The sequence below is a fragment of the Mustelus asterias genome, chromosome 20 (assembly GCF_964213995.1).
Source record: "Mustelus asterias chromosome 20, sMusAst1.hap1.1, whole genome shotgun sequence".
NCBI classification, from domain to species: Eukaryota; Metazoa; Chordata; class Chondrichthyes; order Carcharhiniformes; family Triakidae; genus Mustelus; species Mustelus asterias.
The window spans coordinates 50,590,108-50,651,055 of NC_135820.1; the positions used below are offsets into that span (position 1 = coordinate 50,590,108).

The 60,948-nt window shown below is 42.5% G+C and overlaps 1 protein-coding gene across 4 annotated transcripts; it reads left to right on the plus strand.

Moving 5' to 3' along the window:
* Positions 1-40,892: 40,892 nt before the first annotated feature.
* On the plus strand, positions 40,893-56,329 carry LOC144508301 (protein FAM110B-like). 4 transcript variants are annotated; one of them, XM_078236121.1, is made up of 2 exons: positions 40,893-41,236; positions 54,352-56,323. In XM_078236121.1, the coding sequence occupies exon 2, from the start codon at positions 54,479-54,481 to the stop codon at positions 55,502-55,504; it is 1,026 nt and encodes a 341-aa protein (XP_078092247.1). In that variant the 5' UTR covers positions 40,893-41,236; positions 54,352-54,478; the 3' UTR covers positions 55,505-56,323. The 4 variants fall into 4 exon arrangements, with proteins under 4 accessions (XP_078092247.1, XP_078092246.1, XP_078092249.1 ...); XM_078236120.1 differs by lacking the exon at positions 40,893-41,236 and adding an exon at positions 42,165-42,331; XM_078236123.1 differs by lacking the exon at positions 40,893-41,236 and adding an exon at positions 42,337-42,397.
* The last annotated feature ends 4,619 nt before the right edge of the window (positions 56,330-60,948 follow it).

A 60,948-nucleotide genomic window follows, 5' to 3' on the forward strand; every position in this document is an offset into this window, starting at 1 on the left:
TATCTGAAGATTTGTAGAGATGCATTAAACCGAATATTAATGAAACGGCAGACTGCATCCACTACTTTGAAAAGAAATCTAAGGAACAGCAGTTGTCAGCAGAACTCGAAAAGACGAGGAAAGGAAAAGGAAACAGACAGCAGTCGGTAGAATTCAGAAAGCCGCATCAAAGATTTTTAGTGAAGTTCAGAAAGAACAAAGAAATTTGGATCAAAATAACCCTGACATTTTGTGCTTTGGAACTGCAAAGAAATAATAAAAAATACTTAAGAGCTGCAATGTAGATCGGAACAGAAATTTACAACAAGACATCAACAGGCTTAGTGAGTGGCGAAAAGTGTAGCAGGTGAAGTTCAATGTGGGAAAGTGCAAGGTCACCTACTTTGATCCAAGCAAGACAAATTGGAATATTTTCTGAATGCCAGGAACCTAGAAACTATGGAAGAGGAAAGGGATTTGGATGTCCCTATGCATCAATATTTGTATTTGGCTTTGTCCTCACTAAACTGCCCATGGTCGAAGCATATGTCCATGATGGTATTGGTAAGAATGACCTCACAGATAGATACAAAGTTCCAGCAGCTCAAAACAGGACATCCATGAAACGCTCTGGGCCATTCACAGTAGCATAGTTATACTTCACCATAATCTGTAAACCCATGCCCAGAATATCACTCGGTCTATCGTTACCATCAAGCCAGGAAACCAACCGCGATTCAATGTAGAATCTGGGAGATAGGCTGGTTTGCAACCCCCTCTGGATTCAGCCCGCCCAACTTGTCAGGCATTCAACTGATTTATATTTGACAAATGCTGTAAAGCTGCTCATCCAATCACTAGTGAGCCCATCAGCAGCAAATCCAGAGAGAAACTCACCTATGATTGGACAAGCAGTAAATGTGGGATGGTGAGTTTTTAAGGTATGTGTGAGGGCCCTGACAAGTGAAAGCAAGAGTGGGAATGGGGCAAGAGTGGGGCCCAAAGAGCCAGAGCGGGGGCCCTGGGGGGGGCCGGAATGGGGCTCAGGGGAGCCAGAGCAGGGCCATCGGAAGCTGAAGCAAGGCCCAAGGAGAGCGAGGCCCAAGGGAGTTTGAGTGGGGTCCACTGGAGTATGGATGAGCAACAAGTGGACACTGTGAGGCAGAGTGTGGGAGTGAGGTGCAGAGAGAGAAAGTGAAGGGAGAGAGAGAGAGAGGAGTGACAGACAGTGAGAGGGAGAGAGTGAGCAAGAGGAAAGAGAGAGTCAGGAGAAGGGAAAGTGTGGGAGAGAGAAGGTTTGGGGAGAGAGTAAGGTGGAGTGAATGTGAGGGAGTGAGAGAGTTATGGGGTAGAGAGTGAAGGGGAGAGAGAATATGGGGGCAAGGGAAAAAGAGAGAGTAAGAGAGGGAGAGCGAGTGAGACAAAATGACAGTCAACAAGAGACACTGAGGAACAGAGAGAGTGATTGAGAGGGGGCAAGTGAGGGGGAGAGAGATGGGAAGGGAGAGAGAAACAATGGAGACAGGGAGAGTGACAATGAGTGAGAACGAGGTGGAGAATGGAAAAAAGAGAAAAAAAGAGAGAATGAGGGGGAGTGAGGGAAAGGGAGAATGAGGGAGAGAGGAGAAAGTGAGGGAGAGTGGATGAGTCTGAGGGAAAGAGGATGGAAGTGGGAGAGTGAGAGGAGGGTGAAAGAGAGAGAGTGAGGGAGATGGCTGTGAGGGAGGGTGTATAAGTGAGTTAGGGGAGTCTGTGAGGGGGAAGAGTGTGGATTTTAGGCCTGGTTCACTCCCAGTCACAGTGTTCTCATTCAACCTCACCTCGAACCGTATAATACAGCAGTATACATTGCAGTTTTGCCATTTTATGTGACATTATGGAAACCTTCCCATCCACACAGATATCCTAACCTTCATTTGTCACACATATAATTTTGGTCATCGGAGAGCAGCCGAGTTTAGAAGTAACAAAGACATGAATGAGGTTTTCAGCAGCAGCTGAGCTGAAATAGGAGCAAAGCCAGCCAATATTACAGAGATGGGGATATACGGTCTGAGTGATGGCGCGACTATGAGGTCAGAATCTCATCTCAGGATCAAATGTGTCACCAGGACAGACTGGCTTAATCTCAGACTGTGGCCAGGGAGACGGTTGGAGTCTGTAGCTAGGGGACTGAGTGATTTCCCCCAAAGAATACTAAGTGCCCAACAGGTGGCAAAACGAGTGTTTTACTGTACTTTGTGCATCACAGAGGCCATCAGGGGATTTACGCTGGTCGGGAGAGGAGTGGGGCTTAATCTCACCCAAGAGCTGGCATGAGACTGTTGAGGGAGCCACTGTGCATGCGCCGATCTCCCAGTATACTGCGAGATCAGTTGACATGCGCCTCCCCAATCTCCGCTCTCCCGATTGCCGACCCAGCCACCACCCCCAACCCCGGACATCGCCGGCCCTGAACCCTCCACCAATTGCCAACCCAGCCACCACCCCCACACACCATCCTGAGCAACTCCTGCAGTGATTTTCTGGGACTAAGATGATTGGTCTCCAACAACCACAACATTTGAGCCAGGATGGCTGGAACCAGTGGAGAATTTTCCCCCCAGATTCCCACATGGTCAGCTGAGAACAGGATCTGCGAGGTCTAAAATGTCAAATTGAGTGACAAGTCAGTGTTAGACAGTGCCCGACATCACGATCTGTCCGCTCTGCACACTTGCATTGCAGTGCACACTCATCATGCCCACGTGCAATAGCAGAAGCATATCAGCTGCCATTTTCTATCTGGGCTCCCAACACTGCTTCACTACAGAAGCCAATTTTGCAGCTCAAATGTCTGCACATAAGCTCTGGAATCCCCTCCTCAAACATCACCTCTTTATGTTGCTTTCCTCCTTTAAGCTGTTTCTTAAAACCTACCTCTTTGACCAAACTTTTGATCATCTGATTAATATCACCTTATGTGACTCAGCCTCATACTTTATAATGCTCCTGTGAAACACCTTGGGATTTATTAAATCAAGGGCACTTCAGAAATATAAATTGTTAGTTTTGCCCATATTTTATAGGTATTCAATTTCTTTGTACAGCTATCAAAACGTACAAGTGATTGCCCAGGGTTTGATATTAAGTTAAATGTCTGCTGGTGATAGAGGCAACTTTCATAACTTTTAATCACTGGGACTGTCTCTCATGTAAAAAAGAAAATAATATGTCTCTACTCCCCATCGCCTATTCCTCTGTAGCTAAAAATTGAATTCTAGATTCTTTCAAGATCCAATTTTATTTTAAATTTCTGCCAATCATTGCCACCTCGAATGGATGTGATGTATTAGTCCCAAGATTTGTAGTCAGCCTATAAGCAGTGGCGGACAGAATCAGATGCATATACTGAGTCTCCCAGTTAACTCTGTTTGAGTAAAGTCTTACTTTCAGAAATCATACCACACAATTGGTGAACAATTTCACTAACTACTGAGGACTTCCTCAGCTGGCATCTCAGGGCTATTACTGTTTTGAATCAGCTTGCTGCTTAGCTTAGCACTGAAGGTGCAGGTGGTTACTTCCAATTGTACACTGTATCTTTCAGAGAACTATAAGGAGTTTCATTACAATTATCCACCTCCGCTTAATTCTTTCCTTTTCAAGCTGATAATTTATCTTTCCTCTTTTCAACTTTTAGAATCTAAGCAATTTATAGTAACCAGATTTTCCTGCTCACCTGACCCAATGTGACAACAATTTCTAGTTTGTTACCAACTGAGTCTCATAACAAATATTGCAAATTGCAAATCAAGTAGATTTTTTAAAACTCCTTCATTACTTCTGTTTTTCGGGTAGTACCATAAATTATAAGTTGCTGATCTATGATACATTCCTGCCATCTATTGCAATTCGGTGGTACTGCAACATGAGAACATAGGGACAGGAAGGAGCAAGTCATTTAGTCTCTCCAGTGTTCAGGCTTTCACTGGGATTGGGATTGCCCTGTGACCTAATTCCATACACCTACCTACGTCCACATCCTTTAATACCTTTGGATAACACAAATCTATCAATCTCAGATTTAAAATGAATGATTTACCCTATCATCAATTACCATTTTTAAAAGAGATGGCCAAACATCTACCACCCTTTGCATATATTTATATTTATTTCCTATCTTCACAACCAAAAGAAGTGGCTCTAATTTTTAGGCTATGCCTTCTGAGGATACGCAACCAGCAGTTTCCAGCTATTTATTCCCATTAATTTCTCGTAAACTTTAATCGAGTCACCCCCTAACCCTTCTACATGTGATGTGACGTACATGTCCCTTTAAGGGAAGGAGGGGATATATCTTAAATTTCTGTCAATCGCTACCACCTCGAAAGGATGTGATGTATTACATGGTATCTTATGGTATATTGCATGGAGGCATGGTGGCACAGTGGTTAGCACTGCTGTCTCACAGTGCCAGGGACCTGGTTTCAATTCCGGCCGCGTGTGACTGTCTGTGTGGTGTTTGTACATTCTTCCCGTGTCTGCGTGAGTTTCCTCTGGCTGCTCCAGTTTCTCCAGCAGTCCAAAGATGTGCGGTTTAGGTTGATTGGCCATGCTAAATTGCCGCTTAGTATCAGGAGAATTAGCAGGGTAAATATGTGGAGTTACGGGGATAGGGTTTGGGTGAGATTGTTATTGGTGCAGGCTTGATGGGCCAAATAGCCTCCTTCTGCGCTGTAGGGATTCTAGGATTCTATTCATCCCATGACTTGCAGTCAGTCTGTAAGCAGTAGCAGACGGAATCAGATGCATATACTTAGCCTCCCAGTTAACTCCATTTGTATGTAGTCTTATCTTCAAATAAATAACTCACACTACTGTTTAACCAATCCTTTTCATGTGATTGATATATTTACATTGAAGTAAAGAATGTATTATGGTTGCAGTGTGGTTTTTAAGATTTGACTGAGCAGAGTACAAGACTCAAACCTTCATATGCAGCAGAAAGAACTGGTGTGAAAGAACTATCGCACGGTGGCACAGTGTTTGGACTGCTGCCTCACAGCACCAGGGTCCCGGGTTCAATTCCCGGCTGGGGTGTCTGTGTGGAGTCTGCACGTTTTCCCTGTGTCTGCGTGGGTTTCCTCCGAGTGCTCCGGTTTCCTCCCACAGTCCGAAAGACGTGCGGGTTAGGTGCATCGGCCATGCTGAATTCTCCCTCAGTGTACCAGAACAGGCGCCGAAGTGTGGCAACTCGGGAATTTTCACAATAATTTCATTGCAGTGTTAATGTAAGCCTACTTGTGACACTAATAAATAAACCTAAAAACTATCCAGCCTCACCATGTGTAAAAAGTCTATTCCAATTTGGGAGAACTTAATCAATATTAATTTACCTGCTGGGAGGTTTAAGCAGAAACAGAAGTAAAATAGCTGGGAAATTAAATAAATCTTGGAAGACTCATAGAACTCACGGACAGGAGGGATTTAATTACTGCTGCTTACTGTCCCTACAGGAGGTCAGGGGACAGTTAAACACTGAAAGTTGGGCTGAGAAGTCCATCCAGAAACAGTCCGAGACAAATTAAAACAGCTAAAAGGAGCCTGGGGAGAAAAGTATGCTTCCACTGATTTATTTTACTTTTGAGGTCCGTCATTCCTTTCTGCACTGTTTTGTCGATTGAGCTTCAGTAAACTCAGGGGAAAATCAGAAAGAGCTCAATAGTTCCACCATGGCAACCAAGCAACAGCCTATGGCCAGCTAAAGCAATGGTCGCTAAAGGTACTGCAACTCAGCTAAATTAATAGAACAAGAGCTGTCAAAACAGTCAATAGCTGTCAACAGTTTCATATAGCACAAAAAATCCTGCAAAAAAACTGAAGGATGACCACAAAATTTTCATCACTCAATTGGAAGGCAATGGACCTGAATTTACTTTGCTCCGTCAACATGTAGAGCTCTGTTTTATGGACCTTGATATTTCCAAACCAGATAAACAAGCTGCTAAATTAAAAATTGCTAAAGGCAATAAATGACAGACTGAACACATCAAGTCTGTCTGACAACCGTGTGAAAAATCCAACAAAAACATAGTCAACATCCGAAGATCAATTACAAGTGGAACTCACCTTCCCAATAGACAGAGGCTATTAACTGATTCAGAATTAGATACAGAGACATGGGGAGTGACTGTGACTTTACGGCATTAGAACTAGCCGACAGAATAATCGAGCTTGCAATAGCATTACCCCAGTCGCAGCATTCCAAAAAGACCTCGGGCCAAATCAAAGGTTACATGGTGGAAGCACTGTTACATAGTAGACGCAGGTATGAAGCCATACGACTGGGTGGACAGAATCCACAGGTTATGTGTAATTTGTCCATCTTTGCCATTAGAGCTAAAACAGGCAAGCCTAGTAAGCAACGTGGGCAGTGCGGTCTCACATATGCACCCAGAAGTTGCCCAGCTTTTATTTTATTTGACTTGATTTATTAATGTCATATATATTAGGATACAGTGAAAAGTATTGTTTCTTGCGTGCTATACAGATAAAACATACCATACACAGAGAAGGAAAGGAGAGGGTGCAGAATATAGTGTTACACTCATAGCTAGGGTCTAGAGAAAGATCAGCTTAATAGTAGGTCCATTCAAAAGTCTGATGACAGCTGTGAAGAAGCTGTTCTTGAATCGGTTGGTATGTGACTTTAGTATCTTGATGGAAGAAGGTGGAAGAGGGTATGTCTGGGGTGCGTGAGGTTCTTGCTTATGCTGGCTGCTTTTCTGAGGCAGTGGGAAGTGTAGACAGAGTCAATGGATGGGAGGCTGGTTTGCATGATGGACTGAGCTATGTTCATAATCTTTTGTAGTTTCTTGCGGTCTTGGTCAGAGCAGGAGCCATACCAAGCTGTGATACATCCGGAAAGGATGCTTTCTGTGGTGCATCTGTAAAAGTTGGTGAGAGTCGTAGTGGACATGCCAAATTTCCTTAGCCCTTTGAGAAAGTAGAGATGTTGGTGGGCCAGGACAGATTGTTGGTGATTGGAACATTTAGAAACTTGAAGCTCTCGACAATTTCCACTTCATCACTGTTGATGTCGACAGGGGCATGTCCTCCACTATGTTTCCTGAAGTCAAGAACTATCTCTTTCATTTTACTGACGTTGAGAGATTATTGTCATCGCATCATTTCACCAGATTCTCTCTCTTTTTCCTGTACTCCGTCTCGTCATTGTTTGAGATCCGACCCAGCACAGTGATGTCATTAGCAAACTTGAAAATGGAGTTAGAGCAGAATTTGGCCACACAATCATAGGTGTATAAGGAGGAGTAAGGGGCTGTGGACACAGCCGTTCAGGGCACCGGTGTTGAGGATAATCATGGAGGAGGGGTCGTTACCTACCCTTACTGATTGCAGTCTGTGGGTTAGAAAGTCTAGGATCCAGTGGCAGAGGGAGGAGCCGAGCCCTAGACCACGGAGTTTGGAGATGGGTTTCATAGGAATAATGGTGTTGAATGCTGAGCTGTGCTCAATAAAAAGGAGTCTGACATGGGTGTCTTTGTTATCTAGGTGTTCCTGAGTTGAATGTAGGGCCAGGGAGATATCATCTGCTGTGGACCTGTCGCAACGATAAGTGAACTGTCGAGGATCCAGATAATCTGGGAGACCAGAGTTGATGCGTGCCATGATTAACCTTTCGAAGCATTTCATAATGATGGATGTCAGAGGCACTGGATGGTAGTCATTAAGGCACGCTGCTTGGCTTTTCTTTGGTACAGGGAAAATGGCCATCTTCTTGAAGCAAGTAGGGACCTCAGATCAGAGAACGAGAGGTTATAGATGTCTGTGAATATCCACGTCAGCTGGTCCACGCAGGATCTGAGTACTCGTCCGGGTACCCCATCCGGGCCAGTCATTTTCCGTGCATTGACTTTCAAGAAGACCGATCTGGCATCTTCGATGGTGACCTCAGATATTGGTTTGATCGAGGCTTCTGGGGCGGATGACGTCCTCTCGCTTCTTACTCAAAATGAGTATTGAATGCATTGAGCTAATTGGGGAGGGGTGCATTATTACTGGCAATTCTACATGTCTTGTATTCTGTTATATCGTGTAGACCTTGCCATAATTGGTGTGGCTAGCCTGGGGCTCTAGCTTGGTCCGGTACTGTCTCTTGGCATTTTTGATAGTTGGCCATAGATCCTATCTGGATTTCTTGTATAAGTCAGGGTCACCCAACTTGAACGCCTCAGACCTGGACTTCTGCAAGCAGTGGATGTCCCTGTTCATCCATGGTTTCTGGTTGGGAAACACTCAGGTTTGCCTTTTTGGCACACAATCTTCTACGCACTTACTAATGAAGCCTGTTACTGTAGTGGCGTACTCATTTAGGTTGGTCACTGAGTTCTTAAACATTGACCAATCCGCCGACTCGAAGTAGTCCCAAAGGAGATTATTTGTTTCCTCAGACCAACATTGCATGACTTTCTTTATTGGATTCTCCTGCTTCAGTTTTTGCTTGTAAGCCGGGAGCAGGAGCATAGCATCATGGTCTAATTTGCCAAAGTGTGGACATTTATCTATAAAACAACAATCATTGCAGCTCAAAAGTGTTTCACCAGATTTGAAGCTCTTTGTGATGGCCTGCATGTTTGTGAAGGTGCTGTATAAAATGAACATAGGATGGAACATAGGTACAGGAGCCATTTCCCCTCAAGTTTATTCCGCCATTCTACTAGATTATAGCTGATCTGTGCCTGAACTCCATCTACCCATTTTGGATTTGTAACCCTTAATATCTTGTCTAACAAAAATGAATCAATCTCAGTTTGGAAGTTTTCAATTAAACTAGCCTCACCAGCCTTTTGGAGGTCTTGTCTATCAATAACTCACGTTCCTGTCTCTGAACCAGAAGCTCTGTCTTTGAGACACACTCCAGGACTCAATGGCCGCAGTCCATAACGTGACTGGTAAATCTTTCCAATTTACCTGTGGCAGCTGGAGTAAGAGCTGGAGAAATTCCTGGTCAGCCATGTGATGGAAAGAAAGTTCGAGCCTCTACCATTACTATCCAAAGCTCCAGAGTGCAACATGCATGTAAATGTGCATGTTGCCACAGCAACTCAGCCGTGCTGAGTGATCGGGAACATACACAACAGTTTTTTGGGGCGAGAGTTCCAGATTTCCACTGCGCTTTATGTGAAAAAGTGCTTTCTGACATGACCCCTGAATGACCCAGCTCTAATTTTAAGATTATCCTTCCTTGCTCTGGACTCCCTCACCAGGAGAAATAGTTTCCCTCTATCTCCCCTATTGTAGCACTTAGCAGTTCAGCTTAGTTATAATACAGAATCAAAATCATGTACTTTTTGTATTAGGTTTAACTTCTGTTAATAGATGATTCGTTTTGGAACTGTACAATCCTTTTAACTTCATCATAGAATCATAGAATCCCTACTGTACAGAAGAAGGCTATTCGGCCCATTGAGCCCGCATCGATGCTAATCCCTCTGACACTAGGGTCAATATAGCATGGCCAATCAACCTAACCTGTACATCTTTGGACTGTGGGAGGAAACCGGAGCACCCGGAGGAAACCCATGCAGACACAGGGAGAAAGTGCAAACTCTACACAGACAGTGACCGAGGCCGGAATTGAACCTGGGACCCTGCAGCTGTGAGGCAGCAGTGCTAACCACTGTGACTGTACCAACCATAACTGAATGTGTAAGAATATTTTACCTAGCTCACCTTGTAAATGCTAATGATTGTAATACACTTATGCTACACACACTTTGTGTACACATTTTTTTAAGTACTACCAACTGCATAATCCTCTGTATTAGGTTGATATCATTTTGTTCAAAATTGTAAACAACTTCGTGATCTGTCTTAAAAGAAAAATAGCCACTCTAAACACAACAGCGACAGTAAAATATATCACTCAGCTGGAGACCTCCCAAACAGCAGACAGATGTTTAAAAATGGATCTAATTAACAACACTTACAGACACTATAAGATAACTGTCTGATTTAATTAGGAATTCACACCAAAAATGCAAAGTCTGAGACAATGAGCTTCCTATCCTGGAAGAATGGACATCAGGAGATGACCATGCACTATACACGCCTCACCTAGCCAACCAGAATCTAATCATGTAATACATAGGCCAATTATAGTTCGGGATACCACTGGTCAGACTGTGGCTGTGACTTGGGAAGGGTTAATAAGGCCTGCTTTTCAGTAAGACCACACACAGAGAAAGGAGATAGAAGTTAGAAGAAAAAAGAATTTCAGAGAGAGAGCACCCCAACCTACTTGAGAGTCAATATCCCACTCTGGATTGGCTACATCGACTTTCTGGATAAGTGTCATTTCTGCTGTAATTTTGGTAACTTAATAAATTGGTGAATCTTGTCCAAACATGCTTGCACCCGAAGTGGTCTCATAATTAATTGGACCCTGAGTCTTATAATTAAAGTTAAACTGGATTTCGGAAATCCTATGCTATCAATTCCTTTTATCATCTCAAACACCTCAATTACATTGGCGTTAACTCTTCCATATTCAAGGGAATGCAACCTATTCTCATAATTTTAACCCTTTCTTTGACTGTCATTAATTAAATCCAGTTTCAAATTTCATATTTTTTGAGAGAGTTTAATCTTTGGTTATCACCTCATCCATTTAAAATGTCAAGCGTCTGAGTGAGGAGGGTAGGCTATTCAATAGCTTCGTTGGAATGTGCCTAGAGAGTAGGAGATGGGTCATGTGCAAAGAGTATTCTAGGAGTGGGTATAAGACAAAATGTAACTTATGGCTCTTGTATGTTATTTGCAGACAGATATTGGAAATAATTGCAACAAAGTCCATGGGACTGCAAGGATTTTAGTTAAATGGAAGATAACCATTTTCAAGTTTTATTTTAGGCTCCTGGTAAATCTGATGGTCCCCAGCTATAGAACTCATCAAACATTTCCAATGACAATAGGCAAGGGGAGAAATAGTCGGCCTTAACAGATATCTTCACATCCTCTTTGACCACAGATGAGATTCCAGAGGACTGTAGAATAACCAATGTTGTTCCCTTGTTTAAAAAAGGAAGCAGGCATAATCCAGGAAATTATAGGCCAGTGAGCTTGATGTCAGTGATGGGTCAGTTTTGGAGAAGGTACTGAGGGACAGGATATTTGCACATTTGGAAGACAATTGACTAGTTAGTGACAGGCAGCATGGTTTTCTACGAGGAAGGTCATGTCTCACCAACTTGATTGAGTTTTTTGAAGAGGTGACACAGATAATTGATGAGGGAAGGGCTGTGGATGTTGTTTATATGGACTTTAATAAGGTGTTTAAAAAGGTCCCACATGGCAGATTGATACAAAAACTAAAATCACATAGGATTCGGGATGGGTTGGCTAGGTGCATACAGAACTGGCTTGGTTATAGAAGACAGAGAGTAGCGGTGGAAGGATGTTTATCAGAATGGAGATCTGTAGCTAGTGGTGTTCCACAAGAATCAGTGCTGGGACCTCTGTTGTTTGTACTATATATAAATAATCTGGAGGAAAATTAGGGTGGTCTGATTAGTAAGTTTGCAGATGACACGAAGATTGGTGGAGTTGCTGATAGTGCTGGGGATTGTCAGGGGATACAGCAGGATATAGATTGGGGACTTGTGCACAGAAATGGCAGATGGAATTTAATCCGGACAAATGCGAGGTGATGCATCTTGGAGGATCAAATTTAGATGTGAATTATACTGTAATGGTCAAAACCATTTATATCTCAATTATATAATCACTTGGAGTTATCAGTCAAACTGCAATAATGAAAGGTTGAAAAATCAGTCATGCAACATAAATCCTATAATGATAACCCTTAGGCTTATGTCAACAGACAGAGTGAGAAAGCAAGTGCTGATTTTTTTCTTAACTCCATATTTTTAATTAAAACGCAGCAGAGCGAAACCTCTTGACAGCTTTGACAGTTCAAGTGAGTGTTGACTCACTTGACAATTTTAACAGCTTTGCCAGTTCATTGTCAGCTTTGACAGTTAAATTGAATTTATGCAATTCTTATACATATTCATGTCTACCTTTTAACCATCTCAAAGGGCACCTTACCTCTCCCAAAAGGTACCTGACTTCTACCAAAGGGCAACTAACCTCTCACAAAGGTGTCCCTAGGCCATATCCAAAGGTGTACTGTTCATCCCAAGCTAATCAAATGAATCCACAAGGTTCGTAACCTGCTCCTACCAGGCCTACTTTGGGCTTCAGACATCTATCTTACCAAAATCACACATGTGGAGGAAACTGCTGATTTATGTGGGCAGCTATTTCTGTGAAGCATGCATTTACAATTTAGAACACACTTCCATTCTCCACCCCCTGTGAAAATGACAGAGTCCGGGTTTGGGGATAGAACTTCTGGATTCGGGCCGCTGCCCGTATTTTCATACAAGAAAATAACTTATTCATCTGTGTGGAAATTCGAGCCTTAGCAAAAGATTTCCTGCTTTTGGGCTGCTCCAACGCACTTCCAGCACTGGAGCAAGGCATCATGAATTTCTAAGTTCAGGAGAAATGGGGAAAATTGCTACTTGGTGGACACTTAAGTTCCAAACTGTAGCATTTTCAAGTTTCCAGTTAAAACCTCATCATTTCTAGGTAATTGAACTGTTGAAAGTAATAGTTGGAATATAATATGTTTGATGCATTGACAATAAGTAGTTTTGTGTTGGGCAGTGATTTGACCATCAATAGGTTTTGAGATGAAGTCACTTACTTTTCACCCCTCTGAAAGAAATATTGTAGAATGTGTTCTTGTTAACAAATCAATGATACTGTTTGGATCAAAAATTCTTTAGGCTGCTTCAGTGTGCTTTACATGTCATACAGATGCAACAGAAGAACTAATCATGTTTGCTTGTTACTGATATTTGAAGGTTAATTTGGCAAAATGCAATTTTCTTTTTTTTATATGCTTTCAAAGGTTGTGGATGTTGTTAGCAATGCCAGCATTTGTTGCCCATCCCTAATGACCATTGAAAAAGTGGAAGTGAACTGGCTTCTTGAACCACTGCAGTCTATGTGGTATAACCACAGTGGCGTTAGGCAGGAAGTTCCAGAATTTTTGACCCACTAACAGTTAAGGAACGGTGATATAGTTCCAAGTCTAGTTCTGCTTCTAGTCAATGGTTACTCGCAGGATTTTGATAGTGTGGTACCCAATGATAGTAATGACATGGAAAGTTGAGGGGAGATGGTTAGCTTCTTTCTTGTTGGAGATGGTCACTACTTGGCATTTGTGTAGCCTGGACAACATTCAGGCCTGTGTTAAAAATGGACAAGGACTACTTCAGTATCTGAGGAGTTGTAAATGGTGCTGAACATTGTGTAATCATCAGTGAACATCCAAATTTCTGACCTTATGATGGATGGAAGGTCATTGATGAAGCAGCTGAATTTGGTTGGGCCGAGAGTACTACCTCAAGGAACTCCTGACAATAAGATAATTTAATTTACCTCCACCACCCACAACCACCTTCCTTTGTGCTAGGTATGCAGAGTTTTCTCCCTGATTCTCATTCACTTCAGTTTTGCCAGGGTTCTTTGATGCCACACTCGATTAAATGCTGTCTTGATGTCAAGGGCAGTTACTGTCACCTCACCTCTTGAGTTCCTATTTGTTGTTCATATTTGGACCAAGGTTATAATGAGGTTTGGGCCTGAATGGCCCTGGCAAACTCAAACTGACATTAGTGCGTAGATTATTACATGCCATTTGATAGCACCGTCAACTACACCTTCTATCGCTTTGCTGATGAGTGAGAATAGGCTCATGGTACTGTAATTGGCTTAATTTGATTTGTCCTTTTATGTGGACTGGACATTCCTGGCAAGTTTCCACATTATTGATAGATGCCAATATCATCACTCTACTGAAACAGCTTGGCTAGGGTCATTCTGATAGTGCCAAAATACCTATTTTATTAAAGGTCCTGGCGCTATTTGCCTCAATATACCTGTAAGAGTCAAGCTTTTCTAAACCAACAATGATAAAGAAAATAATTCAAGACACTAATATGTGAAGGTGATATGCAGGAGTTGTTCTCTTGAAGCAAGGGATTTTCTGATTTTGCAATCAAACTGGTTTACCCATTCTGTTCAAGGAAACATTCAATTCAATTTTATTCAGGTTTAAATATGCAAAGCAACCAATAAGAAAGGTGGAATATTAAAAGCTAGTGAATAAATAAACCAATAGCAGATTATCTAGTCAGTATCATAGAGTGGTTGGAGCAGAAAAGGAAATCATCCAGCTTGTCCAATCCAGCAAGAGCAACTCAGCTAATCTCACTTTCTCCTTTCTCTTTCCCTTTCTCCACAGCTCTGGAACTTTTTCTTTCCAGACCTTTATCCAATTTCTTTCAAAAGCCACGATTGGCAATACCGAACTACATTCAGGCAGTGTATTCTAAACATACGTTACATGAGAAAGTCTTTCCTCGTGTTGCATTTGGTTTTATTGTCATTCACTTGAAATAGGTGTCCCTTGGTGCTTGGCCTTTCAGCCAATGGGAACCATTTCTCCCTATCTGCTCTGTCCAGGCCCCTCATGATTTTGAACACCTCTCTCAATCTCCTCCAAACCTTTCCCTCCCTAAGGAGAACAGCCGCAGCTTCTCCAATCCAACCACATAACTGAGCTCCCTTATCCCTGGAACCATTTTGATAAATCTGTTCTCCCCCCTTTCTAATGCCTTCACATCCTTCCTAAAATGTTGTGCATAGAATCGAACACTCCAGTTAAGGCCGGACCAAGCTTTTGTAAAGGTTCACCAGAACTTCCTCGATTTGTACTCTATGGGCAGGATTTTACCACCTCTCTTGGGCGAGACCGGAAATTCCCGCCCAAGGTTAACAAAGATTTCTGTTATTGGACCCACGCCCGCACCAATTCCATGACGGGCAAGATGATATAACTCCGGCCTATGTCTCTATTTTTAATGCCCAGGAGGATCTAGTACATCTTATTAACTATTTTTTCAACTGCCAGTTATTAGCTGCCAGTCACTTCACATACCCTCTCTCTTTGTTTCTCATTTATTTTTTCACTTTCCTTCTGATTTTTTTATATTCAGCCAGGTTCTCACTTGTATTGTCAATACGACATCTGTTATATGCTCCTATTTTCTGCTTCACCTCACTTTCTATTTTTCCATCAGCCAGAGAGGTCTGTTTTGTTTATTTACTTTTCCCCTCATGGGAATGTTCCTTGTCCGTGCACAAACCATCTCAATAAGGTGTAGCCAATTGTTCCAGTATAGTTTTGCATTCCAATCTTTGACTCCAATTTACTGGGGCCAATTTTGTTCTGACCCAACTGAAATTGGCCCTCTCCCAATTCATTATTTTTACTTTAGATTGATCTTTGTCCTTTTCCAAAGTGATCCTAAACCATATGATACCATGACCAGAGTCCCCTAAATATGCCCTGACTGACATTCGACTCATCTTGGGGGCAATTCTCCCAAAAAAAAAGCCGAAGTGTCGCATTTGCGTGAAAACTGGAATAAATTATGCTGGTTTACTCAGTGGGAGTTTCAACATGACTCTCCCACACTCTGCACTGCAGAGTGCACTAGCGTAAATCACTCTAAAAAGCTGTGGGCGGAGCCTATTCCCACAGAGAGGCCGGCAGCAGAGAGCTGAGCGGGTCACTGCGCATGCACCGATCAATCAGTGTTGACATTGGCACATGCGCAGTGGCCCCTCTCTGCCGGCCTCCCAATTGCAGGCCAGCTCGATCGCTGGCCAGCCCTGTGACCCTTGCATCGCTGGCTGTGTGACACCCCCCGCTGCCCCCCCCCCCCCTCCCACTGCCCGATCGCTGGGCCCCTAAACATGCCCGGACCAGCCTTGACCCTCCCACCCCCCTCCCCCACCCTGATGGCCAGTCCCGATCACTGGCTTCCCTCCCTCTGTCATTGAGCCCGAAGTGCAGAGTAGCAGCAGGAACCTCCATCCCCACAGATCGCGCCCCCCAGAGGCCCCGCCCCATCAAGCCCTGCCCCCATTAGGCCCTGTTCCCTTGGCACTAGCGGGCCCAAAGGTTTCAGTCTCGGGCCTGCTAATGGAATTTAAATTATATTAAAATGAGGGCCTGCATATATTACGCAGCCCCACACCGATTTCTAGCATGGAGCTGACGGCACCGGAAATCCGGCTGTCGGAGACGTGCACGGCTGTCAGAGGCTGTGGCGTCCAGCGGGGAGCCCACAAAACGGCCTCCGCTAGAATCTCCCAGTCCACTGTGCTACAAAAACAGCGCAGCAGGCTGTGAGAATTTCCCCCCCTCCCCCTTATTTCCTAGAATCAGATCCAGCAATGCCTCCTTCCTCATTGAGCTGGAAACAGGTTGATCTAGAACATTTTCCTGACTACACTTTGGAAAAACCTCCTCCATGGGCAGGATGGTGGCGAAGTGGTTAGCACTGCTGCTTCACAGCACCAAGGATCCGGGTTCGATTCCCAGCTTGGGTCACTGCCTGTGTGTAGTTTGCATGTTCTCCCGTGTCTGCATGGGTTTCCTCCGGGTGCTCTGGTTTCCTCCCACAGTCTGAAAGGCGTGTTGGTTAGGTGCATTGGCCATGCTAAATTCTCCCTCAGTGTACCCAAACAGGCGCGAGAGTGTGGCGAGGAGGGGATTTTTATTGTGGTGTTAATGTAAGCCTACTCGTGACACTAATACTTAAACTTAAACATCCTCTCTGCCCTTTACTTTGCTGTTATTATCACAGTCTATGTTAGGATAGTAAAAATCCCCAGTTATAGCTAATCTATGGTTATTGCACCTCTCTGTAATTTCCTTGCAAATTTGTTCCTCTATAACTTTCCCACCAATTGGTGACATATAGAATTCACCCCAGTAGTGTAATGGTCCCTCTGTTGTTTCCTCACACTTGAGAAACAGATTCTTTGGCATCCCCTCCTTGTAAGAAGTCTCACAACACCAGGTTAAAGTCCAACAGGTTTATTTGGCAGCAAAATCCACTAGCTTTCGAAGCGCTGCTCCTTCATCAGGTAAGAGCAGCGCTCCGAAAGCTAGTGGATTTTGCTACCAAATAAACCTGGTGGACTTTAACCTGGTGTTGAGAGACTTCTTACTGTGTTTACCCCAGTCCAACGCCGACATCTCCACATCATGATCCCCTCCTATCCCCAGGACATCCTCTCTCTCCAGCAGTGTGATATTCTCTTTAATCAAACTAATACCCTTCCTGCTTTCTTTCCTTCCCTATCGTTCCTGGACTCCTTGTATCCAGGAATCTTTAATAGTCAATTCTTCCTTTGTTGAGTTAGGTTTCTGCTGTTGCCATACATCATATTTCCATGTGGCTATCTGTACCTTCAGCACACCAATCTTATTTACCATACATGCACAAACTATAAACCTAATTTAAAACATTATCTTACCTTACTTTCAGCTGATACTTTACTATTTATTACTCTCGTGCTATCTGCCTCTCTCACTCCTTTGTGCACCTCATTTTTTCCCCCTAATGTTACGTCCTGGTTCCCATCCCCTGCCCAGTTAGTTTACACCTTCTCCAATAACACACTTCAAGGACCTGCCCTTTTGAAGTGTCGTAAGAAGTCTCACAACACCAGGTTAAAGTCCAACAGGTTTATTTGGTAGCAAATACCATAAGCTTTCGGAGCGCTGCTCCTTCATCAGATGGAGTGGAAATGTGCTCTCAATCAGTGCACAGACACAGAAATCGAGTTACAGAATACTAATTAGAATGCGAATCTCTACAGCCAGCCAGGTCTTAAAGGTACAGACAATGTGGGTGGAGGGAGCATTCAACACAGGTTAAAGAGATGTGTATTGTCTCCAGACAGAACAGCTAGTGAGATTCTGCAAGACCAGGGGGAAAGCTGTGGGGGTTACTGATAATGTGACATAAATCCAACATCCCGGTTTAGGCCGTCCTCATGTGTGCGGAACTTGGTTATCAGTTTCTGCTCAGCGACTCTGCGCTGTCGTGTGTCGTGAAGGCCGCCTTGGAGAACGCTTACCTGAAGATCCAAGGCTGAATGCCCGTGACTGCTGAAGTGCTCCCCCACAGGAAGAGAACAGTTTTGCCTGGTGATTGTCGAGCGGGGTTCATTCATCCGTTGTCGTAGCGTCTGCATGGTTTCCCCAATGTACCATGCCTCAGGACATCCTTTCCTGCAGCATATCAGGTAGACAACGTTGGCCGAGTTGCAAGAGTAGGTATCGTGTACCTGGTAGATGGTGTTCTCACGTGAGATTATGGCATCCGTGTCGATGATCCGGCACGTCTTGCAGAGGTTGCTGTGGCAGGGTTGTGTGGTGTCGTGGTCACTGTTCTCCTGAAGGCTGGTTAGTTTGCTGCGGACAACGGTCTGTTTGAGGTTGCGTGGTTGTTTGAAGGCAAGAAGTGGGGGTGTGGGGATGGCCTTGGCGAGATGTTCGTCTTCATCAATGACATGTTGAAGGCTCCGGAGGAGATGCCGTAGCTTCTCCGCTCCGGGGAAGTACTTGACGACGAAGGGTACTCTGTCCACCGTGTCCCGTGTTTGTCTTCTGAGGAGGTCGGTGCGGTTTTTCGCTGTGGCACGTCGGAACTGTTGATCGATGAGTTGAGCGCCATATCCTGTTCTTATGAGGGCATCTTTCAGCGTCTGTTGGTGTCTGTTGCGATCCTCCTCATCCGAGCAGATCCTGTGTATTCGGAGGGCTTGTCCGTAGGGGATGGCTTCTTTAACGTGTTTAGGGTGGAAGCTGGAGAAGTGGAGCATCATGAGGTTATCCATGGGCTTGCGGTACAGTGAGGTGCTGAGGTGACCGTCCTTAATGGAGATGCATGTGTCCAAGAATGCAACCGATTCTGGAGAGTAGTCCATGGTGAGTCTGATGGTAGGATGGAACTTGTTGATGTCATCATATAGTTGTTTCAGTAATTGCTCACCATGACTCCAAAGGAAGAAAATGTCATCGATGTATCTAATGTATAGCATCGGTTGAAGGTCCTGTGTGGTGAAGAAGTCTTGTTCAAACCTGTGCATGAAGATGTTGGCATATTGTGGTGCGAATTTTGTCCCCATGGCTGTTCCGTGTGTCTGGATGAAGAACTGGTTGTTGAAGGTGAAGATATTGTGGTCCAGGATGAAGTGGATGAGTTGTAAAATTGCATCTGGAAACTGGCAGTTGATGGCATTGAGTACTGAGGCCGTTGCAGCAATGTCATCATCATGGGGGATGCTGGTGTAGAGTGCCGAGACATCCATTGTGACGAGGAGTGCTCCTGGTTCAACTGCTCCATGTGTGTTGAGTTTCTGTAGGAAGTCCGTAGTGTTGCGACAAAAGCTGGGGGTTCTTTGTACAATGGGTTTCAAGATGCCCTCGACATAGCCGGAGAGGTTCTCGCACAGGGAAGTGTAGCAGTAATAAAATAACTTTTTGCATTGTCCCAAAGGACCATTACTTGGTGGGCTCTACTTTGAAAAGCTTGCAATACCGCGGGGTCTAATTCAAAAAGCCATTGAGGCTTGAGGGCTTTGAGGGCTGTAAAATATCTTGCATGATGGTTGAGAGCTGAGTTGATTTTGATTGTCAGTGTCATCAGTTACACATTTTATATGGTCACCTTTGGCATGTTGTACTCTTTCTCAGCTATCTTCATTACTTTCTTTATATTTCAAATGCTGAAGATGTTTGGATCAATTCAAGCTATCAGTGACATCATACACAAATGGTGGCCTATTTTTTTCCCCCTAGCTATTTTCAATCGTCACCTTGGATCTTGTCAAATCAGACAGTTTTGTGGATGTTCTTTCTTTCTCCATGTACATAACCCAACATTCACTTTCAGTGCCAAAGGCCTACAATTTCATCTTAGTCATTTGCTTATTAATGGGCTGTCCTTCCATGACCCGATAGCATTTTACCTCTGCCTTTGTCCCTGCAAATCTTGATCTGTACATTGAGGCTTGTGCTGCCTTTGTTATCCCTGCATTTCAGGCGGACATTGCAGAGTCAGCAGATATCTTGATGCAGAAAGTGTTTTTTGTGCCAGTTAAATGGGCATTTAGCTAACTGTAGCATTTCTTTTGTCGGTAGTTTTGAATTTAGTGTTGTTTTAGTGCAATTTAATGAAAGTGTCTAAACTTGTGAAGTTTTGCAAGTGCTTAAAAAACAGCGAAGACAATTCCACTCCTATTTAATGTCCTGTCTGCAAGCTGAGACAAATTTAACATCCTTTTGAGAAAAGAAACAGTCATTCCTTCCAGTCAAACCACTTGCCACATACTAGTTACTGAAAATTTATTTCAGCTATTATTAGTGGACTAAATTATTACTGACTGGATACTTCTCACTGCCAATCTACATAATTCAACAATCCAATATCATTGCAACAAATTTGATGCAATGTGACAGCCTTGTAGTTTTTGCCAAAATATGTTGCAATTCCCCTCCCCACCCTTCTTCACAAGCCTGGAGCTACTGTCCACAAGAGTATAAATATGATTGCTTTAGAAAAATTGTATTTGGTTATATCATTATCCAGGGAGCAAATCTAAAGATGGGTGTCTTGGTAGCATTTACGTGACAGTACACGTACATTAAAATAAACAGAAAAACTGGCAAAGGCAGAATAAATTTGCAAGTCTAATATCATGATTCAGAGGACCTGAAATATGGGACAGCCTCACAAAGGGTGATAATGAGCATGCAAGCAAAAAAGTGTCTTTTGTTCCATTATATTTGCATTAATCATTAAGGCGCATGCCAACTGCAAAGCTGGAGGGATATCTGGAAGCGCTGGAACTGCCCTTCCTCATTATCAACACAGCTGTTACTGTTGTTCTAAAACAAAGGATACATTTAACCCTTTGCTGAATAAAATGCTGGTGAATATTTAGACTTAGCAAAAATATATAGTGATCTTCCCTCACCATTCCAATAACGGATCATCTCAAAGATGAACATCAATACTTTTTCAGATTTTGTACAAATATATCGACTGTTTACTGAATCTGCTTATTTTTTATTACATTGACTTGAAATTTTCCACTGAGTGTTTTTGTCCAGTAGGATTTGTAAGTTTAAATGTCGGAAACCTGGCCAGTCAAAATTTGCTAATAATAATGCTACCTTACCCCCTTTGAAGTAGCTTAAAAACCATTTACCAATTCAAATTATCATTAGAAATATTCATTCGGTTGTGGCGAGGAGGAAAAGCTAGGGAAGGCAAAGAATTAAACTTGCAAGGGTTGAATTGGTTTAAATATCTCTCAGTATATCTGCATCTCTTTATGTTTCTAACAGCAGAGATAGTTGTTCTTCTCCCCACATCATTTCCTTCAGTTTTATCAATCCCGTGATCCATGTTTTTAATTTATTCCCATGCTAATCTGAAAGGAATAACTTGATGCTGAAATATTTTAAATCCTATTTAAATATCATATAACTACAATGCTTAAAAGTTTCCTAGCAAATATTCTGTTCAAAATGCATCAAACTTGCTTACATAGCGCCAATTACAAAATTAAGAAAGGGATGAAAGAGTCAGGAGAAGCTGAATGATAAAAAGACAGAAAAGTATTGTTATTGCAAGTGGCACCTTCAGAAGAAATAAAATGTTGGCCGAAATTTTACCACCCCGCCACAGGAATCGGAGCGGGCAAGGGACAGAGCATGGGAAGGTCCGTTGACCTCGGGCAGGATTTTACAGTTTCGGGACAAGTGAGGCCATAAAATCCGTCTATTGAGTTTATTAGGTGATGTTATCTTGTGGATTTGCAGTCTATTGCACTATTGCTGATTTAGCCTTTGTGCTTTTTGTTCTTACAAACTACTAACGTAAGCTATAGGTATTAACAGGCTTGGTGCAGGAATTAATTGTATCCATGGATACTGTTCCAAACAACATGAGAAGCATTAGCACAGGAAATATTCATAATATTGATATCTACAGTCCTATATTTTTTTGAATGCACTGTTCATAACAAATCAATTGCCCTAATGAAAATATTACTTAATAAATGTACGTTTGGTCCCCATGCTTAAATGCTGAGGCCTAAGACAAAAGTTAATATTGGGTCTTGGCCCTCATTTCCATCATGAGGCATGAAGTGCCCACTGGAGTGTGATCAGGGATCAGCTTATGGTAAGCATCACCACAGTCCTCCTACAATTGAAAACCAAGTGGGGGAGTTTGGAGGATGGGGGATTGGGAAATGACAGTGAGCGAGGTGGGGATGGACAGTTCAGGCAGTGAAGATGAGCAGCCACTGGAGAGAGCAATGGTGATTGGTGGGGGGACTGCAGGAGTGGTGGCAATGTGAGAAAGGGTGGGGAATTAATGAGGGTGGGTGTGGAGTGGCAGCAGACCATGTCCCAATCCTCCCAGCTTTACATTCAGGTCAATATACGTTTAAAATGTACATTCTTAGCAACAGAGAGTCCCTGAAAAATAGGCACTTAATTGCCGAAAACCTCTGACCGTGTCCACGGCTAGGGTTCTCCGGTGCCACTGCAGTGAATGGAGTTTTGGCTGAGTGCCAAATTTTCCATTCTCACAGGCAGCAGGGCAGCCACAGATGAAATCGGAGAATTCCACCCAATGTTTCTGAAACAAAGGACTGAAATCTCCCTAGTCCCTGCCGGCAGGTTTGATGGCAAGTAAGGGGGCGGGGGGGGGGGGGGGGGGGGAAATGTGTTGGGAAGTCCAGAAATTGGTTTCACGCTGGTGTGAATTTACAGCAGGATCTTCCACTGGTGCCCGCCATGGTGGGTCGAAAAATCCACCAGAGGCTGCGTGAACCTTATTTGCATCCCGTTATTGGGATGCAGATGAAAGCCTGACCCCCCCCCCCCCCCCCATGCTGAATTCTCTTCAATGCCAGCGGGAAAGCATGCCGGTATGAAACACGTTTAGAACAATGTGGCGTGCAGACGGCAGGATTCACTTGGAGGCAGCCAGCAACCCTGAACTATCTTCCAGCCTCAGAATGTCCCTGAAGAACCACCTCCTTCTCAGGAAGTTCATGTTCCAGTCTTAGTGTTCTCCCAGAGACCTATCTTCATTTTCAGGTGTCCGTCTTCTTTCTTCAATAGTGGGTCAGTGATATTAGCGCCTTTCCAATATGGCACCTGGTCACGACGGTAGACTTTGCGCCATCCAGGCCTGCCGCGCCACTGAATACAGCGCAAAAGCCCAGGTGCATAATTAATGAGGTCGGAGCCAGAAGTTTTGGTGTGCTTTCCTGCCTTCCATGTTCCTGTCCCCACTACAACACTTAGTGCAGAAGGAGGCCATTTGGTCCATCGAGTCTGCATGACCACAATCCCACCCGGACCCTATCCCCATAACCCCATGTATTTACCCTGCTAGTCCCCCTGACACTAAGAGGCAATTTAGCATGGCCAATCATCCTAACCTGCTCATCTTTGGACTGTGGGAGGAAACTGGAGCATCTGGAGGAAACCCATGTCGACACAGGGAGAATGTGCAAACTCCACACGGACAGTGACCCAAGCTGGGAATCGAACCCGGGTCCCTGGCACTGTGAATCAGCAGTGCTAACCACTGTGCAACCATGCCGCCTCTGGGAGGTTCTGGGAGATTCCACCCAGAGATACTGAAATAATTCAAATGCCTAGGAGCATATTTATCAAGAATGGATACAAAGCCAGCATGAATACTAACTTCATATAGTAACTGCTGTAACAATTCAGAATCCTTTTAGGTTCTGTGGATTTTATGATGCTGCTGTTGGAAATAAAACCACTTAGCCATCAAAGGTTGTTCAATCGTACAGTTATAAACATAAACAATCCATAATTAAACCATCGGTCTGGCACATTGTACAAGGTAATGCCTGCACAGGATTTGGAAAGGACAGCACCAAACTGTCTATAACATGGGAAGATAAGAATATTTAAAGTTTATTTATTAGTCATAAGTAAGGCTTACATTAACACTGCAATGAAGTTACCGTGAAATTCCCCTAGTCGCCACAATCCGGCACCTGTTCAGATCAATGCGCCTAACCAGATGTCTTTCCGAATGTGGGAGGAAACCGGAGCACCCGGAGGAAACCCACGCAGACACGGGGAGAATATGCAAACTCCACACAGACAGTGACCCAAGCTGGGAATTGAACCTGGGTTGATGCTGTGAAGCAGCAGCACTAACCACTGTGCTACCTTGCCACCCAGTAGCACTGGAAAAGACTATTGTGATCCACCTGGACTTCTCCAAGTTTTAAAAATACCAAATTGCAGGAAGAGTATCGAGTATAAAAGTTGGAGTGTTATGGTAAGGTTATATAAGGCATTGGTGAGGCTGAATTTAGAGTATTGTGGACAGTTTTGGTCACCTAGTTACAGGAAGGATGTAAATAAGGTTGAAAGAGTACAGAGAAGGTTCACAAGGATGTTGCCGGGACTTGAGAAGCTGAGTTACAGAGAGAGATTGAATAGGTTGGGACTTTATTCCCTGGAGCGTAGAAGAATGAGAGGAGATTTGATAGAGGTGTATAAGATTTTGATGGGTATAGATAGAGTGAATGCAAGCAGGCTTTTTCCGCTGAGGCTAGGGGAGAAAAAAACCAGAGGGCATGGGTTAAGGGTGAAAGGAGAAAAGTTTAAAGGGAATATTAGGGGGGGCTTCTTCACACAGAGAGTGGTGGGAGTGTGGAATGAGCTGCCGGATAAAGTGGTAAATGCTTTTAACATTTAAGAAAAACTTGGATGGGTTCATGGATGAGAGGGGTGTGGAGGGATATGGTCCAAGTGCAGGTCAGTGGGACTAGGCAAAAAATGGTTCGGCACAGACAAGAGCCAAAAGGCCTATTTCTGAGCTGTAATTTTCTATGGTTCTATGGTTCTAAGAGATTGCAAAACAATTGCCTAAATGATGGCAGTAATCAATTTACTGAACAAATTCACTGTAAATCTATATGCGGACAAAAACAGCGGCTACCTTCTTCTGGATTAGTGAAATTGATTTCAAGAACATCATCAGAATGATACCACAGTGTTTGTTGCATTTGCACCTCAGATTTCCTCTTGAAAGATCATAAACTTGAAAGTGAATTTCATGGGTTTTTTTGGCAATGTTATCCGTTCAACACCAAGAAAACATAAAAATACAAAACTAACTGTGTTTGGAACTTTATGAACATTTGGGTTGCAATTTGATTAAAAAGAATTCAACTTAATATAGAAAATGCTTTGATGATCTAGTGGGTAAAAGAGTTACCTGGGTTAGTACTTAACCAAACAAAACAGTAATTCCCTGCATTATACCACAGTAGTTCTGTGCATACAGGTTGAGGGCAGAATCAGGATTAACAATGGTTGACATAGTCAAATATCAGACTTATGCAGTAAAACATTGTGCAAGAGAGAACAGGAAAGTTCTATTAATATCGCTTTTAAAAATTCACGTGTGGAATTAATCATCCAGTTCCCTGAGTGGTTGTACACGTGGAAGTGTCTTCTGGTGACTTTAATAATATTTGATATTTTATCTGATTGAATGTATGGACTAACTGAGGACCAGATGGACAAACTATATTTATCTGAATTTGCTGCAAACACTTTCCCAATTTTATTACTGTAATAAACACAGGCCCCGCAATCAAATGTTTAAAATTCTACTATATAGTAATTAATCAGTTATTGCAGAAAATGGCTGGACTAATCCACATCAGTTCAGCATTATGAGTAATGCGCTATTTCATTATAAAACAGAGTTCTCCAGTGAAAAGGCAGACACATGAATAGTCTCAATGGGCATGAACCTTTGCAAATCAACCCATGTACAAACAAAAGGTCTGGCACGTGTGCTGTGACCCAAAGGCTAGAGTGTCTGGTCTGTCTCAGCTCTAAAATTCTGCATTGCTAAACATATTGCACCTTTCTGGGGGGAGCTTTCACAGCAGCTGGCAGTCTGGAAATAAGCCAGACACGAGCCAGAGTACAGACTGAGTTTGAGAGGACCATTATCAACATGTATTAAAGTGCAGCTGTCAACAGACAAAAGGTAACCCCCTGGTTTATAATTACAATGACATCCGTAAATCTCCATCTGCCAGGGCTACAGCAGTCAATGGTCATCCAGTGCATAACCTAAATCTTGACCTCCAACCCAATGAGCATGCCTATTGCATATCAGCTGACAGGCAGAGAGGGTACTCTCTCTGAGGCAGTTCCATGCTGAATGCAATAAAGCTGTTTAAATTTTCATGAGGCATATAACATAACATATGTTAGCACATGCTGTGATTGTACTGGGGCGTTGAGTTGTCTTTTCAAAATGGAAAATTAATGGCACAGGACAATATGTGTTAAGAATGGTTTTCAGAATTTATCACACATAAAATGATATTAAAACATAGTGGATCCATTTTCAAAACACTTAGTTCTGTGATAAGAAGTACTTTTTCATTGGAACTATTTAATAATTAAATCATCTTTCATAATACCCATGGAAACATCTTGCAATGCTTTAAGCATAGCTTTGCTTATAATACTATATTTTACTTACATTTATAAATAATGAGTTCCATTATTGGCATAGCTAGATGATGAATGAAATTAAACTAGCACAGAGACAAGAATTTTGTAAAACAATTTTGAAAGTTAATAAAATGCGAAAGTTTATATCCGGAGTGGTAGGATGCAAGTCCACAGAGGCTAACACTGGGATTTCAGAATTATGAGTCCAATAGCAGTTAGGCCTTGAAAATATACTGCACAAATAATAGAGAATAAACACTGCATTGAGAGTAGTCCTGTCCAGACTAACATTGGTGAATGTTCTGCCATGACCTCCACAAAGAATGATCGAAAAATGGGTTTGCTGACTTTGCAATTGTGGTTTCTGCAAAAGAAGGTTACCAAACCTGGTGACCAAATTGATGGATGAAAGTAGCTCAGTATACTTTGTATATTTGGAATTTTGATAAAGTGCCTCACAAAAGGTTGCAATACAAGACAGTATTTTTTAAAAATGAGGAATTGGTTGTTTTCTAGTTGACAGAGCGTAATGATAGCAGCTCCACATGGAGACTGATTAATGCAGTTGGAGGGTAATGTCTGGTGCTGGTGTTAGATTTCATAAGGAGGAAAAAACGACTACAATCTGATTTAGATGCAATAGAGAAATGGGCCTGCGTTATCAGATGGTATAAATATAGTGTGATGCACATAGGGGTGGCACGGTGCCACAGGGGTTAACACTGCTGCCTCACAGCACCAGGGACCCGGGTTCAATTCCCAGCTTGGGCCACTGTCTGTGTGGAGTTTGCACATTCTCCCTGTATCTGTGTGGATTTCCTCCAGGTGCCCAGTTTCCGTCTGAAAGACGTGCAGGTTAGGTGCATTGACCCAAACAGGTGCTGGAGTGTGGCGACTCAGGGAATATCACAATAACTTCATTGCAGTGTTAATGTAAGCTTTACTTGTGACTAATAAATAAACTTTAACTTTATTGTTAGGAGGAATGTCAGTCCTGTATATGTCATAGTGAGCTCTACTCCAATGTCTGGTAAAATGTGTATTAATGTGTATTAACTTAAGAACATAAGAACATAAGAAATAGGAGCAGGAGTAGGCCATCTAGCCCCTCGAGCCTGCCCCGCCATTCAATAAGATCATGGCTGATCTGACGTGGATCAGTACCACTTACCCGCCTGATCCCCATAACCCTTAATTCCCTTACCGATCAGGAATCCATCCATCCGCGCTTTAAACATATTCAGCGAGGTCGCCTCCACCACCTCAGTGGGCAGAGAATTCCAGAGATTCACCACCCTCTGGGAGAAGAAGTTCCTCCTCAACTCTGTCTTAAACCGACCCCCCTTTATTTTGAGGCTGTGTCCTCTAGTTTTAACTTCCTTACTAAGTGGAAAGAATCTCTCCGCCTCCACCCTATCCAGCCCCCGCATTATCTTATAAGTCTCCATAAGATCCCCCCTCATCCTTCTAAACTCCAACGAGTACAAACCCAATCTCCTCAGCCTCTCCTCATAATCCAAACCCCTCATCTCCGGTATCAACCTGGTGAACCTTCTCTGCACTCCCTCCAATGCCAATATATCCTTCCTCATATAAGGGGACCAATACTGCACACAGTATTCCAGCTGCGGCCTCACCAATGCCCTGTACAGGTGCATCAAGACATCCCTGCTTTTATATTCTATCCCCCTCGCAATATAGGCCAACATCCCATTTGCCTTCTTGATCACCTGTTGTACCTGCAGACTGGGCTTTTGCGTCTCATGCACAAGGACCCCCAGGTCCCTTTGCACGGTAGCATGTTTTAATTTGTTTCCATTGAGATAGTAATCCCATTTGTTATTATTTCCTCCAAAGTGTATAACCTCGCATTTATCAACGTTATACTCCATTTGCCATATCCTCGCCCACTCACTCAGCCTGTCCAAATCTCTCTGCAGATCTTCTCCGTCCTCCACATGATTCACTTTTCCACTTATCTTTGTGTCGTCTGCAAACTTTGTTACCCTACACTCCGTCCCCTCCTCCAGATCATCTATATAAATGGTAAATAGTTGCGGCCCGAGTACCGATCCCTGCGGCATGCCACTAGTTACCTTCCTCCAACCGGAAAAACACCCATTTATTCCGACTCTTTGCTTCCTGTCGGATAGCCAGTCCCCAATCCACTTTAACACACTACCCCCAACTCCGTGTGCCCTAATCTTCTTCAGCAGCCTTTTATGGGGCACCTTATCAAACGCCTTTTGGAAATCCAAAAACACCGCATCCACCGGTTCTCCTCCATCAACCGCCCTAGTCACATCTTCATAAAAATCCAACATGTTCGTCAAGCACGACTTTCCCCTCATGAATCCATGCTGCGTCTGATTGATCAAACTATTTCTATCCAGATGCCCTGCTATCTCCTCTTTAATAATGGATTCCAGCATTTTCCCTACTACAGACGTTAAGCTGACCGGCCTATAGTTACCCGCCTTTTGTCTCCTTCCTTTTTTAAACAGCGGCGTAACATTAGCCGTTTTCCAATCAACCGGCACTACCCCAGAATGCAACGAGTTTTGATAAATAATCACTAACGCATCCACTATTACCTCTGACATTTCTTTCAATACCCTGGGATGCATTCCATCCGGACCCGGGGACTTGTCCACCTTCAGTCCCATTAGTCTACCCAGCACTGCCTCTCTGGTAACATTAATTGTATTAAGTATTTCTCCTGCTGCCAACCCTCTATCGTTAATATTTGGCAAACTATTTGTGTCCTCCACCGTGAAGACCGACACAAAAAACTTATTTAAAGACTCAGCCATATCCTCATTTCCCACTATTAACTCCCCCCTCTCGTCCTCCAAGGGTCCAACATTCACTCTAGCCACTCTATTCCTTTTTATATATTTATAAAAACTTTTACTATCATTTTTAATATTAATTGCTAGCCTAGCTTCATAGTCTATCCTTCCTTTCTTTATCGCTTTCTTAGTCTCTCTTTGTTGTTTCTTAAATTTTTCCCAATCACTTGTTTCTCCACTATTTTTGGCCACTCTGTATGCAGCTGTTTTTATTTTAATACTCTCCTTTATTTCCTTCGTTATCTTGAAGTTATCGGCAAAATTATTAAAAATAACAGGAGTAAAGCATCCCATGGTATTTATATTGCAAGAACAGTTGCTGAATGATTCAATCCTATCCTGTCATTTCTCGCAATCCAAACACCAAATGGGTGGATGGAACTGATAAACTAGTTGCTCTGAGTTCCTAAATCAGTTCTACAGTCAACAAGTGAGTGAAAACTATTTCAATCACAACACATTCTTTTTTGCAAGGCTGGGTTATCAAATGGGACTCTTGTTAACTGTGCATCACCAATCTTCTGAAAGTTGTATTGCGAGATTGGCTGGTATCCACTGTAATTCCGTTGATCACAAAAGGCCAGAAAGGGTAAACTAAGTAACCATTGACTGGCTAATCCAATATCAGTTGTCATCATACTCTTCAAATCCATAGCTCAAAATCAAATTGGTAAACATTTTTAAAAATACATAAGTTAATCAAAGCCAGTTAGAGCAGATTTGTTAAAGGCAGATAACGTTTAACATAAAAACCACGGTGACCATACACTGTAGATTAAGCAGCATGATGCCATGCATAAAAATCCATAGTTATATTGAGACTTGGAAGGATTATCTCCTTTGAAACAGAGAAGACTAAGAAGAAATTTGATGAAGGTTTATGAAAGGGTTTGGTTGGATGAATGGGGCGGGGAGGGGGGGAGTATTTCCTCTATTTGAGCATCAAGGTGATTTATTAATTCAAAACATCATGAAAGGAATGAGGAGTGAAGTTGAGAGAAGTTTATTCACATGCAGGACTTTCAGAGCATAAAATGCTTTGTCAAACAGAAGGGTCACATCTGGTCAGAGAACTTTGACAAATATTGAAGCAAAGTACAGCTGAATCAGGAGATAATGAGGAAGTAGGATTATTTTTGGATTGCCCTAGTAAATAGCCAGCACAAAGATGAGATTGATGGTCTCCTTCTATGTAATGAACTTGTCTATAAGCTCTAATGTGTGATTCATTTGTAAATCCTACAATTTTTCTTTTTTTTTTAGCGCTTGTGATACACACTAGAATTTTAAACACAAAACTATATCTTTGTGTTTCCCCTGTGGCAGGCACAAGTTTAAACAAGATATTTCCAAAAATCAGAGGACGTGTCCTGCTACGTGTTATTTTACAATGTCAAATCTCCTTGCAGGGCAATTTGCTAGTACTATTGGGAAGGATGTAAACTAACTTGGCAGGCGTATTGGTAGGGAAAATGATAGCTGATAAACAGGCTATCATAACAAAAAGAGAGCTCATGCACAGTCAAGGTGTATTCGCTTGAAAAGAAAAGGTAAGGCAAGCAAATCCAGAGCTCCCTGCTTGACAAATAGGTAGAGATTGAGATGAAGGAGAAAAAATGTGCTTATGAGGAACGTCAGTTGGTTAATACAATGGAAAATCAGGCTGAATATAGAAGGTTCAGAGGATAAGTGAAAAAGTAGAAAAGAGAAGCAAAGAGGATGTATGAAAACAGACTGGCAACTAACATAAAGGGAATCCCAAAGTCTTCTGTAGGCATATAAAATAGTAACAAAAGTGGTAAAAGGAGGTGTAGGGCCTGTTGGGGACCATAAAGGGGTTTATGCATAGAGGCGAGGGAATTGCAAGATATTAAATGCATAGTTTGCAACTCTCTATACCAAGGAAGAAGATACAACTCAGGCCACAGTGAAAGTGAAGGTAATTAATACACTCGAAGAGCTTAAACTGCATCAGAATAAGGGATTAAATAGGTTATCTACACCTAAAGTTGATTAAGCATCAGGGCTGGATCAGGTGCATCCAAGGATACTGGGGGAAGTATGATTGGAAATTGCAGAGGAACTGGCCAGAAATTTTCAATCTTCCTTAGACTCAGCAGTACCAGAAAACTGGAAAATTGAAAACATTACACCCTTGTTCAAAAATGTTAAGCCGAGCAACTACAGGTCAGTCAGTTTAGCTTTGATAGTGGGGTAACTTCTAGAAACAATTTGGGACAAAATTAATAGTGACATGGACAAATATGGGTTAATGAAGTAAAGCCCAGCACAGATTTGTTAAGGGAGAGTCATGTTTAACTAACTTGCTGGAGTTTTAGAAGAGAAAGCAGAAAGGATTGATGAGGGCAGTGTTGTTGATGTGGTGTGCAAGGACACCCAAAAGGCATTAGATACAGTACCACACATCAGACATGAGCAAAACTAAAGCTCATGGAATAAAAGAGAAAGTAGCAACATTGGTACTATATTGGTGGAGTGACAGGAAACAGCGGGGGCGATCTTGAGCCCCCGCTCGCTGTCTACAGGAATGGTGGCAGGGCTTCAAGATTTAGCAAAACCCCGATAGTTGCAGATCTTGCCAGCGAGATTGCAACTTGTGATTTTGCCACTCCCTCACTGGTAATGTAATCAGGTTCACGCCTATAATGGGTGACATTTCATTAACCACCACCAACCCCCTTGCTGTACATTGAACCCCCTCGCCGTATATTTACTGTGTCAATGTGACATGGCATCAGTGCAGTTTACAACAGGCTCACCCAGACATGAACTTGTCTTGGGTAGCCCCTCCCAGGGGTGTAATGGTTAGTATAACCCCCAGGGGAGAGGGACATGACCAGACAGTACCCTGGCAATGCCCTCGGCAATGGCCCTTGGCACAGGCTGCCATGCCAACCTGGGAGTGCCAAACTGTGCCGGGACAATGCAAGAGGTGAAACCCATGGGATCCTCATGGGGAGGGGGAAATCTTTTATATGTGGAGGTGGAGGGAGGGGAGCAGACATGGGATGTCATCTGTGGGGGAGGGGAGTTGGGAGGAAGGGGTCCAATGTTTCGGTGGGGAACGGGTGGGGTGAATGCCAGCTCCAATCAGGGGCAGGAGGATGGAAACAGTGGAGGGAGAAATCCGGCTCCAATCAGAGGGGTGGGTGAGAAATGCCAGCTCTGAATGGCAGTTGGTGGGAGATGGGAGAGTGAATGCCGGCTCCATTCACAGAGTGGGCAGCGGGGGGGGGAGGGGGTTTGGTGGGAGCCCCTGTGACTTCCATGGTGGTCTTCAAACATGGCCCCCTGATCTCAGTGCAGCCGAGCTTTGCTGGCATGTTGAGGCCCAGTCCCCCTACATAATGCCGTGAATCACGCCCAGCTGTATTTTTGTGGTAAAGTTTGGTAAGATCTGGAGAGAAGACCAAAGTGTTTCTCTGGAACATGTTGTTTATCTCAACAGAACCAACACACTGCCATTGTTTGATAAGATTTCGCCCAGAGAGTCGAGATTAATTGACGCTATTCAGACTGGAGGAAGGTTTGTAATGGAGTTTTCTGAGGATCAGTGTTGGGAGTCTTGCTCTTCATGATATATTAATGACTAGATCTTGATGTACAAGGCACAATTTCAAAATTTGCAGATGATACAAAATTTGAAAGCATTGTGAACAGTGAGGAAGATAGTGTAGAATTTCAGAAAGAACATAGACAAGTTGGTGAAATGGACAGACAAGAGACAGGTTAAGTTAAATGTAGAGAAATGTGAATTGATTCACTTTGGTAGGAAGAACATGGAGGGACAATATAAAATAAAGGAAACAACTCTGAAAGTGATGCAGGACCAAAGGGTATATGTGCATAAGCCATCGAAGATGGCAACACGTACTTGAAAGAATATGCAGTATCCTAGCTTTTATTCATACGGGTAAGAGAAAGAATGTTACATTGAACTTGCATCCTGTTCTAGGTGCTGCGCTTCAGGAAAATTGTGAAGGCATTTGTGACAGTGCAGAAAGATTCACAAGAATAGTTCCAGGGATGAGTAACTTCAGTTATGAAAATAAATGGGAGACTTTGGGGCTGTTTTCCTTGGTAAAAAGAAGGCTGAGTGGAGATGTGGTAAAGATATTCAGAAACATGAGGACCTGGAAAATATAGATAGAAACTGTTCCCACTTGCACAAGGATTGAGAACGAGAAGGCACAGTTTTTAAAGTAATTGACAAAAGAAGCAAAAACGACATGATGAAAAACATTTCCATTCACTGAATGGTTGGAATGCGTTGCCTGAAAGTATGATGGAGGGAGGTTCAATTGAGGCATTCAAAAGGGAATTTGACTGTTAGCTGAAATGAACAGGGTTACAGGCAGAAAATGGGGAATGTCACGAGATGAATTGCTTATTCAGAGATCCTATGCAGACATGCCAGGCTGAATGCCTTCCTTCTGCCCTGTAACAATTCCAGGATTCTGTGACAATCATACAAGTTTGTTGCCTGCGTGCTTGCACTCACCTTTCACTCTGTGGGCACAGGAGGAGATGCATTCTGAGGAGATGCGGTGGTTGCATTGCAAAAGATAGGAATGAAGCAAAAGAGGGCAATGCCATGAAGAAAACAGTGAGGAAGAGATGCTGGTGACATTGTTAAAGACAGTGGAGAGGCTAAGGAAGATGAGGCCCAGTTGTCACCACTCAGGCTGTTGTCGATGACTTTAATGTGCAGGAGAATGATCAGGAATTGGAAAATATTAAACAGGGAGTGTTGGAAGAGTTAAGCAGAGAATCCTGATGGGATAATCTGTTCAAAGATCATGGAGTGAAAAGCAAATAGGACATGGGAATTAGCTTCAAAGGGCATGGCAATCTAAGATCAACTTATTTCTAGAACCAGTGATGATAATTTTGGAAGGGGTGACATTGTACCAGAAAATAGAAAAACAATGGCAATGTTGTCAAATCTATGACAGAATGGAGAGACTTGGTGGCCAGAAGATGAGGTGGAGAGATGGCCGAGGCAACAGGTGGTGAACTTTATAGAGGACATCAGTTGATATAGTTAGGGAAATGGAAAAACTGTGAAGTCGGAGGGGAGTGGGGCTGAGTTAATAGAAGAGGGGTGTCTAATTTTGGAGACTAGAGAGCGAAGAAACACCATTAGACAAGGAAACTCATGTTGAAGACAGAGAAGGCCACAAGCTCTTCAAATTGGAGTTGAGGATAGAGATTGTGAGAGAAGGAGAACTGAGGAGGCAGTGGGGCATTTGGGTTGCCCCTTGCCTCACAAGATGACCCACAATAAGAGGGAGATTTGGCTCTGAAAGTGGAATGATGGTGTATTTTATGATAGTCAAGCATGATCAAGAGATGGAGCCTCTTAAGCAGTGTGTACACTGTAGGCTCAGTGGTATATGGTATGCCTCATGGGCAGAAATACTCTGGGAACCAGTGGAAATAAGGACATCAAAGCTGTCAGTATTTGGGAAGTGGACCAGGAAAGAAAATGCAACAATGAGGGAGTTAATGCTCTTTTCTCGGGTCAGAATGAGGATATGATGAAGTAAAAAGTTGAGGAAGTGATCAAGATCTGAAAGCTAAATTAGGCTATATGTAATGATGGGATCCAGAAAATGGATATGTATGTCAGTAGAAACATTAATATGAAGGGAAAGATCAAGACGAATAGCACAAAATGGGGCAAAATAAGTTCAAGTACTGCTGAAGGCTGATTACCAGGAATTATATATTGCAGAGACTGAGTAAGGATGGAAAGGACAAGACTTTGGTGAGGAATGTATTTCCCTTTTAATTAACATCTTTTTAATCAGTGGTTAGGAGTCCTTTAACTGCGTCATCTCTATGTATAACATTCATGTAGCAGCCTGTTCAAAGTTGTTAAAATCAACATGTCGCCACAAATCGACATCAAGGCCCTGTAATGGTTTTAGATTTTTTGGCTAGGTTTGTTTTATTAGAAAAAGGCCCATCCCAGAAGATTTTCTTTGCAATGAGGGACACAAAGAATGTATTTCGTTCTATTTGCATTGCCCAGATATGTTTACATTGTCATTAAAACCTTGAATGAAATGAAAAAAACAAATGGTATTGGGTTCATGTTTCAGATGAATAGATTAGTGAATCAAGCTGCATTACTCTTGCCCTACAGCACAACATTGTTTATACTCTGTTTAGAAATATCAATCAGTGCAGGGTCCCTTATTAACTCCTTAGGAATTTACTGGTTCATATCTTAGTTTGGAAGTAACTGTGAACAATGCTATGCATTTAAGTTATTGGATTTGATTATATTTCTCTGGTTAGCACTGCTGCCTCACAGCACCAGGGACCCAGGTTCGATTCCCAGCTTGGGTCACTGTCTGTGCAGAGTCTGCACGTTCTCCTTGTGTCTACGTGGGTTTCCTCTGGGTGCTCCGGTTTCCTCCCACAGTCCAAAAGATGTGCTGGTTAGGTGCATTGGCCATGCTAAATTCTCCCTCAGTGTACCTGAACAGACACCGGAGTGTGGCGATTAGGCGATTTTCACAGTAATTTCATTGCAGTGTTAATGTAGGCCTACTTGTGACTATGAAAAAACTTTAACTTTATTTATATGAGGATATTACCTGTTTGTTCTGAGGGTTTATTAAACACTTTATTACCTGAGACCTTTATTAAAATAACAGTAAGCTTCCTACAATAAAGCCACTCACAGTTATTTCCAAACATTCATTGAGATGTTGTGAGTTATCTTGTTCACAAATATCTGTACAATTGTGGATCTGGGTCATTTGTAGCCTTTCCATGTTCATTACTTAACTGTTAAACATACTATCACTTCGAGATGTTAATAAAAGGTTATTGGTTTGTTACAATAATGCAGTTCATTAGGTTCCGGCAATTCTAACAGAAAATCTATTATTTTGGTATGTTTACACTTGGATCTGCAATTGCAATCACTAATTAGAGATTTACTGTATTCACTGGCACTGAGAGAGAAATGTCCCGAGAACATGACAAGTAGGCCTTTAAATCAGATCTGGTCTCTCGTCCTTTGTGCATCGCTTCCTCCTTCTATATCGTTTACAATGACAAAACTTTCAACTTCCACACCTCTGACTTGGGCATTGTAGATGATGGACAGGCTTTGAGGAGGCAGGAGATAGAATCATAGAATACCTACAATGCAGACAGGGGTCATTTGGTCCATCAAATCTGCACCAAATCTCCAAAACAACACTTTACCCAAGTCAGGTCACCCCCGCACCTCCCCCACCCCACACTACCACCATGCCCGTTATCCTGCGCATTTACCATGGCTAATCCACCAAACCTACACATCTTTGGACACTTAGGGGCAGTTTAGCATGGCTAATCCACATTACAGAGAGGGATGGCATATTATCTACTTGCCTGGATGCTCCAACAACACTCAAGAAGCTCAATAACATCCAGGACAAAGCAGCCCACTTGATTGGTACCCCATCTACCGCGTTAAACATCCACCCTCTCCACCACCAACACACAATGGCAGCAGTATGTACCATCTACAAGGTGCACTGCAGCAACTCATCAGGGTTCCTTCAACAGCAGCTTCCAAATCCGGCAGCAGATGCCACCAAGTTCCCCTCCAAGCCACACACCTATCTGACCTGGAACTATATTGCTGTTCCTTCACTGTTGTTGGGTCAAACTCCTGGAAGTCCCTTCTTAAAAGCACTGTGGGTGCACCTACACCACATGAACTGCAGCCGTTCAAGGAAACGGCTCAGCACCACCTTCTCAGGGGCAATTAGGGATGGGCAATAAATGCAGACCTAGCCTAGCCAGTGACACACACAACCCATGAAAGAATATTTAAAAAATGTCTGATCATTTGTGAAGTACTACAGGATATTTTACTATATATGCCAATTATTCTGCTGGAATAACTTGAGTGGCAAAGGCAGGTCACATCTGGAATAAATCCAACTTCCTCATGCTAACAAAAGTAACTCATCGGATCTGAACTTATACCCCAGGATCTACCTTGAAAACATTTTTTTAAATTGCCAATGATTCCCATTTTAAGGTTACAATAAGTTATTTTTTGTAACCTTTGGTTAATAGATTGCTTTACGTTGAATCCCAACTGCTGCACCTTTGTTTCCTCTACTCAAAGTAATTTACAATCCCCTCTAGCCATAGCAGACCCCATTTGTGAACTATCTCACAGAATAGAACTACAAACTTAGTTAATGTTATTTTGGTTATTATACAATGGTTAGGAAATAAAGATTTATATCTTTATTTGTGTGCATGTTAGGAAGAAAGTATAGTTTTAAGTTTAAACTTCATTTGTATTCAGTTTTAGTTTCATTTTTAAACGTTGCGTGTAAATCTGTTGGTTTATTTAGTTGCCTGCATTGTAATGAGCTTTCATGGCCCTAAAGCAAACACAGGGTATAAAAAACTGGGTTGTTGTCTAATAACAGAAACCACAGGGGAACAGAAAGCAGTTTGAATTCAGTTGAAAATATATATCCTGGAAGTAAGGAGCTTTTCACAGAATCTGCATGAAGGACATGAAGGAAGACAGTAGAGGGCAGGTCACAAACTAAAGAAAAGTCTCAAAAACCAGGGAATGGGATAGAAGAGTGTTCCAAGAAAATGGCAAAGTCAATGAACAAGGACAGGGCCTGAAAACAGGTACTGTTCAGTGAAGCGAAGAGTGAAGAGCAAAGGGAGACTCCAAGTTAAAAGGTGCAGCTGCAGAAAGCAAAAGGAAAGTGAAGCAGGCTTGCGGGAAGCCAGAGATTCATGGTGACCAGAAGATTAGTGACTCCTCAATATAGCCTGTGAAGCAATAGTGTTCTATTGGTACAGCTAGGTATGAGAGTATGTGGAAGGCAAAGCTTGAAAGTGTGTGGTGATCCAGAAGAGAGGAATATCGGAAGGAGAGGTTGAAACCTTCAAGGTGGATCCTTGGTGAAGACATCCAAGACAAAACATCATTTGGGAGTAGATTTCAAGGTGTGTTCTTCAAGAACAGGAATTGTAAACCATCCTGTGGAAGGCAGAGCTCCAGTGAGACCAATTTGTTCACAGTGTGAAAAGCTGTTCTGTGTGGATTCTGTCATTTGGTTTCAGAGTGTGGATGTCTGACCATAATTTGCCTATTGGTTTACATGGACTATTTACTGACTGAAAATATTAGAGTATAAGATAGATTTTGTAACTTGCTTTATCCATACAAATCTATATATATATATCTGTGACAGCATAGTTGGGATGGTGTAGTGTAATATTGTTCATTTTTTCTTGTTTAATAAATGTTTTATTCTTTTGTTAAAAGTTCATCAGCTGATTCCTCACTGCTCAGTTACCCCCTACCACTTATCCAAACAAAAGATAAAAGTTAGGACCTATCAAGCTGGGTTCCACCCTGGGATCTCACTTATCCAGTACTAATATCAGCTGGGATCATAACACAATCTAATGGGCTGTAACTGCAGGCAGCTGTAACAAGGACAATGTATGATGAACCAGTGTCTGGTAATTATTGGGAATACTGAAAGGATATAAGGCCCTTTTCCTTTGCTACTCTAATATCAGATTCCAGAGGAAGTTTGGCTTTAACGACAATACTCTTCATCAATTATATTCTTACCCTTCATTACTCTAGGGGAGGCAGTGGCGTAGTGGTATTATCATTGGACTAGAAATCCAGAGACCTAGGGCAGTGATCTGGGGATTCAGGTTTGAATCCCACTACAGTAGATGGGGGACATTTGAGTTCAATAAAAATCTGGAATTAAAAGTCTAATGATGACTAATGTCCCTGAGGGAAGAATATCTGCCATCCTTACCTGGTCTGGCCTATATGTGACTCCAGATCCACAGCAATGTCATAGACCCTTAAATGCCCTCTGAAATGGAGAGCAATTGGGGATGGGCAATAGATGCTGGCCCAGACAGTGATGCCCACACGCTGTGAATGAATACAAAGAAACTTACTGCACAAACTGAGATTTAATTTGTTTGCAGCACTTTTATTAGGTATTGTTGATGTAATATCAGGCTCTAAAACAACTCCACACATGACATGGGGGCAGGAAGAAAAGCCACTCCTCAAGATGCTCCAGCTATAGTTGGATAGATCTGCCTGAAACTGAACAAGGGCCATCTCACTCATGATGGAGAGGTGCTAAAGGAGCATGACATGGTCAATCATATGGAAGGCTGGGAGATGGCGAGAAGGATGAGCAGGGACAATGCACCATGTTCCCAGTCACACAGAATGTAATTTATGACTTAAGTGACATATGGAGGAGATTGCAAAGATTCATACAAAAAAAAACACAGGAAACATTTGTACATATTTGGCAGGCAGCAACATCTCCAATAACTTTTAAGAAGAAAGACAGGTTGGAGAAAGAAAAGTTAACAGTTTGCTGAGGGATCAAGGGTGCTGTTTTTGAGGAGGGGTTTTGAAAAGGAGTGAAATAGTACCTGAGGAATGGGAAGCATTTACAACATTGGTTAGCATGGGCACCAAGGAGATTTATCACCAGTTTAGTGGTATCGGAGTCAAGAGAGTGGAAGGCAGGTCTTATGGGCGAAATGAACTCAAAGAATGGGGAGGGGAAGAGAAGATAGAGGATTACAAAATCATACCGGTTCAGGGCTAGTGTAAGTGGAAACCTTGGGGCAGATTTGATGGGAAAATGGAGAGATTCAATTAAGACAGCTGAATGGATGTCTCAATCTTAGTAACAAAGAAATCCATGAGTTCCTTAATAGAGGTGAGGGGAGAGGAAGCAGGGCAGAAGGGCATTAAGGACACAATAGATGATGAAGAAAATGAGCCCGGGATTATCTTTGCGTTCCAGGATGACCCTCGACATAATGATCAGGTTTTTTTTGAAGACGAGGGGCCTATAGTGCTTGATGTGCTCTGGTCAGGACTGGTGATTAAACCAATCGTGTACAGGTATACTGAGGTCAGTGCCTTTGTAAATGAGGAAGCAAAGATGGAGGGCATATCAGAGAAAATGATCAGGCTGAGAGAGAGAAAGTGAGTCACAAGGGCACCAAAAGTGCAGGTGAGCGATTGTGCAGAATAATGAAAAGTGGTGCCAATGATATGATGCTGGCCAGGTTTATAATATTTCCAATGGCAGTAAACTTGTGTACATGCAGTTTAGTGCACTAAAATAATGTACACTTGGAAGCATTGCAGTAAGTACATTGAATTATTTTCCCCACAACCTGATGTATCCACCCTCCATCCGAGTTCAGTAAGTAATGGTTCACTCTGCAAAGCGACAATGTAGGCGGGGGGGGGGGGGGGGGCGGGGGAGAGACTATGGCGTTGCCTTGCCCAGACTCTATGGATTCCGGTTGGGTGCAGAATATTCAGGTGCAGATGTGACAGCTGCTCTGCTTTTGTGGCGTTGCCGTGTTTGTTCCGTATTTCATAATTTGCATTTAGATCATCAGCCACATCCTATTCGGCCCTCGCATAATAAGGATGAGTTGTTTCTGTGGCTTGGAGACACCCAATTCGTTGTGGAAAGTCGTGCCACAAATCGCTTCTGGAGATCAGCAACCTCAAGTAACCGAACAAGACCGGTTTTATTCAGTTATTTATTTTGTTCGAGGCGCAGTCCAGGCGATCTCTGTTCTCTGTAACCATAAACTAATTAGCTGTGCCTTTCCAAATGCGGTGATATTAATGGGATCATTATCGAGGTTCCTGCCCCGGGCGTGTCTCTGGTTTATGGAGAGCAGCTGAGGTTTGGAAACCAGCTTTCCCGCAATCCGGCAGAATTAAAAGTTGTGTTAGACATTCAGCAGCGTCTTCCAGGTGAGCCTGGATGGAGGAACCTTGCCCTGTTCTCAGCTCCGTGGTGTTATAAACCTAGTGACAACTAGTGGGTGTGTATATATATATATATATGTATACACACACACATATGAAAGATCCTGCCTGCTCAGCTAATGGGTAGCTGTGATGCACATATATATATATATATATATACATATATAAAGCATCCTACCTGCTAAACTAATGGGTAGCTGTGATGTGTGTATATAGGAAACATCCTGTCTGCTAAACTAATGAGTAACTGTGATGTACATATATATGTGTGTGTGTATGTATGTGTGTGTGTATATATATATATATATATACATATGTCCTGCCGACTGAACTAATGGGTAGCTGTAAAATATGAAACATCCTGCCTGCTAAACTAATGGGTAACTGTGATGTGTATATATAAAACACCCTACCTGCTAATGTTTACTGTTGTCCAATTAAAATCTTACCTGTCAACTCTTATTTATTAGAAAAAAATTTCCGGAGCTTTACCTCCCCTATTTGAAATGGAATGAGTAAAGGGAAGGATTGTATCAAGTGGAGGGAGGTAGAATGCATACAGAGAACCCCCAGTAAAGGTTTGGAATGAAGAGTGTGAAGTAAAACCAGAAGGACAGGAGGGAGTGAAGGGGGGAATAAAATAAGGGGAAAAAAAGCTTTGGGACGCTATTGTTCCAGCTTCATAACACTGGCCCTACTGACAACACGTTCTGTTTGTGTTTCACAGTTTGAATTATTGGGGGAGGGGGCGGAGAGAGATAAGATTCCGGGTGTGCCCATGCAAATATCTTGCAATTTAGCTGTTAGAACACTGCACATTCAAACCTAGAGGTTGGAAGCATGTGGGTGTGAAAGGGTTAACCGTGTTGTCGTCCCGCCCACGGAATTACAGGAAATGAGCCCTTTGTCAGACAGAGTGCAAATGAAACCAGTCCAGACAAGGTGACAGGCTTGAGAAGTGGCTGGAGAGGGTGAGGTGATCATTCGCTTGAAGTTGTCCAGCCAAGACTACACACACTCACTCACTCTCTCTCTGCTCCTCAGTCTCGCAGAGAAACACAAATCAAGAATCATTCGCAGGTAAGTGTACGTGTAACAATCGCGGGGTTTGTCCTGTCTTGCAGCTATCAGACTCGAGCACGAAAGGTAAGTTTTGGGAACTGCTTAAAACCAAACTTTTACACTGCCCAAGTGTTAAATTTGACCTTTTTAATTTGTATTTCTGGACTTCCTTGTTTTTCCTTATCGCCTCTCTATTGCGAGCAGTGTGGAAGGTAAAACTGGATAGGGAAGTATCCACAGGCCCATTGGCTTTCTCACTCAAATGGTTACTCTTGATGTCAACAGTGAATATTGGGAGTATATTTAACCGCAGGAGCCACCAACCCAACTGCTCCCATTCGGGGTGATTTCTTTTCCGTGGTCCTGAGTGTACTGCGATTGTAAACGCCTTTTTAAAATGCATTCGGAGTTACACTGATCCAGTGCGCAGGTAAAATATTTCCCTCCGCTGATTGCTTCAAACTCCACGTAACCCCGTGAGCTATTTTCTGGAAATTAACACAGGGCAGAATTCCTCTGCGAATTCTCCGTGGAAAGTCCCGAAGTAAATCTGTTTGCTTCTGTGACTTGTCACAAGTAGAGAAATCTTTTGCCTCAGTGATTACAACTTAGAATTTCTCCAGGTCTTTTTAGTCCATCATGCCAATTCTGGCAATTAGAAGGTAACCCTTCTCTCTTTAATGTCCATTTAATTGGTCAACGTCTTACCTTGGATTTAAGGTTCCATTCCATACTCTGATACAGACATCTTTGTCCTTTTATTCTTATAAAGGATGTGCGCATCACTGACTAGATCAGCATTTATTGCCCATCCTTAGCCACCCTTGAGGTGGTAGCGATCCGTCATCTTGAACCTGGACAACAGATCAAGTACTGTAGGAATACCCACAGTGCTGTTAGAAAAGAAATTCCAGGACTTTAATCCTGTCGCAGTGAAGAAACTGCAATATAGTTCCAAGTCAGGATGGGGTGTGACTTGCTGGTATGATGTTCCCACTGAGTAAGCTCCCCCTGCTCCTGCTGCTCTTGTTTCTCTAGGTGACAGAGAAATGCTGTCGAAGGACATGCTTAACGATATGCTACAGTGTATTTTGTAGATGGTATATCCGTGATGGAGGGAGCAAACGTTTAAGATAGTGGATGTGGTGCCAATCAAGTGGACTGCTTTGTTCTGGATGGTATCAAATTTCTGTTGAGTGCTTTGGGAGATGTTCTCTTGCAGGCAAGTCGGGAGTATTCCATTGCACTCCTGAATTGTGCCTTGTAGAGAGTGGAGAGGATTTGAGGAGTCAGGAGGTGAGTTACTCATCACATAATTCCTAGTCTCTGGTCTGCCCTTGTAACCACAGTATTTATATGGCTCATCTGGTTCAATTTCTGGTTAATGGTAAACCCCAGGATGTTGACAATGAGGGAGGGATTCAGTGATGGTAATGCCATTGAATGTCAAGGGGGAGTTGGTTAGATTCTCACTTGTTGAAGATGGTTATTGCCTGATATTTGTGCAATGCGAACGTTACTTGTCACTTATTAGCCCAGCCTGAATGTTGTCCAGGTTTTTCTGTCTATGGACATGAATGATTGCAAAAAGAGGTGTATAAAATTATGAAAGGCATAGATAGGGTGAACGGTGGGAAGCTTTTCCCCAGGTCGGTGGTGACGTTCACGAGGGGTCATAGGTTCAAGGTGAAGGGGGGGAGGTTTAACACAGATATCAGACGGACATATTTTACACAGAGGGTGGTGGGGGCCTGGAATGCGCTGCCAGGCAAGGTGGTGGAGGCGGACACACTGGGGAACATTTAAGACTTATCTAGACAGCCATATGAACGGAGTGGGAATGGAGGGATACAAAAGAATGGTCTAGTTTGGACCAGGGAGCGGCGCGGGCTTGGAGGGCCGAAGGGCCTGTTCCTGTGCTGTTTTGTTCTTTGTTTGTTCTTTGATACTGAGCATCTATCATCTGGAAACATCCCCACTTCTGACCTTCTGATGGAAAGAGGTCATTTCATCACTTAGCTGGTTATCGAGAACAGAGTCATGGGGTGGTAACTGGCTGGGTTGTATTTCTCTTGCTTTTATGTACAGGAACTACCTGTACATTTTTCTGCTTTGCTGGGTAGATACCAGGTTACATCTGGAATAGCTTGGCAGAGTATAGGAATGACTAGTTCTGGAGCACAAGTCTTCTCTATAACTGGCCGATGTTGTCAGGGACCGTACTTTGCAGTATCCTGTACCTTCAGCTATTTCTTGATACCATGTGGAGTGAATGGAATTGGCTGAAAACTGGCATCTGTGATGCTGGGAACCTTTAAGAAGGGGCTGAGATGGATCATTCACCCAACACTTCTGGCCGAAGATGGTCGCAGTTGCTTCAGCCTAGTTTTGCACTGATATGTTAGCCTCTCCCATTATTGAGGATGGAGATATTTGTGGAGCCTCCTCCTGCAGTTAGTTGTTTAATTCTCAACCACCATTCACAACTGAATGCTGTAGGGCTACAGAGCTTTGTAATCTGTTGGTTTTGTCTATTGCATACCACTACTAGTGTTTGGCATGTTTGTAGTCGTAGCTTCACCAGGTTGACACCTCATATTTAGGTATGCCTGGTGCTGTTCCTTGTTTGCTCTCCTGTACTGTTCATTGAACTGACAAGGCCAGTATTTCTTGCCCATTGCTAATTTCTTCTGAGCAGGTTGTGGTGAGCCACCTTCTTGAGTGCTGTAGCCACTGTGTGTAGGTATACCCAGAGTAGTGTTAGGTTGGAAGTGCCAGGATTTTGAACCAGCAACATTGAAGGAAAAGCAATATAGTTCCAAGTCAGAATGGTGTGCGACTTGGTGAGAAACTTGCAATTGGTGTTCCATGCATCCGTGCCCTTGCCCTTCTAGGTGGTAGAAATCAGGGACTTGGAAGGTGCTGTTGAGGGAGACTTACTGATGTGCTGCAGTGTGTCTTTCTCACAGCTCCCACTCTGCAGTGGTGGTGAAGGGAGAAAATGTGTAGGGTGGCTTATCAACTGGGGTGTTGAATTTCTTAAACATTTTTGGAGCTGCATTCATCCAGGCAAGTGATACCATGGACAATTACCAGTCTTCAGAGGTAGCAGAGAGTTGAAATGTTGTAAGTAGATGAGTGGTTAAGCAAAACACACTGGGGAAATTATCAGTATCTAAATCTAAAGCACACAGAGCTAGAAGAAAGGTCAAGGACATAATAAGAAATATAAAGGAAAAGTACCTCCAGATAAGTAGAGCATGCCCAAAGGAAGAAAATAACTGCAGTTAATGATTTCCGCTAAATATTTTTTGAATAAGATGCATGAGTTAGTGTATGTAACAGCAAGGATAATACAAAAGGATAGAAATTAATTTAATTTGCAATCTATATGATTTTACTGGAACATAGATAAAACAACACAGTCGCTTGACATGTTCATAAAATGTAAGTGAATTGCTACTCAAAGGACAGATGAACAATAAATATTCTATCTAGTCAACAGGCAAAAAACCAGATTAACAATCAGAGGACCATTTTCGAGTTTGGGCCTCTTATTTGAACTTGATCAGCGAGCTATAGATACCAAACATGTGCTCAGTTGCAGCTCTTCAATCTTAGAATGCTGAAAATTGGCCATGTTCTGCAACAGTTGTGCCTTTGTGCCGGGCAGGGGGAGCTGATCCTGGGTGGGCCTTTTTAGAGAATGAGCTGGCAGCAGGCTACTGTAAGTATTTTGTGGGACCTGCTGCATCCAATTACCCCTACTCTCTCCTATGTCCTTTCTCTGTCCCTCTGTGAAGGTTGCTGTTTTACCTTTAAATAAATAGCCCTTAGTCTTTTCAACAGATCTCTCTCAACATATTTTATTAAATATGTTGATTCATAGCTTATTCCCTTTGTGTGTATACTAATTCATTTCCTTAAAAGATTCAATGAATGTGCTATGACTGATGGTTTTATGTGATTTAATTGGCTTTGTTGATAATCAGAATTATGAAAAATGGGTGCTTTATTAACATGCATGTTTAGATTTGGGATTGAACAAAATGTAGATCGGTTAATTTCCTTTTCATATGCATATTGTTTTTTGTTTACTCAAATACTTATGAAGTAGATAAAATATTCAAATTCACTGAGTTTTACACTCCCTAAAGGGACTCTGAATTGGTGAGTGTTTTGGTCGTGTACACACAGGGTAACATTTCACTTCTTCTGTAGTAACTTTTTATATATTGTAATGTAAGGCATTAATTGGATCAACTTGCAACAAAAAGAACTCCAAATAAATTGACTTTGCTTACAGAAACATTCATTTTAATGTTGTTTCAAGATAATATATTGGAAAAGGTATTCTTTCAATAAGAATCATCATGCTAAATTGTGACATAACAGAATCTATCAAGAAAGCTAAATATTAGTAGACTATTATGTCAGTTTATTAGGGCAGAATTTATAATTTACATACAACCTCTTCATTGCGTGATTCATTTTGTGTCTATTGTGAGCTCTTACTGTGTTCTTGTGCTCATTGAATTTGAGGATCAAATATGGCTTCACCTTTCACGTTTAGAACATTTACTTTTCATATTTGATCTTCAAACAGAGGACATGGAACAAACATCTTTAACATCCCCCTCCCTTCAACTATTTTGTCCTGAAGAGTCACTGTTAAATTTGATTTGAAGCAGTCAAATTTGTTGGACTCAATGGATGATGTGTTTTGAATTCTGTCTTTGGAATTCATAATTTTTCCTTCCAGATGGATATCAGTCACAGCACAATTTGGAGTCTTTCAGTTTCAGAGACTACAGCCAAAACAAAACATAGCTGTAATGGCCAATTTGGTTGTTTCCATCACCATATCCACTCCCCACCCTTCGCCCCCACATAATTTAATCCTTCCATGATCAGAGAAAGCTCCTATCTCTAAGCAAGAATAGAATAGCTTCAATTTTATGTTTTTTTAGAATCTGAAGACAGTCAAGGAAATATATGCAAGGACATTTGGATGTCTTTACATGGCTTGTGGTATCAATTAATATTGCAAACTATTGCACAAGTTTGTTAACATGGAATTTTAACAAGGCAGAATTTGTTGGCAACGTGAGTCTCAACTGCTGATTGGAGAACCAGCAAGAGCCCCAAGCGCTTCCATAAAGGAAGGCCACACTGGTGGGCAATGTCAAACTTTCACTTGGATTAAGACCCTCGGGTATTAATTACCCTACTCCTGCTGAAAACTATTGGCAAATTAGAGGCCGGCAGCTCTGCATTGTTGTCCATGCCATAAGCAGCTGGGGTAGTGCCGGCACTGCAGCCAGCAGAGGCCCAGGCTTAACAGTGGACCCTAGGCTAAAGATGAGTGAGGATGGAATGAACTGAGACTGACTTTCAGCAGGCCCCACCTTCCTGGTGCCAGGTCGCTTGTGCAGGCACTGAATGCCTTTGAACGAGGGATTCTCCAGAAGCTCTTCAGGCTTCCCATGTGTCAAATCCCTTACCTGTTTCTGGTTGAATACCAGCGTCGGGCAAAAAGAATGAGATCCTTAAGTGGGCATTAACTAATGTCTGGATGGGAAGGCTGTCCACGTGGCTTCCTGCTCCAGATTTAATCAGGCGGAGGCAATGGTTTCCCATCCCATCCAATTAAATGTTGTTGTCTCCACCCCACCACCACCTCGCTCCTCCAAGTTCTTTGCAGAAGAGGCATTAAGTTCCCTTAGGGAATCATTCTGATGATTTTCTATTGTTCCATTTTCTTGCTTCTGCTGCTCAAATTTAGATGCTGCAGGTTGTGCACGAACATTTGCCATTCAGCAAGCTTCAGTCCTTCAGGGTGGCACGGTGATTAGCACTGTTGCCCACTGCCAGGGACCTTGGGTTCAATTCCGGCTTTGGGTGGCTGTGTGGAATTGGCACATTCTCCTCGTGTCTGCGTGGGTTTCATCCAAAGATGTGGAGGTTAGGTGAATTGGCCATGCTAAGTTGCCCTTTAGTGTCCAAAGATGTGTGGGTTGGGTGGATTAGCTGTGGCAAAATGCATGGGGTTATGGGGATAGGATGCGGGAGTGGGGCTGGGTCAGATGCTCTTTGGAGAGTCGGTGCAGACTCAATGGGCTGAATGGCCTCTTTCTGCCCTGTGGAGATTCTATAAACATACTGAGCTGGACCTATGTTTGTAAAGAATTCCACACAATATCTCTAGATTCAATTATGAATATTTTGATCTAGTTCGTTATATTCATTAATGAATATTTTCCCTGGAATATGCATGTATGGACAAAACTGGTTTTAGCTCCTAAAAATTTTAAATCAGACTAATTCACGGCATGGTGGCATAGTGGTTAGCACTGCTGCCTCACAGCGCCAGAGGACTGGGTTCGATTCCTGGCTCGGCTCACTGTCTGTGCAGAGTCTGCACTTTCCTCTGTCTTTAAAGCAAAGGACACCTTCCTCTGGGTACTCCAATTTCCTCCCACAGTCCAAAAGACGTGCTAGTTAGGTGCATTGGCCATGCTAAATTCTCCCTCAGTGTACCTGAACAGGCAGTGAAGTGTGGCGACTAGGGGATTTTCACAGTAACTTTATTGCAGTGTTAATGTAAGCCTACTTGTGACACTAATAAATAAATAAAAACTTAAACTCAGAACAGTAACATGTAAACTGGATTAGTTTGAATTATGAGGACGGGTTGCATACGTTAGGTTTGTTTCTTCTTGTGCATCAAATATTAAGAGACAATATATAGAACAAAGAAAATTACAGCACAGGAACAGGCCCTTCAGCCTTCCAAGCCTGTACCGACCATGCTGCCTGTCTGAACTAAAAACTCCTACCCTTCTGGGGAACCATAATTGTGATGGTTCAGATAATTATAGGATTTGAAAGACTAGATTGAGAGAAACTTTCTCTGGTGATAAGTTTAGAACAAAGAGGTATAACTTTAACAATTGGAGCCAAAATATTCAGCAGGGGGTGGGGTGGGGAGCAATTTTTCTAACAAACAGAATTGAAAATCTGAAACTAAGTCTGGTAAATGGGGCTGAAATGCAGATTAACCCTGATCTAATTGAGTGGCAAAACAGGCTCAAGGGGTTGAATGTCCGACTGACCAAGAAACATGTCCTTTGGCAATTATATGCAACCCAGTGAATAAAATGCAAAGTTGACATAGCCATTTGCTGAAGTTCAACTTTACTTCCAGTGACTGACAGTTATCCCTCATAACTGGATTATTTTATTAACCAACAAATAATTTAGAGGGAAGCCTGGAATAATGGACTTTAATATCTATCTGCTATAGTCTAATATCCATCTGTTGTAGTTATCTTTACTAATAGTTAGAATTTAAAACTGGATTTATTTATTAACTTAAAAAATCAACGGGAAGCATGGAATAATGGAGTCTAATATCTATCTGCTGTTGTTATTTTCTCTGAAGTTATTGCCTGGAACACAAGCTTGAACTCGATTCATGTATTAGTGCCAATTATTTTAATAGTTACTTTGGATGTGTGAAGGTGAACAGCCAGTCACACAGCATCAAACCTAATCTTGCTTTTGTGGCCGCAGTATTGATATAAGTAGCCCACTTTATCTTGTGGTCAAAAAAAAAACACTGGGCAATGGTAGTATTGTATGAATATCCAGAGAAGGTGGTTAGCTTCTCTTGTTCAAAATGATAATTACTCACTTATGACATGGGTGTTATATGCCACTTGTCTTACCAAGCATCAATGTTATCTGCCATAGGCTGTTATGAACAGCTGGTGTTGGAAGAGTTATGACTGCAGCTAAGCATTAGTATCATCAATGAGCAGGCCCATTTCTGGCCTCATGATGGAAGGTCTATGATGAAGCAGACTAAAATGGTTAGGTGAGGACATATCCCTGAGGAACTCCTACAATGATATTTTACTTTAACATCCTCAAAAGAGGTCAGGGATGGAGCGCCAGCAGAATTTATCACTTTAATTCATGATCATTGTTTCCCAGTAAGGTGCCAGTCTTGGATCAACGCTCTCGCTGTGGAGTCAGAAGGTTGTGGGTTCAAGCCCCATTCCATAGGCTTGAAGACATAATTTGGCACATCAGTGCAGTACTGAGGAAGTGCTGCACTGCCAGAGGTGCTGTCTTTAAAGCATTAACGCCTTCACCACCTTTTTAGGGAGGATGCAAAAAATGCTAAATTTTATTTAAAAATACATTCTCTTGGTGCTGTGGCCAACATTTATCTGTCAGCCAGCACCCAAACACATGATCTGGGGCATTGATTCCTTTGTTATTTGTGGGGCCTGATTGTACACAAACTGATAAATTCCCACAACATTGCCTAAAAAGTACTTCATTGGGTTTAATTTATAGTGCTTTGGGAAGGTCTGGATATGTAAAAGGTGATATATAAATATAGGTTCTTTTTTTTCAATGTTATAGAAATACCATTTGCCCCAGAATTCCATTATTTTATATCCCCTTGGGTTAACAGAGCTTTGCCTGACTAAGATTTGTCATTTTTTAAATATAGATGCTACATTTACCTGTTTACTACTCTGAAACCTCAAGTTAATAGGTGGTTTGGCGATTAGAAGGCTGTTTCCAGTGGAGTTCCACAGGGCTCAGTAATAGGTACCCTGCTTTTTGTGTTTATAATAATGATTTAGGCATGAATGCAAGGAGCATGATCAAGAAGCTCGTGTAATTTTTTCTAAACTTTCTAAATATCTGAAATGGAGGATGTGGGAAAGGGCAGGGGAGTGACAGTATGGCAAATTGTTCCTTAGGAGAGTCAGCATGGGCACGATTGGCCAAATGGCCACATTTTGTGCTATAACGATTCTTTTCATTTTATTCTATAAGTGGCCAGGGATTGGGGCGGTACAGTGGTTAGTGCTGCTGCCTCACAGCACCAGGGACCTGGGCTCAATTCCAGCCTCAGGTGACTGTCTGTGTGAAGTTTGCACATTCTCCCCGTGTCTGCCTGGGTTTCCCCCGGGTACTCCGGTTTCCTCCCACATTCCAAAGATGTGCTGGTTAGGTGAATTGGCCATGCTAAATTACCTCTTAGTCCAAAATGTGTAGGTTAGATGGATTAACCATGTGTGGGGTTACAGGGAACAGGTCTGGGTGGGATTGCCCCTTAGTGTCAGGGGGATTACGTGGGGTTACAAGAATAGGGCCTGGGTGGGATCATTGTCGGCGCAGACTCTAGGGGCCGAATGGCCTCTTTCTGCACTGTAGAGATTCTGATTTGTGTGCGAATGAGTACTAAAGTAAGCACGTCCAGGATATTGCTTCAAATTCAACTAAGAAAGTAGAATTAGAGATTATATAAGATTAAAGTAGAAATTGGGAAAACTCAATGCTCTTTAATTAAATGGATTCAATCTCCTCAGGGCTGTATTTCATAATTGTGTATTCTGCCTCACTCTGTCAGGGTGGGGAGCGGGGGTGACGTCTGTCTGTTTCTTTGCCTTGTGTCTTTCCTATTGTCTCTCTTTCTTTGAGTCTCTTTGTTTTTCTCTCTCTTACCAAATGACTTGTGACATTCATATTAATTCATTTCCTATTGTAAGTTTTAAATTTAGCAGAGATTTTTTCAGACTAAGTATCTTTTGTTTAATGTTACATTAGGAAGCATTTATTTAATATCTGATTACTGCAACTAACTCGTTCAGTCCTGACTTGCCCATTTCCAGAGCACCAGCATAGAAACAGTGATTTTTTTTTTTAAAGGTATGGAACGATGTTCTGGCACATTGGATACTTGCTGTTTCATTCTAAAAGGATTACTTCAGCTTTGCATCTGCACGAATATATGAAGCTAATAATTAAAGTGTGATTTGGGTTTGATATTAATTTGGTTAAAGCAAACTTTCTAAACATGTCACTGTCTCCATAAACTGCTAAATTACTTCTGTTTGGAAATAAATATGTACAGGCTTACGTCCTTTGTGTTCTGGAAAACAGCAAAGTTATTCAGTAAAAGAGACCAGATTTATACTTGGAGAGAAAAAGGCCGTTTCCTTCCATTGGGAGAACTTGATGCCTTCATCTTCTATGCAGCAGCCCCAGGAAGTGACTAAGCCAACAAGTGGGAAATCCTCCACCCTGTCTGATCCCACACCCATCACCTGTTGCAGAAGACAGGGAAGCAACAGCAATCCTGGTGGATACTGGGCTCAAGAAAAATCTGGTTGTGATGGTGAGGTAATAGTTGAGTTCACCACCTTGAATTTTCATTTATCCTCCACTGTAGAGGAGTGTCTGAACCATGGTGCCACTATTTGAACCACGGTGCTACTATTTTTGCTGCAAGTTTTCTACAAGAAATGAACAGTGAATATTTTTTTTGCCCAATTTCACAGTTAAGTGTGTAAGAGTTGCTGACGTGAATTATTTTGGTTCAGACAGGATATCTCTTCATGTTTAATAAAAATTCTCTAATCCCAAAGAGGGGCTTGATTTTTTTTTTAGGACACTGTCAGAGATGCCCCATCTCGACATGGTAAACTGAGGCCAAATCTGCCCTCAGAGGTGAATGCAGAGGATTGTGGGGCTGCATTTGGGAAGTTTGCTGTGCTCAGGATCTATCCCTCAGTTGACATCACTAAACTGATTATCTGGTCATTTGTCTTGGGGCTGTTTGTGAGACCTTGCTATATGCAAATTCACTGCCATGGTTCCTACATTACAACATACAACAGTGATGACGCTTCAAAAGTATTTCATTGGTTGTAAAGTGTTTTGGAACACCTTGAAGCTGTGAACTCCTATAAATTCAATTCCATTGTTATCCTTAGAACCCCTACAGTGCAGAAAGAGGCCATTCGGCCCATTGATCCTGCACCACCAACAATTCCACCCAGGCCCTATCCCCATAACCTATGTATTTACCCTGCTAATCCCCCGACACTAAGGGGCAATTTAGCATGGCCAATCAACCTAACCAGCATGTCTTTTAGACTGTGGAAGGAAACCAGAGGAAACCCGCACAGACACGGGGAGAATGTGCGAACTCCACACACAGTCACCTGAGTCTGAAATTGAACCCAGGTCTCTTACACTGTGAGGCAGCAGTGCTAACCACTGTGGCACTGTGCCATTCAGAAATTAATTGCAGGCACACTGCTTATTCACTTTTCAAAAATAACATCAATAAATAACAACTGAAAAGAAAAATTGCACCTCATAAATGCAACTTAATCAGAGTCAGATTTAAAATAATAGGCAATAAAGGCATAATGATCACACGTACAAGTTTTTTACAATATTGCTTTTGCAAATCTTTACTGTGTCTGTCTTTCACTGGGATACCCGTGGTGGTGATACCCGTAAAATTGGGGCTTGGTGGAAAATACTGTGTTCAGAAATGTTCATATCACACAGGAGTTGGGTGAATAATCTAAGCATGAGTAATTATGATGCCTCACTAGGTCATTCTGCCAATTTTCCATCAGTACTTGTACTGCCAAAGTTACTGCCCTGTTTCAATATTTGAAATGGCTGTCACTAGCTTTGGATATTTTATGTTTGTTACCCAGTGCACCAAGCTGGTCAACTTCCTGTTGGATCTATTTCTGGACTTGGGGGAGACCAGTCATATGCAAATCTAAGCTACAAAGATTAAGTCAAGAGAGGTCTTCTCCAACTGCTGACATCTTTCAGATTTTCAATATTTTTTTATCATGGAAAGGGTTAAAAGGTAAGCTGGAATTTTACCATCCCGCCCGCCACAGGAATCGGAGCAGGCGAAGGGCAGACCATGGAAAGGTCCATTGACCTCTGGTGGGATTTTACGGTTTCGAGACGAACCAGGCTGTAAAATCCGGCCCAGGCCTAAAGTCTACTTGTCCTGTACTCAGAAATTGGTGGGTTTGATTCAGTTGATCAGCTGACAAGGGAAGTTTGGGCAATGTGTGGAATTTGTTTAAACTTGAATAGGGTTTAACTCGATGACCAGTGAGTGGCTTTTGTTTGTTGAGATTTTTGGAAATTGAAGCTTTTAAGTTAACACTAATATTCCTTGTCTCTTTCAGAAGGCTGGAGACATTCACAGAACTGAAGCAAGTTAAAGCAGAAATCTAGAATCCGGCTGGTGATTGGGATACCTGGTGAAATTCTGCTGGAATTTTCACCGATGCATTCAGCTGGTTGGATAGGAGGATGAGCCTTGTGTCCCAAGAAATGCTAAAACAAGCTTCTGGTCCCTCTACTTTCACCTCGGCTATTCCTTTCCGGATCCTGAATAAGGGACCTGATTATTTTCGGAAGCAGATGGAGAGCAGTGGTCGGAAGCAGATGGAGAATAATGGGCGGAAGCCGAGTGCAGTGGAGCGCCTGGAAGCTGATAAGTTAAAATATGTGAAGAGCCAGCAGGTAGCGAGTACCCGACAGGAGCCAGTGAAGGCAAGTGAACCTGTCCTGTCGCCTGCTATCAGGCGGACCCTCCACAGCCCCAGGAAAGCCCCTGGTGTTGTGATCCGCAGGACAGAGAACGCTGACTGGAGAGGAGCGTTAAACCTGGAAAATCTGAAAAATCTGATCAATGATAGTCCAAACCCGCCAGTGAACCAGCCAGGCTGCGCAGAACAGGCAGCCAATTCCAACTGCGGAAGCCCGCAGAGCCACTCGGAGCCTGGGAAGAGCCTCAGGTCTGAGCTACATAGCAGCATCTTTGTGCCGGCTCATAATGCGGCAGTGAGACGAGTGGATGTGCGCCCCAATGTGAGCAGGTGTGTCCGCAGGCCACAATACCCCTCTGTGACCAGGTCAAGGCTCTCATCCAACACCAGCTCCCGGGGCTCACCGAGGAAAGCCTGTCCTGACCTGATAGCCCGGCAACAGCTCTCCCTGCACCGCTCCAAGTCTGACCTGAGTGACCGCTACTCCCGCGTCAGTGCCAACCTGGAACGATTCTTCAACTACTGCGGCCTGGACCCTGAGGAGTTGGAGAGCATGGGAATGGAATGCTTGGCCCGAGCCAGTTCTGATATCGTATCCCTCAAGCTTTATAGCGCTAGCAACCTCAGCTCAGAGTACAACCGCTCCCAATACAGCAACGTGGTTGAGGAGAGAGCGAGTGAGCGCATCCCCTATGGGATCTCCATTGTTGAGCGCAATGCCAGGGTCATTAAGTGGTTGTACAGCTGCAGGGAAGCCAAGGAATCACAGAGAGTGTCACCTGTATAAGTGAGGAGGTCCTGGGACAATGGAGAAGAAACAGAACCCTGAAACTTTGCCTCTAACATTGAACTTATTTCATTGAGACATTGGAACTTGAACTGTTGATTATTACTGCCACCTACTACATTTTAGGGGTATGTGTTTTAAAGGGCTGTCCTGTTTATGGACTGTGTAAACTGTGAACATAAGACTCAACAAATTGAAAACTTCAAATTGCTGTGAGCGTATTCTAGCTTGCTGGATATTAACTGAATTGAACTGGATAATTCATGTGATTTAGTTCAAAAGCATGAAAATCTTCCACTTAACATGTGAACAAATTTACCACTAAACCAAAAATTTGGACCTAGTTTTTTTTAAACACCAGAATTTTTAAGTAGTTGAGCTAGCCAAATTTCTTCAAAAGAATATGTACAAATCTACTTCTTTCTGATCAGTTTTTTTTAAAGCTTCAGAATAGTAAACAAAATAGCATATGCTAATGTCTAGGAGAAAAGATAGCTTAAGCCTTGGGTACAAATACTGTGTCAACCCCAAATATTACATCATTCCTCTTTCAGGTATTGATAGACTTGCTGTGTTTCAGGTTCCAAGCGCTGGGATGTTATCTTCCTATCTGTGGTATTAGAAAATGTTGTACTTTTAGTCAGAGCTAAACGCTACACTAGAAATCCCTTCCTGCCATATGCTACCGTATACAGGCATCTCGCGTGAGAGGCACGTTTTGTTACTTCTGTATCTTTGTGAATTTTGTATATTATTTAAAGATTGTAATTTGATATTTTGCTACTGTTTTTAATTAAATGTCAATAAATGTGGGTTTGAGTGTTCAATATTTTGAATTTCATCTTTGCTGAGTATACTTGATATTATGTATAAAGCAATTTGAATATCTGAATTTTAATCACCGTATACTATCTTATCTGTCCAACAAGACTCGGCCTACCAGTTCAAGACTGCCTTGTTTGATTTGATTTATTATTGTCACATGTATTGGTATGCAATGAAAAGTATTGTTTCTTTTGCATTATGCTGCCAAAACATACCATTCATAGAGTACATAGGGGAGAAGGAAAGAAGAGGGTGTAGAATGTAACGTTACAGTCATAGCTAGGGCGTAGAGAAAGATCAGATTTAAGATATGGTAAATAGAACATTATTAGAGTTTACAAGAGTTAGAGTACAGGTTTAAGAACATAGAATAAGGGGGTATGATGGGGACAGCTCACAAGAGGTCACCTCGCTCCAGCACCATCTTGAATGAATGTATCAGACAATAAAATTATATCAATGTATTAAAGTATCCAATCCTAAGGACTGGATTTTCGCAGATTTAGGAAGACTCCATGCACCTCTTAAAAATGACAGGACCTGGATGCAAAAGTCCCATTTCCATTTCCAACCATTTTTGCCAGCAAAGGAAGGGGGCAGAGTGTGATTCATGCAGGTGGGAAACATGAAATTAGTAGGGCCATTTGAACTTGGTGCTGAATTTAAACAGATACAATTTTGTTTCGTCCAAGGGCCTTAATTCGTACCGTGCGTGTCATAATTTATGCTGTAGATGTAAAAACTCTCAAAGGTTGGATAGAGTCTGTATGACTGTCATGATCTGAAGTTTTTTAAATCTACTGCTCTTTAAACATGAATATCAGGCTTACACTGTGAGTGAGGTTTTTTTTTAAATCAAAAACTTCTGCTGGTCTTTGATAGTCATGATGTGGAGATGCCGGCATTGGACTGGGGTAAACATAGTAAGAAGTTTAACAACACCAGGTTAAAGTCCAACAGGTTTATTTGGTAGCAAAAGCCACACAAACTTTCAGAGCTCCAAGCCCCTTCTTCAGGTGAGTGGGAATTCTGTTCACAAACAGGGCATATAAAGACACAAACTCAATTTACATGAATAATGGTTGGAATGCGAATACTTACAACTAATCAAGTCTTTAAGATTAGTTGTAAGTATTCGCATTCCAACCATTATTCATGTAAATTGAGTTTGTGTCTTTATATGCCCTGTTTGTGAACAGAATTCCCACTCACCTGAAGAAGGGGCTTGGAGCTCCGAAAGCTTGTGTGGCTTTTGCTACCAAATAAACCTGTTGGACTTTAACCTGGTGTTGTTAAACTTCTTACTGTCTTTGATAGGCCATCTGATGTAGATTAGAAAAAATAAGACCAACTGTTCATGCAGTTTCAATAGACATCGCTATTGACATTTCCTAAGGGCTATTATGTTGTTACAAATGTATGGCTTGAGATTCAAAGTCTATGGTTATCTCAGCAAGGAGTTCTGAGTTCATAGTTTGACAGTTTAAACAGCCTATTAAAACATGAGCTGTCTTTGACATGAGGTCTAAAGTGAAGTTCATTTTTATTAGAGATTAACCACTTGAGAATTGAGGAAAAATGCTTTGGGTGATTGGCTTGCTTTCAAGAGTTGTATTGTTCAAGTTTTTAAAAATTCTTTACGTACCTACTGAAGTCTACCCATGGTTGATAGTGGGTGAGTAACTATAAAGGTGGTATGAATTTGGTATGGGAAGAGGGTGAGGGCACAAGTTGGCATGTAAGTGGCATGGGAGTATGAGTGGCATTGGGGGTGGACGGGGGCTAGTGGCAGCTTCTAAAATTAGGGCAAAGTTCCAGAGAACTCTGGCAGGCCTTCTAACCAGCCCACCTTGCCACATGCTCCCTGACTGCCTTGACTCTGCTCTGGGGTTGACAGGCTGGACTCGATCCCATCTCATCTCCCCAGGTGAACATTAAGTTAATTGGGGCCTTTTAAGATGAATCGGGTGTGCCAAGTCGTAAAATTGTCCGATTGAGCTACCCACCACAGTAGCAAAAATCTGGCCCCAGATACACTTTTCAAAAGCTTGACATACAAAAGGGAAAGGACTTATGATCTAGGGAATTGTAATTTTAAATCCCAACATGACAATTTGCAAATTTGAATTTAGTTTGCAAAATGTGGAAATAAACATCAGTAAAATTAAGCATGAACCATGTTGGATTGTTGTTTAAAAGCCCAGCTGTGGCCCAGTTGGCAGCACTCTTGCCGAATAATCACAAGGTTCTGGGCTTAAGTCTCTAAGGCTTGAGCACAAAAGTCTAGGCTGGCACTCCAGTGTTGTACTTGGGGACTGCTGCTCTGTCAGAAGTCCTGTCTATTGAATGAGACATTGGAATGAGGCCCTATCTACCACTCAAGTGGGTGTGAATAATCCCGTGGTGCTATTTCGAAGAACAACGGTGGAGTTATCCCCAACGTCATGGCCCACATTCCCAAAAATCAACCATCATGAAACACCAATTCATCTGGTCATTATCACATTGCTGTTTGTGGGAGTTGGCTATGTGCAGGTTGGCTGCTACATTTAATGGGTTGAACAACATTTTGAGATGTCTGGTGGTTATGAAAAGCTCTATCTAAATGCATGTCCTTTTATTTCAGTCAATCACCATGTTTGACTCTTAACTGCCCTCTAATATGGCCTACCAGGCTACTCAGCTGTTGAAGAAGCCTTATCACCACCACCTCTGGACAACTGGGACAATAAATGTGGACACTTGCAGTGACATTCGAATTTTAAGAATAAATAAAAAACAATCCTGAGATCTACTGCAGAAAGATAGGCACCTAATGTAAAATGTAAACTAAGTTTCAACAATACTAGGATAGCTAACAGCTCTTATTTTCCAGTTTTAAGGCTACAGATACATTTTGTGCAGCAGCTTTCACAACCTCTGGATGTCCCAAAGTGTTCGACAGCTGATTAATAAGTGCAGGCATTCTTTGTATTATTGGAAAATGTGGCAGCAAATATGTGCACAGCAAGGTCCCATAAGCAGCAATGGGATATGTGCCAGGACACCAGGAGAACTCTTCTGCTCTTTCATTAGTACCATGGGATAATTTTAATTGCCCAAAAAGATGGGGCTTTAATTTAGCATTTCATCTGCAGGAGAACACCTCAGACAATGCAACACTTCCTCAGTACAGCATTGAAGTCTGACCCTGGACCGTGGGCTTGATTTTCTGGCCGTGCTTGCCCAAAACCTGAAAATCCCGCCTGAGGTCAATGGACCTTTGCTGATCTGCCCCCTACCTGCTACGATTTCTGTGACAGGTGGGATGAGAAAATTCTGCCCCATGTGTTCAAGTCTCTGGTAGTTGAATCTATATAGAAATCATAGAATCACTACAGTGCAGAAAGAGGCCATTTGGCCCATCGAGTCTGTACCGACCATAATCCCACCCAGACCCTATTCTCGTAACCCTCATTTACCCTGCTAATCCCCTTGCTCAATTTAGCATTGCCAAGCAACCTAACCTGCACATATCCGGACTGTGGGAGGGAACCGGAGCACCCAGAGGAAACCCAAGCAGACACAGGGAAAAGTGCAAACTCCACAGACAATGGTCTGAGGCAGGAATTGAACTCAGGTTCCTGGGGCTGTAAGGCAGCAGTGCTAACCACCGTGCCATCTGCTCAAGTTGTCTTGTACTCTAATTTTAACCTGATTCTCTTACCTCATTTTTGTAGTTGTTTTAGTCTTTCAGTCATCTGGTCGATGTGTAGTGAGAGCCACCCAGGGCTAAGGCTGATATTTAAAACTGAGTCCTAAATTTAAAAATAAAACACAACATTCTCTCCCCGACTACCCCTTTACCTTCTCTGCCAAATAGCTGCTTAATCTTGTCTTGAATATGCTGACACCACCAGCCTGATAACTCTGTTCCATTTACTCATTGTCCTATGTACAAAGTAGTTAAATCTAAACTGTTCACCTTCCTTATCAGAGCTGAGTCCTATCCCTTCACAACGTTGATGATTACAGCAGGCATATTAGGGCTCAGCTTTATCTAAGCCATTGAATGGCTCCAAGTTCTTCCCTGAGCCACTGTAAACATTGCCGTCGCGCATTGACCAAATGTTTGAAAGACTAAAACAACTACACAAAATGAGGTAAGAGAACTAGATTAAAATTAGAGTGCAAAACAACTGTGCTATATGCAGTTCATCGGAACTAGTGGAAGAGCTTCTGGAGCAGTTGCGATAATGATTGAATGAGACACCAGATAGAGTGAATGTTCATAGTCCAGCGTTCTCATTATGTTATCGCAAACTATAATTCCTTAGATACAGAATTTCACATGAAACACTGCAGCTTATGCTGCTTTTTGTTCTGAACATTGAAATCCAGCAACAATAATAAAATTGTTAGACAAACTGTTTCTCGTTCACTTAATTATTTGATGAGATAGTGGCACAGTGGTTAGCACTGCTGCCTCACAGCGCCAGGGACCCGGGTTCAATTCCGGCCTCGGGTCACTGTGTGGAGTTTGCATGTTCTCCCCGTGTCTGCATGGGTTTCCTCAGGGTGCTCCGGTTTCCTCCCACAGTCCAAAGATGTGCGGGTTAGGTAAATTGACCCTAGTGTCG

Excerpts from the sequence above, each read along its gene's own strand:
- LOC144508301 (XM_078236121.1), top strand. The coding sequence starts at position 54,479 with ATGAGCCTTGTGTCCCAAGAAATGCTAAAACAAGCTTCTGGTCCCTCT.